General features: G+C 48.2%; 1 protein-coding gene across 2 annotated transcripts; it reads left to right on the top strand.

Moving 5' to 3' along the window:
* Positions 1-16,992: 16,992 nt before the first annotated feature.
* On the top strand, positions 16,993-29,845 carry LOC144890728 (m7GpppN-mRNA hydrolase-like). 2 transcript variants are annotated; one of them, XM_078772376.1, is made up of 3 exons: positions 16,993-17,185; positions 22,958-23,953; positions 29,630-29,845. In XM_078772376.1, exons 2-3 carry the CDS (start codon positions 22,992-22,994, stop codon positions 29,682-29,684), a joined length of 1,017 nt encoding a protein of 338 aa, XP_078628502.1. In that variant the 5' UTR covers positions 16,993-17,185; positions 22,958-22,991; the 3' UTR covers positions 29,685-29,845. The 2 variants fall into 2 exon arrangements, with proteins under 2 accessions (XP_078628502.1, XP_078628501.1); XM_078772375.1 differs by lacking the exon at positions 29,630-29,845 and having other exon boundaries at positions 22,958-28,769.
* Positions 29,846-59,058: the final 29,213 nt, after the last annotated feature.

Genomic DNA, 59,058 nt, shown 5'->3' with positions numbered 1-59,058 from the left:
CAGTAAAAGCGCAACTCTCTGACGACCCAGCTCTTTCTTTGGGCTCAGTAAAAGCGCAACTCTCTGACGACCCAGCTCTTTCTTTGGACTCAGTAAAAGCGCAACTCTCTGATGACCCAGCTCTTGTCTCCTCCCTCCTTGTCTCAACTCCTTGGGGAACGCCCCGCCGGCGGGTTATATAGGCCCCGCCCCTCAACCTTTGCGAACCTCCCCCAAACGCTCTTCCTCCGCCCTCTCAAACCAAACCCCTCGTGCTCAGTTGGTTGTTCGGGGCTGGCTCACTCCTCCCCTCTATGACGAGGTGGAGACACGCCTTTCTTCCCCAACCCTGCCTCGTGGCCAATGGTGGTTGAAGAAAACCGCCCAAAATGCAGTTGGCCATTGAAATGAAATGAAAGGGGATCTACTCTTATTTCACTTGGTACAATGGAGTATTTAAGTTAATGGGAGACACAGCCTTACCTTAAGACACATAATAAGATATAAGCTATCGAACAGGGGTATTCTATGATTGGCTGACGTGTATGCTTTATGGACTAATTACCGAGACGCCCTTTTTACCTTTATACAACTCTGGAGGCAAGAGGGGCCATATCCAACCAATGGTACACAGCAGTTTACCACAATCCAGTACACACAATCAAAAAAATGCCATCCTCATATCCGCAACACTGCACCATCCTCCTCTTAGGCACGTCCCGGGCCTATAACTTTAATTTAGTGTGACACGTAGGTGTAGTTCCCTCTACCCTTAACCTGACCCTGAGTGTGACAGTTTTAAAACATAAATAAATGTGTCCCGCTGCTCCATTGCACCCTGCCTAACAGACTTACGCCCACAGTTAACCGAATTGGACAGTCTGCTCTGCATCGACGCACCATGAAAGCACCCAAAAACGCACCAATACACCCCCAAGCACCCATGAACAGTCACCACAGTTCATCAGTGTTCATGAATGTTCAATAATAAAAATAAATCAACAACCCCTAACCCTGCAGGTGATCTCTTGCTCTTCGGCTCCCTCTGCTGGCTATTATTATTTTCTTCCAGTTGTTGTCATTTTCTTTGCTTTTCTTACTGGCGGCCTATTTGAACTGAAAAATGCACCCAATGTGTCCTTTTTTTAAATTTATTTATGGCCCACCAGGCCGACTACGTGTGGTTCACCTGTGGGGCATCGGTGCCCTGTAGCCAAGGTCCGCCAGCAAGATTTCGGGCCCTCATGGCCGGTTCCAGCAGAGGGGCCATGCCCCCAACCCATGGGGTCCATAAGTGGTGCTCGGCCACAGACATGTGGTCCATCATGTGGTGCATCGATGCAGACAGCTGGTTCTGAGAGTTCCGGGCGCACAATGGCCAACTCACGCACGCTCCCCTCGGCGCCCAATGGCGCACAGGTCATGTGGGAGACAAAAGGGGAAAGACAAATGAGCGAGGGGTAAGGTCACAAGGGTACACATCAATAAGGCAATGCAAGGCGAAATGCGTACGGAGGGCGAAGTGAGAAAGCTCGTCCCTACCGTACGTCACCCCCCTGTCACCTACACTACCCTTGCCCTTGCCCCATATTTACAAAATCTACACATTTACAAATTCGTCACTACCGTCACGTCTTCCCATATTTCCCTTATACCAAATTCGTCTCCACAATCCCTCTACTTCAAAATTTGCCATCACCCAATTCATCATCAATCCTCATAAGGAGGAAGAGATGGAACATCAAAGCACAATGTCACATCCACGTCATGATGCGTCTCACATTCCAAACATCTGCACAATAAAAAATAATCAAAACATGGCATGGTGTGGAGGTACGTCATCTCAGGTGAGTGGATGCAGATGGTGCGAGGAGACGCCAATCCTAACTATCCTCTAAATGACTTTAACACACGTTACACTACCCGGGGTCTCTCCCTGCCAATCCCTTGGCCAACTTACACGATGGGTTCTAAAAACCAATTCCCATTGACCAAACTGTGGTGCTTCTCAATTTGGGGTCTCACTCCCCCGATTCATTTCCCGGTGCCCTTGCACAATTTCTGGGCTGAGGCGTGTAGCTCTCCCAGCAGGTCTACCCACCTGCACACCTCCACCACTGCAGTTGCCTCCCGAGCTTACCTGCTCCTCACCCTAACCTATCTAACTGGGGAAGGCCCCTCCTGGCTCTGTCACCCCTCTGGTGCCCTCTGGCACTGGGCTACCCGGGTCCGTCCTCCGGATCCTCGGGCCCCATCCACAACTACCGGCTCCCAGAGCCCACCTGCGGCCTCACCTGGCCGACATCCTCACAGTGGTGGAGTGCCCAAACCAACTACACACACTAACAGGCTACACGCCCAGCCATTTCCACAACACTAATGCACCCATCCAAACATCATTCTTCCACCCGCACCACAGATGCCAATATCCAATCACAATTTACCTATACCCTCTACCTAACACTTACACTACCCGCCCCGGGTATCCGTGATGGGGGTCGACTCTTCCCCCATTCACACCTTCGCACCATCCACTCCACTCCACAATTTCCATCCTACTCACTCCACGACCATCCATTCCAATCCTCCATATATTCCACACTCCATGTATTCCACACACCTGTTGGTGCACACCTGTGCACTCACACCTGGTGCCACCTGCACCCTCCTTCTCTTCCTGGACCATTTGGTCAGCACAATACCCATTACTATCACTCACTCATACACTGCTCCATACACCTGTTCAGTTGCACACCTGTGCAATCACACCTGTTCAATCCTCACACACTGCTCGATACACTTGAATACACCTCCAACACTCACACGGCATCATCTGAACTACCTGTTGCCCTGCTAACTTAGTGTTCCCCGTCTTCCCTTTAAACTAAGCACATACCACGTCATTATCATCCACACTAATCTACCTGCGTCCCCACTACAGGTATCCTTGTCACTAACTAACCTTAACGTTACCTAATGTCATCTTCTAGGTCCCTACACACGATATATCCTAACCCTCCCGGGCTAGTTTTCACTGCCATCAACCCCATAAACTAGTGCTCCTTTGCCCCCCTTTGTGAGGGATGACAGAGTTGCCATCCCACCACATCGGGGACGTTCCACTACCAATTTTGCACATCAAATTTCAACAAATCAAAAATTTGCCAATCACTACCCATCATCTGCCAATCATTACTGCCAATCCTTTGCCAATCATCAAATTTTGCCTTTTTCTAATTTTGGGTCCAAAACACTAACCTCATCATTACAGTCTACTTACTAATGCCTCTCGGTGCGCCAATTCACTTCTACAGCCCGGCTTCGTAAAGCCGAGCAATGAATGCGGGTTGTTTGGTGCCGGCGGCTGGATGCGTCCGGCACTCGGTGCAGGGAAGGAGGTTTACCCGGGCCGAGATCCCACGCACCACCTCGGCACGGAGCCATCCCATGGCCCGATCTCGACCTGCCGGAATGCCTCAACAAAAAGGGGTCGCCATGACGACCCTTCCTATTGGGCTGCCCGCTCCGCCTAGTGGAGCACGGACGCGGCCGTTCAAAGCGATGCCCAGCGTGGATCGCGTACGGCAGTCCTTTCGAACCCGCCGTGGTTCGGATCCCCGCTGGTCCTCGCGGCACGCGAAGCTGCCCGACGCGCACCGAGGGCCCGATTCGGCTATAAGTCGCTCTAACCTCTAACCCGGTTACCGTCGATGCCTCACCTGCATGCTTACACGCATACGCTACCCCTTTCTTGCTCATACGTCCAGCCGTCCCCATGCTCCTCGTCATTGCACCTCCTCTTACACACCCAGGTACACTCATTCCGCTCACAGACTTGGTCACACACCTGACCACCGAACACCTTGGCACACATTCGTCGCTCGCACACCTCACCAACACACCTCTTCGCGCCCCCTCCTCGGTCACCTCCTCCGTGACAATCACAGGTGTGCTCTCACTCGCACACCCAACCACGTGCCTCACGACCAATTCCAGTGTGCATTCCCACACACGCTCTACCATTCCAGGTGTGCATCCTTCCATTCCAGGTGTACATCCTCGCTCCCCTGTCACAACCAACTCACGCTCCGTGTCACTCGCACTACTCTCACCACCACTCTTGACAGCGCACTCACCCTTACTCTCGACAGCGCACTCTTTCCCCATGCACCTGTCCGTTACACACCTTTCTCGCGCATCCTCTTGCGCCCACTCTCCCGTTACATCCTCTGTAACACTCACCACAGCCGTGCATTCTCCCTTACTCTTGACAGCGCACTCTTTCCCCATGCACCCGTCCGTTACACACCTTTCTCGCGCATCCTCTTGCGCACACTCTCCCGTTACATCCTCTGTAACACTCACCACAGGCGTGCATGCTTCCGTTACATCCTCTGTAACACTCCTCACTACGCGCTTCCATGTGCTCCCTCGCACACACGCTACAACCAACTCACTCTCGACAGCGCACTCTTTCCTCGGCGCGCACTTTTTCCTCACACACCCCAGAGTCGGACATTCTCGCACACCTCCTCCTTCGCACACCGTACCTGTCGCACACTTCACCAACGGCCTTTCACGAACACCCGGGTCCACAACAACCCCCAAGCCGACTGAAGCTCCCCTCACATCATATACATTTCCTCGTATATCGCCACTCACCTTGGCACCTCGTCTCCGCACCTCCTTCGCCACCTGCAAACTCTTTATTTGGTTAGTGAGCACACCATTATGAGTTGAGCACCGACCTTGTACATATTCCATCACCTCCTCCTGTATTTCTCTTTTAGTTTCTGTCCGTCTCTTCTTAATTTCACTCACCTCGTCTTCCACTTCCTCTAATTTTTGCTTCACCTCTTTTATTTCCCGGTGCGTCTCCTCAAGTTCGTCCTCTAAGGCTACCTTGACCGTCTCTATGTGCGTCCTCACCTCTCGGTCCTTCGTCTCCATTACTTCTGTCACCTCTTCCAACCTCGTTGTCAGTCCCTCACGTACCATCTGACATTGCCTCTGTGTCGCTATTAAGTCGTCCTTGATGTCTCTTTGTGTCGCTTTTAACCCTCCTAGTACCGCAGTGTTCCTTTGAACCTGCTCCGTTAGTTATTTTTGTCCCTCCGTCAGCTGTTCCACCTCCTCCGTCAGATCTTCTATTCCCCCTTGCAACCTAGCCGTATTATTCCTCACCTCTTTCTCCATACGCTTTTCACCTCGCTTTACCTCCTCGCGTACCCCCGAGACCTCCTCACCTACACCTCGTCGTATCTCCTCTTTCATCTCCTCCCTCTCTTTTGTAGATACCACCCTCATCTGTCCCAATTCATCCCTCTGAGCATCCAGTTTGGTTTCTAACCCGATTTTCACCTCCTCTATCTGGTTCCCCATCTGTTCGATTTCCCGGGCGGATTGCTCCCCTATTTCCCGCAATTTGTCTTCCATCCTATTTTCTAACCCCATTAACCCATTTTTCACCCCCTCTATCTGATTCTCCTGGGCAGCCATTCTATTTTCCACCCCCGTTAACCCATTCTTTACCTCTTTTATCCCATTGTCTAACCCCTCAAATTTTTTTTCTCATCCCTCACCGGTGCTCCTCGCTTCGTCCCTCATTACCCCCAATTGCTCACTCTGAGCCCTCATTTGCTCACTCTGAGCATCCATCCGGTTCTCCACTTGTCCCTCCAATCGCTCACTATTAGCCCTCATTTCGTCCCTCATTTTGTCCATAAGGGCCCCGATTTGCAGCAACAAAAGGTCCGAATCCAACGGCGGCGCTGCTACTGTCGCGGGCGCGGTCGCCGTGGCCATGTGCGAGGCGCCATTTTGCGCGCCCGTAACCTCGTGCGCGAGAGCGCCATTTTGTGCGCCTGATACCCCCTCAACCACATTGCCAATGTTCTCCTCCTCTCCTTCCCCCACATACATTTCCCCGAGGTCCTGGGTCGATTCCACCCCGTCTATCTCTAGCTCACCCACCTGCATCCGATCGCCTTGACCAGCCATGGCGCGATTTCAAAATTCGGGTTTTGCTTTAAAACAACACAAATTTCCAGCAGCTTGTAATTTTGAGCGCGTTAAGCGCGCTTCGGGCCTCGTATCTCACTCCCCGACACCAATTTGTTACTGTAATAACACAATTGGTGTCCAAAATTTGGGCTAAATAAATTTAGTCCCAGGTTCGAATCCCAACTCCTGACTCCAATTTGTTACGGACCACGGATTAGATGTTATTTTGACCGAGCGGTGGTGTCGCCGCGGCCGAACAGTTATTCCCTGACTAACCCGATTCAACCCAAACGTTGGCCGTATCGCGCCACCGCTATTCAATCGGGAAAAGACTAAGACGACGAATGCAAAGAGGAAAAGGAATAAGACGAGAAAAGGGTTGAAAATACTACTAAATTTATTTACTATTTACAGGCTCAAAATAACCAAGGAGAAGGAAAGATAATAAAATAATATACAGAAGCTTTTAGAGACACAGGGAAAATACTAGCTTATCTAACAGGCTTACTTACTACCCAGGACAGAACAAACAAAGACACTGACTCACGCGGGGAATTGCAGAGTGGATTGCTGGAAGGAGGTGTGTGGCTGGAGGGGGGAGGACGGCACGGAGCTGGCTGGAGCTTGATCCCGCACGGGACGTCGGGCTGGACCTCGACGGCCGCTGATGCCACCGAGCCTGTCGTGTGCGCGGAGTCACGGGTCGGAGCTGCTTGTCTCAGTAAAAGCGCATCTGCTCTGGCGACCCAGCTCTTTCTTTGGACTCAGTAAAAGCGCAACTCTCTGACGACCCAGCTCTTTCTATGGACTCAGTAAAAGCGCAACTCTCTGACGACCCAGCTCTTTCTTTGGACTCAGTAAAAGCGCAACTCTCTGACGACCCAGCTCTTGTCTCCTCCCTCCTTGTCTCAACTCCTTGGGGAACGCCCCGCCGGCGGGTTATATAGGCCCCGCCCCTCAACCTTTGCGAACCTCCCCCAAACGCTCTTCCTCCGCCCTCTCAAACCAAACCCCTCGTGCTCAGTTGGTTGTTCGGGGCTGGCTCACTCCTCCCCTCTATGACGAGGTGGAGACACGCCTTTCTTCCCCAACCCTGCCTCGTGGCCAATGGTGGTTGAAGAAAACCGCCCAAAATGCAGTTGGCCATTGAAATGAAATGAAAGGGGATCTACTCTTATTTCACTTGGTACAATGGAGTATTTAAGTTAATGGGAGACACAGCCTTACCCTAAGACACATAATAAGATATAAGCTATCGAACAGGGGTATTCTATGATTGGCTGACGTGTATGCTTTATGGACTAATTACCGAGACGCCCTTTTTACCTTTATACAACTCTGGAGGCAAGAGGGGCCATATCCAACCAATGGTACACAGCAGTTTACCACAATCCAATACACACAATCAAAAAAATGCCATCCTCATATCCGCAACAATATATACACATTATCCCGGAGCGTTTGCCCGGGAAAGGCGAGAGGGGATGTGGTCGGGCGTCCCGGACGCGGCCTGGCAAGTCGAGAGCGGGCCTGCCCGGGCGTCCTGGACGAGCCCGGCATGGTGATCGCTCCGCATCCTTGGTAGGTGCAAAGCGATTGTGTAAACCCAACGGTAGCCGCTACACACGTCCCCCCAGAATCGACTTGCACCGGCAGGGTCAATTTAAGGGGGGTCCTGATGACCCGGCCGAAGCGACCCCTGGCAGGTCGTGGGGGGGGGGGGGGGGTCCGGTGTGGTGGTGGGCGGTCGAGTGGGGGGCACTGTGGACGGGGGGCGGCCTCGCCGTGGCGGAAGGGCCAACAATGGCGGTTGGTCGATGTTCACGGGCACGAGTCATGTGATACGCAAACCGCTCATGCGTATTCGAAAAGCGTGGCTTGTGCGAGGTCCAGTCCCCGTTTTCGTGGCAGCGTACGTGTGGAATCGACCCGATACCCTTCTGCACGCTCGCTACGGGAGTGGCGACTCGGCCTCGTGGACTCGAAGACCCAAGGGGGAAAAGGGGTTTAACCCCCCCCCTCTGTACGTCGACGGGCTTCGAGAGATCCGCAACGATATATATATATATATATATATATATATATATATATATATATATATATATATATATATATATATATATATTGTTACGGATACGGGGGACGGCTCTCCTGTTAGCAAGGGGGTGATTAGCCCCTTGTCCTGTTAAGCTGGCCGTCTCCCCGGTCCTGGTACTTGTAACGCCCTCCCGCGGGATGGAACGGATCAGGGTTATGGGTCCAGGGTTTATCCCGAATACCTTTATCCGTCCCTCCGCAGAACAGGGAGACAAGTACCGCTCGAACCCCGGTTTTAGATGGACTAGTTGCCGAGCGGTTTTAGCAACCCGATGTTCGAGCCATCCGGTCCGACCTGCCACCGATGTCGATGACGAACGACTTGTCGTCCCGTCGCACGACCCGGAAGGGCCCGTCGTACGGCGGCCGGAGTGGCCCCCGATGTGCGTCATGACGCACAAAAACGTACTCCGCTGTGCGAAGCGCTGGGGGGACGTAGGACTGGGGGTCACCGTGGTGGGACTTTGGCACGGGGGCAAACCGTCGGGTGGCCTCCTGGAGGTCCGAGCGTTGGTGAGCTGCGGACCAGGGACTGGTAGCGTCGGGCACGAATTCGCCCGGGACGCGTAGCGCCTGGCCGTAGACAAGCTCGGCGGTGGATGCCCGGAGGTCCTCCTGGGGGCCGTGCGGAGGCCCAAAAGGACCCACGGCAGCCGGTCGGCCCAACCGCCGTCCTGAAGGCCGGCCATGAGCACGGCCTTCATGGAGCGGTGGAATCGCTCGCACAACCCGTTGGCTTGGGGGTGGTAGGCCGTAGTACGGTGGAGCTTGACCCCCAGGTTGCGGGCGACCGCGCCCCACAGCTCGGAGGTGAACTGTGGTCCGCGGTCCGCCGAGATGTCCGCCGGTGCGCCGAAGCAGGCGACCCAGGTGGCGATGAAAGCCTGCGCCACGTCGGCGGTGGTGGTGGAGACGAGGGGAACGGCCTCCGGCCACCTGGTGGTCCTGTCCACCATGGTGAGCAGGTGTGTGAACCCCCGTGATGGGGGGAGGGGGCCCACCAGGTCCACGTTGACGTGGTCGAAACGTCGTTCGAGCACGGTGAAAGGTGCCAGCGGGGCCTGGGTGTGTCGGTGGATCTTGTCCTGTTGGCAGGCTGTGCAGGTGCTGGTCCAATCGCGGATGTCCCATCGAAGGCCGTGCCAGACGAATCGCGCCGACACCAACTTCTGGGAAGCTTTCCGGCCCGGGTGGGAAAGGCCGTGGAGGGAGGCGAAGATGCGGCGTTGCCAGGTAACGGGCACGATGGGGCGAGGCTGGCCTTGGGAGACGTCGCAGAGCAGGACAGTGTCCGCGAAGGGGATGTCGGCCAGGCGGAGGCCCGTGTCCGCCGCCCGGAGGGCTTGCACCGTGGTGTCGGAGGTTTGGTCCGCCGCCATAAGCGCGAAGTCCACGCCGAGGTGGACCACGTTCGCGCTGGCCCGAGAAAGACAGTCGGCCACGGCGTTGTCTTTGCCGGCGACGTGCCGGATGTCCATGGTAAACTCCGACACGGCTGAGAGGTGGCGCTGTTGGTGGGCTGACCACGGCTCCGTGACCTTGGCCATTGCGTAAACCAACGGCTTGTGGTCGACGAACGCCGTGAAGGGTCGGCCCTCCAGGAGGTGGCGCAAATGGCGAACGGCCAGGTGTAGACCGAGGAGCTCACGGTCAAACGTGCTATATTTGAGCTCGTTCGGCCGGAGCTGCCGGCTGAAAAAAGCGAGTGGCTGCCAAACCCCGTTCACCCATTGCTCATGTACGGCGCCCACCGCGTAGTCGGAGGCATCCGTGGTGAGGGCGATGGGAGCGTTGAGCACCGGGTGAGCGAGCAGTGTTGCGGCGGCGAGGGCCCGCTTTGAGCTTTTGAAGGCCGCGTCCATTGCTGCGGACCAGACGATGTCGTGCTTGGCCGGCTTGCCCCGGAGGGCTTCGTAGAGGGGCCGCATGAGTTGAGCAGCGCGGGGCACGGAGCGATGATAGAAATTCACCATTCCCAGGAATTCCTGCAGGGCCTTTATGGAGCGGGGACGCGGAAACATGGTGATGGCCTCGACCTTGGTTGGCAGCAGCACGGCCCCGTTCTTGGTGATGTGGTGGCCCAAAAAATCAACGGCCGTCGTACCGAAGTGGCATTTGGTCGGGTTGACGATGAGGCCGTGCTCGCTGAGGCGCCCGAACAGTGTTCGGAGGTGGAGGAGGTGCTCGGCCCGGGACGTGCTGGCGACGAGGATGTCGTCCAGGTAAACGAAGAGGAACGGCAGGTCACGCAGCACGCCGCCCAACAAGCGCTGGAACGCCTGAGCCGCGTTCTTGAGGCCAAACGGCATCCGCAGGAATTCGAACAAGCCGAACGGCATGATGACGGCCGTTTTAGGGACGTCGGCCGCCCTGACAGGTACCTGGTGATATCCCCGTATGAGATCGATTTTTGAAAAAATGACCCGTCCTGCCAGACGGGCGGAGAAGTCTTGGATGTGCGGGATCGGATACCTGTCGGGGGTGGTAGCGTCGTTAAGGCGGCGGTAGTCGCCACACGGGCGCCAGCCCCCCCTGGTTTTGGGACGATGTGTAGTGGCGAAGCCCACATGCTATCGGAGCGCCGCATGATGCCGAGGTGTTCCAAAGCGTCGAACTCGGCTTTGGCCACGGCGAGCTTGGCTGGGTCAGGGCGGCGGGCTCTGGCGTAGACCGGCGGGCCCGTGGTTGGTATGTGGTGCTCGATCCCATGTCGTACTGCGACGGCCGAAAACTTCGGCCGCGTGAGGGCCGGGAACTCCGTGAGCAGGCGAGCAAACTCGTTCGCCGCCGGGAGGGCGCATGCCAGCTCGGTCGGAGCGGAGCTGCTCAATGTGCATACCAGGGAGCTGAAGGTCTCGGCGTTGATGAGGCGACGGCGTTGGACATCCACCAGCAGTCCGTGTGCGCAGAGGAAGTCGGCGCCTAGCAGAGCCATGGGTACGCTTGCGGTTACAAAAGTCCAAGTAAAGCGTTGGCCGCCGAAGCAGAGGGTGACGTTGCGCGGGCCGAAAGTGCGGATGGCCGATCCGTTGGCCGCAACCAAAGAGGGGCCGCAAACCGCGGACTGCCTGTCCTGATCGGAGGCGGGTATGACGCTCAGTTGGGCGCCGGTGTCGCACAGGAAGCGCCGTCCGGACGCTTCGTCCATGATGAAAAGTAAGTTGCCCGTGTGGCCGGCGCTCATGGCTGGTAATGAACGCCGGCCCGGCCGTTTCCCGGCCTGCCGAAGGTGCACGGGGGTCGGCATGTCCGGGCCTTCTGTCCGAACCTGGCATGATAGTAACACCACGCTTGGTCAGGTGGAGGCCCCGGTCGTCGTGCTGGAGGTGGTCGGCTCGGCGTAGCGGCCGCCAATTGCGTCAGCAGTTCGGTCGTCGACCGTGCCGGGTGCTCGGGCGCCATGGGTGTTGTGTCGGATGGCGGTGGGCCCCAGGTCACTGCTGCAATGCGTTGGCCTGCCGAGGAGATCTTGTCGGCTTCCCTGGCGAGGGCGCGGGGATCCGTGATCGTCGTGCTCGCCAGGGCGAGGCGTACCGGGCTAGGCAGCTGACGGAGGAACAGCTCCCGGAACAGGAATGCCGGAGAGTGCTCGCCGAGCAGCGAAAGCATGTAGTCCATTCGCTCGGACGGGCGCGTGTCGCTGAGCTCGGGCAGGTCGAGCAGGCGCCGTGCGCGTTCCGCCGATGAGAGGGCAAAAGCGTCGAGGAGGAGCTTTTTAATCGCGCCGTATTTGTCAGCGGCTGGCGGGCTCTCGAGGAGGCTCAGGGCGCGGGCCGCGATGGCTGAGCCGAGCGCTGCTACCACATGGTGGAAGCGGGTGTCGTCGGCCGTGATGCCTCGCAGGGCGAACAGGGAGTCCGCCTGGGCGAACCAAACCGCCGCGTGAGCCTCCCAGAATGTAGGCAGTTTGAGGGCAACTGCTGTGTCCATGTCGGTGGGTCACCAATGTAGGTGCTCCCACATAAATCGGAAGAATGGACGCGACTAAAAGCTGGAATTCGTCCGAGTTTCTTTATTGTCACAAAACAACTCGGGTACTCTGAAAAGCCCGTTTATCGGGCAGCAATATATATACACATTATCCCGGAGCGTTTGCCCTGGAAAGGCGAGAGGGGGCGTGGTCGGGCGTCCTGGACGCGGCCTGGCAAGTCGAGGGCGGGCATGCCCGGGCGTCCCGGACACGGTCTGGCAAGTCGAGAGCGGGCATGGCCGGGCGTGCCTGGGCATGCCCGGGCGTCCCGGACGAGGCCTGGCAAGTTGAGAGCGGGCCTGCCCGGGCGTCCTGGACGAGCCCGGCATGGTAATCGCTCCGCGTCCTTGGTAGGTGCAAGGCGATTGTGTAAACCCAGCGGTAGTCGCTACAATATAATTTTAGATACTGGGAGTGGGAGATAGCTCACACAAGTATTACACATTTTTATTGCAGGTCATGTTGCTGCAATCCAAGAAAAAAAGGAATGGCACTTTTGTATTAAACTGAAATATATGTGAAATATAAATATGAACAGACTAATGTGAACGATTAAGCCAAAAATTTCAACTATTAAGTTGACGAATGAACGCTATGCATGAGCAACATATATCAGCAGAAATCAGTAATATAACTTACCATGACTAATCATAACCAGAATAACCTTGAGCACGTGACCTAGCAAACCTGACTTGCCATCATTGCATCTACACACACCTGTGCATCACAAACGAGATTCGCGACACGTGCAACGAAGGGTCGAAGGGTCTCAGTGTTTTTTTTTTTGTATACAAGACCGAGGCTCATGAAAGAGCTAACATCAATCACAAAAAAAAACCGTACACACAAACATAATACGTACTCGTTTATTGACAACACCGGCTTCGCCGGCTATAATGTCGTTTTTCGAGTCGTTGCTCTTCCCTCCACCTGTCCCCTCTGCCATTGTCGCATTTTCATTGGATTTGCTTTGTCAAAGTCGTTGATTGTAAATCAATTCGTGGACTCTCGATGTTTTTTTTTTTTTTTTTTTTTTTTTTGCTTGTCGTTTTTCGTTTTTGTTTTTTTTTCTTGAACGTTTCGTTTTTTGTCGTTTTTGCTTGAACATGGTGGCATTTGGAAGCACGATGAAGGGAAAGGACTCAAGAGATATAAGAAATGGATCAGAGATCCTGTTTCACACTGTTGTGGAATCAAACTCTGACCTCTGGCAATAATTGAGGCTTTATTGAACTATTTCTCATACCAATCCGACAACACAAGAATACCGTTTATTAGTTCCATATAAAGGCAATCAAAGCATACATCTCTTCCTCGTTCCTTGCAAGCAAGCCTTTACGTACCTGTTAAATCTCGGTGGTCTACAGCGCAGGTATACAGTGTGCCACCTCCAGGGCACCGAATGGCCACAGTCTGTATAAGCCACCTCAAGATCATCCCTTCACGCGGATCGTCTCGCCACTCAGCTCGAGACAACACAACATATTTCATCACACACACTTTTCCATCCCATTTGTGTAGGTTGGGGAAGCTTTGGTTTCGGTAGGTGAGCACACCCACACACCTGCTTGGAAGTGTACTTCGTTTCTGTCAAGTGCAGCTGAAGATCATCGCTTGTTGGGGGCAAACCTTCTAACTTGCCAGTTTTGGGAAGGAGAACATGCATGAACATAATATTGTGGCGCACAAAGCTCGGGGGGGCTCGGCCCCAATTTAACATCGAGAGTCCACGAATTGATTTACAATCAACGACTTTGACAAAGCAAATCCAATGAAAATGCGACAATGGCAGAGGGGGCAGGTGGAGGGAAGAGCAACGACTCGAAAAACGACATTATAGCCGGCGAAGCCGGTGTTGTCAATAAAGGAGTACGTATTATGTTGAAAACCTGATTATGCCTTGGCTCGAGAATCCGAAGCGCAGTGGGCGCAGCCATCTTGCGGAGGCGGAAGTATGCATAACAAATTTAAAACGTTCATTAGGAGTTTCTTTCACCCGTCGTCGTTTGATTCACAATCTTATGCACCTCCGATGTATTAATAAAATAATTTAAGACCAACATCGGCCCGCACGGGGCTGGTTATCTTCAACAAAACACGTCACCAAACACCGGACCCAATGAGAGTCGAGCATTTGCAAAAATATTTCTAAAATAAAAGCGCTCAATGGTGGGCGCCATCGACCGGATGCGGAAGTTTGCATTAAACAATTGCGAAAAAGTTCAATAGGAGTTTGTTTCACCCGTCGTTCTTTGATTCACAATCTCATGAAACCTCTCATTAGTAATTAAAATACGTTAAGACCAACCTCGTTATCTTCAACGAAAATCGTCATCAAACACCAGAACCAAAGAGATTCGAGCATTTGGAAAAATATTTTTTTTAAAGCTTATTACGCGTTTCGGACGGGGAAAATGGCGTCAAATATTCTAACATTGACGAAGAATTATTTTTTAGAAATCTCGTGGCCGTATGGGATAGTTTTTCATGGCCAGAAATACGGTATAAGCAGTTTACATATTTAGTTTAGAAATACGGATAGTTTTTCACGGCCGGAAATATCCGAAGTTGAGAAGGAATTCACCGAATTAATCACTGCAAGCTAACTTCTTCTGGTGGACGAAGCCGCCGTGCCCAGAGAGTCAGAGAACCAGCCCTGGCGCCTGACAGCGACTGAAGTTAGAAGACTACACACTTACTGTGAAAACGTATGTTAAGCCCAGTTAAAAACAGGCCTTAAGCTAGCACATCGTATAGTTACTTTCTTAAGCTTCTTGTGACATTTATTGTATGCAGGTATTGCCATTGGGGAGGACTGTCTGCTCTTCTCTTTTACCAAGTCTTACCAGGTACGGTACCTACTACACCTACCTACTACCAACTACCTACCTACCTACTACCAACTACCTAACCTACTGATGCCATGGTGATGGGTAAAATAGTGGCAAGAGGTTTTGGCTTCGCCGGCTCATTGCGGCTTTGCAGTTGGTACTAGTAGCCGGCGAAGCCGGTGTTGTCAATAAACGAGTACGTATTATGTTGAAAACCTGATTATGCCTTGGCTCGAGAATCCGAAGCGCAGTGGGCGCAGCCATCTTGCGGAGGCGGAAGTATGCATAACAAATTTAAAACGTTCATTAGGAGTTTCTTTCACCCGTCGTCGTTTGATTCACAATCTTATGCACCTCCGATGTATTGATAAAATAATTTAAGACCAACATCGGCCCGCACGGGCGTGGTTATCTTCAACAAAACGCGTCACCAAACACCGGACCCAATGAGAGTCGAGCATTTGCAAAAATATTTCTAAAATGAAAGCGCTCAATGGTGGGGTGCGTGGGCACCATCGACCGGATGCGGAAGTTTGCATAAAACAATTGCGAAAAAGTTCAATCCGTCGTCGTTTGATTCACAATCTTATGCACCTCCGATGTATTAATAAAATAATTTAAGACCAACATCGGCCCGCACGGGCCTGGTTATCTTCAACAAAACGCGTCACCAAACACCGGACCCAATGAGAGTCGAGCATTTGTAAAAATATTTCTAAAATGAAAGCGCTCAATGGTGGGGTGCGTGGGCACCATCGACCGGATGCGGAAGTTTGCATAAAACAATTGCGAAAAAGTTCAATAGGAGTTTGTTTCACCCATCGTTCTTTGATTCACAATATAATGAAACCTCTAATTAGTAATTAAAATACGTTAAGACCAACCTCGTTATCTTCAACGAAAATCGTCATCGAACACTAGAATCAATGAGATTCGAGCATTTGAAAAAATATTTTTTTACAAGCTTATTACACGTTTCGGACGGTGAAAACGGCGTCAAATATTCTAACATTGACGAAGAATTATTTTTTAGAAATCTCGTGGCCGTCGGAGAACCGAATCAGCCAATCAGCGCCCTCGACACAGGACATCTTACCAGCGCCCTCGACACGTCTGCGACGCCGGGAACGAGGTTGGTGCAAAACAACGGAATCACGCGTAAGCATATACTGCTCGAAATAGTTCTCATCATATACTCAAATTTCCTAAGCTAAATCGTCATTGCTTTGGGCACTGTTGTCTGTTACGGAGAAAGAACAAGAACCGAAATGAAAGGAAAAATGGTACAACCTCCACCAGTGCTATCATCACTGAAACATGATTCGACAACAGTCCGTGGTAACTTGAGAGAGGTTTTTACGTTGCACCAAGTAAAGCCATCGGATGTGACACCATTGTCTTCTTTTTGGGAATATGCTGCAGTAGATGTCCCTGGTGATGGGTCATGTTTTTTTGAGGACTGTCTGCTCTTCTCTTTTACCAAGTCTTACCAGGTATGGTACCTACTACACCTACCTACTACCAACTACCTAACCTACTGATGCCATAGTGATGGGTAAAATAGTGGCAAGAGGCTTTGGCTTCGCCGGCTCATTGCGGCTTTGCAGTCGGTACTAGTATTAATTTGATGAGAGAAATACATCGATTGCTCACCAATTCTACAGCAAATTCCATGAAAGGCGCCATGACACTTCCGCTAATCAGCGATTGGACAAAAATAAATAATTGTAAATATTAAACACAGCCCGATCCAAGCGGTTTTTACCACATCATAATATCGAAATAGATCGATTTATCGATAATCTGGTTTTGCGAACAATAATTTCAATGCTTTTCCTTTAATATTGTTGTTTTTTAAGCATGTTTTATTATGGATATTTCTTTCCGGCGTTTAGAAAAAAATTATCAACAACAACAACAACAACGATTGTTCTCTGGGATATATCGGCAAACGTCGCAGAAAAAGACGAAACTTGGATTTTCACGTTATGATCCTCGATAGAAGAAGAATGGATTGGATTTCGTAATAAGAACGTTTATATATTCTTGTACTTATTGTCTAATTTGAATTTTATTCTAACGTGAATTACGTAGTGATGACGTCATATGACTTCCTTCGGCCGACTTCCTTTCGACTCATCAGGCGCGTAGGGCAGGAGTTGTCGTGAACACCCAGTCTTCGGAACAGTTGTATATTTCTTTGCACCGATTAGCAAACCACCGCTTCCAGACATTTTGCTCCATCTTTGGTGCGTCCAGGGCCATTTCAATTTGGCCGTGTTTTGGCCTGCCAATCGAAGGGGAGGTGAGAGCCGCTGTTGGTGTTGCTGAGTATTTATTGTGTATAACTATAACTATAAAATAGAGAATATATATTTATTCTCTATAATAAAGTTTTTGTTCGGTTGTCTGCACGTGCTAATCTCCTGAATGGTGAAAGATCGGAGGAAACCTCTGAAACAAAAAATGTCAGGACGGCCCCGTGAATGTTCTAGGCGAGGTGGTGAGGCCGGGCTAGGCCCATTTCTCAATAAATCTTCTTCTTTCATAATTCTCTTGACGTACAACTTATGCACTTAATAGGAATATCTGACTGATTGCAACACATACTTTCAAAATTCTCTCTCTCGCGGGGCCCGACAAGAAAGAACAAGGAATCGTTGGGCATTAACTGATACATACTGGGCTCGCGTCAGACCTATGTACAGAAGATTACATTCATTCAAAAAGAACCCGGGCAACGCCAAGTGCAATCAGCGAGTGTATGTTACTATGTATATATATATATATAGAAACTAGTATAAAGCCCGTCAAAAATGACGGGTTGGAACAGTTTATTTCACTGTGCAGCCGCGTGAGCGCGCCAACGGCTATGAAGCCTGGGCCTAGTGCAGGTGTGCTTGTATCTTCTGTAGGCCTAGTTATTAGACATCCTACAGACGTAAATGAACACTCGGTTTACTCTGCGCACTTTGCACGTCACGTTCAGCGAATGTCACCTCCCTGTGCCTTGTCTTTACTGTGATTTTTTTTAAAACGCCTCCATACACCGACCTTGAAGCTCGGTTTGCAAGCCAAAAACCACACCCACTCCTGCAAAACCACACCCACTCCTGCAAAACCACACCCACTCCTGCAAAGCCACACCCACTCCTGCAAAACCACACCCACTCCTGCAAAACCACACCCACTCCTGCAAAACCACACCCACTCCTGCAAAACCACACCCACTCCTGCAAAACCACACACACTCCTGCAAAACACACACACACTCCTGCAAAACACACACCCACTCCTGCAAAACACACACCCTCCTGCAAAACCACACCCACTCCTGCAAAACACACACACACTCCTGCAAAACCACACACACTCCTGCAAAACACACACCCACTCCTGCAAAATACACACACACACTCCTGCAAAACCACACCCACTCCTGCAAAACCACACCCACTCCTGCAAAACCACACCCACTCCTGCAAAACCACACACACTCTTGCAAAACACACACACACTCCTGCAAAACACACACACTCCTGCAAAACACACACACACTCCTGCAAAAAAAAAAAAAACACGTGTTTTATATGGTAGATATGACAAGGACTTGAAACCTTGCTCGACGCACAAAGCGCGCGAGTCAAAATGGCCGACGGCCGTACTCAAGACGTAACAGCAGTCCAATGATTCTCTTTGGAATCGACCGCAAAACCTGACACGCAGGTTGATCTGTCACAGCGATAACAACTCTGTCGCAGGAATCCCTTTCCTGGGAAACCCAAAGTTCACTCTTGACTCTTGCTCGCCAACGTTCGCTCCAGGACTCGAAGCAACTATGCGTCTATGCTTCTTGTCCAACTCCACTCGCTCCGCCTTCTTTTTCTCCTCTTCCTCTTCGTCGCCGTCCGGTTCCTGTTTTATTTAAAACATTAACCTTTTTACCTTTTGACAACAAGTGAATCCTCTTGGATTGCGCTGAGGTTCGGGCATGGAATTTCGAGCCTCGATCATGGTTCGAGCCTCGATCTTGTATACAAAAATAATAATAATAATAATAATAATAAGAACCTTGGGCCGAATCTCGCGCTTCACCAGTGCGCGAATTTACGTCACGTCGGCAGCGAGAAGGGGTTCCCCAACACGAACCAATCAGGAACTGCCAAGTCACACTTATATGATCTCAGAATTCCTGTGACAGGAATTCGCGTTACACTGGCTGGAAGTCATTCGCTAGAGGCGCTTCCTCAGCGCTAATAATAATTGCTAATTCCCTCAAACAACAATAATAAGAATACATTCACTTCAACTTCAACAATGAAGTTCTGTCACTCAAGCTTTTGGGTCTCACTATCTGCCATGATCTTTCCTGGGAAAACCACATTTCAAATCTGGCCTCCAAAGCCAGTCGCCGACTGGGCATCCTCCGTCGTGCGAAGTCCTTCCTTGGCACACCTGAGCTCCTCACCACATACAAGGCTTTCATCCGCAGCTCAATGGAATACTGCTCTCCCCTCTGGGCTGGTGCTCCTGCCTCACACCTAGCACGTCTTCACGCTGTTGAAACCAAAGCATTCAGAATCATTGGAATCTCCCGCGATGAAGCTAACTCCAAGGGCCTCTCACTCACTCACCGCAGGCAGGTTGGTGGTCTTTCCGTCTTCTACCGACTCCTCTCTGGCCTTGCCCCCCCAGCTCTCTCTGGGCTCTGTCCAGCAAATATTCCTACAGGTCGCACAAGATCTGCCTGCAACCCTCTTATGGTTAAACTGCCAAAATCAAGACTCTCTGCTCACCTTTATTCCTCTTTTCTCCCGCCTCTGGAACAAACTCCCTCACTCTCTTCAATCCCACTCCACCCTCCAGGTCTTTAAAACAGCTGTTCACCACCATCTCTTATCTTCCCCCATCCAAAACCTTGATCTTTTCTATCCCCGCTAATTTCACCCCAATTCCACCTCTTTGAAATACCAACTTCTGTCCTGGAAGTACTTGGTGTCCTTGTGTTTTATACTTCTCCCACCCCCCCCCCCTCCCCCCCCCGCCCCGTTCCCACGCCTCCTCCCCCCAAGCCCTCTCCCTCCCACACATCTCCCTGCTCTTAAATGTTGTGTGCTCTCAAGTGTTTGTGTGCTTCCCCTTCTCTTGTCTTCCGCCCCCTCTTTTTATATATTTTGTTTGTCTGGTTGATTTGTTTGTGAAGTAAATGTCAGCTCTTTCACGAGCCTCGATTCAGTATACAAAAAAAAAAGAAAAGAAACTTTCATCACCCACGATGTACGGAAGTTTGTTCACGGCACGAAGAAAATTGAAGTCTGAAGGGGTCTACGGGGGGGGGGGGGGGGCGGGGGCGGGGTCAAAGTGGGTCCAGGTTTGACCCCCAAAAATAGGTATTTGATTTCTTCTCAGAAATTGCATAATAAATTCTGATGAAACTTGACCACAACCATCATCACCTGTGATGTACCAACTTTTGTTCACGCCTTTAACAAAATCCGTAAACTGTAAAGCAAAGTGCCAAATCTGTGCGTGTTTTGTCATGCATATATTCATACACTGCAAATTGTATAGACTAAACTAGTTTGAAAGTAGTTTCTTTTCACATTAAATATTTGTCTTTTTTTGTATTAAATATTTTGTTCATGAATCAGGGCATCTTTTGTCTGGGGTCCATTTCCATGAGCCCGAGATCTAATTTAAAGTGTTCAGGCCATTCTCTAAAATTTCAAAATGTGCCTTAGCCAGCTGGCCAGCCGAGGCTTAATCCGGCACTGTAGATATGACGAGGATAGCTGTCCTTTCCCTGTCAAGCTGATTGGCTGTGCGAGGCGATGTGCAGTGTTATAGGTACAGTGTTATATGACACCTAATCTTTGGTCCAAGTTGCGCTAATTACCCTGCGCTCGCGAAGCAGAAAGCAGGGTTAGGCATTCGAGTGCACGCGTACGTGTGGCGTGTCTGCATTTAAACAATTCATTTTCTCTGCAATCCTTGGTCCGATTGACCTGAAATTTTCACCATGGGAGCAACTCCTGCAGAATATTTTAATGATAATTATGACGTAATTGGTCACTTGGTAGAGGTGCCATCTTGGAATAACTTTGCACCACTATATCTCTGAAACCACTCCATGGGAAAAAATTGAAACATGATCATTGTCAAGTACTCACCATGGGGAATAAGATATGTTAATGATGATGTCATCGATACCTTAATTATGATGTCATAATTCGACAAGTACAACGCCTCATCCGATCAGTATGAATTTTTTTTCTACAACTGCTGGTCCGATGGACACGAAATTTGTAACATAGGAGAGCCTCCTGTATAATTTTTTAATGATAATTATGACATCGGTCGCGTGGTACAGGCACCATCGTGGAAAAATCGAAAAAAGTTGTACTTCAATATCTCCAAAACAGCTCCATGGGAAAAAATTGAAACATGGCTCATTGTCAAGTACTCCTCATGGGGAATAAGATATGTTAATGATGATGTCATCGATACCTCAATTATGACGTCAGAATACGACAAGTACAATGCTTGATTGGATCAGTATGAAATTTTTTTTCTCTGCAAACCTTGGTCTGATGGATACGAAATTTTCACCATAGCAGCGCATCCTCCTGTAGAATATTTTAATTACAATTATGACATCATGGGTCACGTGGTACAGTTGCCATCTTGGAAAACACAAAAAAACGTTGCACCGGAAGAGTTGGATCGCACTAAATTGACTGCGCAGGGTAAGTATTCCATGAATACCGTCTAGTTGTTCAGGAAGTGCAAAGGAGATTTTTGTGGAGAATTATTGTGTATCGGAAAGCCGGACAATAACTGCTAGTTTGACTGGCACCACAAAGTAGAGTATTGGTGATAAACTAAAAAAAGAAGAAAGTAAGACAGTCCGATTCAAAAATGATTCAAATGCAATGATTTTGAAACTCCAAAATGCAATGATTCAAAAAGATCATTTATTTGTAATTACAGGGCTAAAATAAACCATTATTACATGCAGAAAACCAAAATAAAACAAATTTCAACTTTTCAGTGATTTTTCTTCAGGGAGCCCAAGATACGAGAGCTGAAGTTCCAAGTAGCTCAGGGACTAAAAGGTTAAGATGAATATTTAGGAATACTATTGCAATGCAATGATAATGAAAATTATGTAACCAGTATCGAGTAGAGTTACATCTGATAGTTAGAGGGCTAGGTATCAGACAATAAGTAAGGTAGCCAGATGTGAACCGGAGGGTTCATAAAAGGACGACTCTGATATTGGATGGTAATATTTTGATGGTAATATTTTGATATTGGATGGATCAAGACTCGCTGCTCACCTTCACTCTTTCATTCCTCTTTTCTCCGACCTCTGGAACAAACTCCCTCACTCTCTTCAGTCCCACTCCTCTCTCCAGGTCTTTAAAACAGCTGTTCACCGCCATCTCTTATCTTCCATCTAAAACCTTGAACTTTTCTACCCCCGTTAATTTCACCCCAGATCCAATTTTTTTGAAATACCGACTTCTTTCCTTGAAGTCCGAGCAGTGTCCATGTGTTTTATACCTCTCCCACCTCCCCTTTTTCCATGCCTCATCCCCCCAAGCCCTCTCCCTCCCACAGATCTCCCTATGTCCCTGTTCTCTACTGTTGTATTTGTGTGCTTCCCTCTCTCTCCCCAACTTATCTCCCGCTCCCTTTATTATGTTTTTTATGTCAGTTTTTTTTTTTTTTTGTTATTAATGTTGGCTCTTACACGAGCCTCGAAAATTGCGATGAGTGTATGGTGAAGTGAAAATTATTCTGACTGGTTCCAACTTGCACTGTCTTTCTTTTGGGGGGGGGGGGGGGGGGGTTTCGGAAAGAATAAGTAAAAATGAGACATTATTTTCTCAAACTGCTATTATCTTTTAGAGGGCTTGAAGACAATATTTTTTCTGGTGCTGCAAAGCTGTTGGTAGAAAACTTTGTACCTCTCCATATTTTGCGTATTTTATTACCTATCATGTTTATATCTCTGCTAATCTACCTTTCCTTGCCTCCCCACTTTGCTTCTTCTTTTCATGCTTTGTGAAAGGTAATTCATCAAGGTTTGCTTCACATTGCTTCAAATGGAGAGTAAGAAATTCAACCTCCCTGCTGCCACACTGGATCACCTTAGTAGCCGTTTCCTGCTGCACGTACCAGCTGAAGAACGAGAAGATGCTGTGAGGCTCTGCTTCCAGGTGGAGGCTGCTCACTGGTTCTACCTTTACTTCTGGCGGGGACAGAAGCCTACGTTGCCCCAACTTGGTCTGCGTGACTTTGCTCGAGCAATGTTTAACCACTGCCCATTCCTTCTGGGTGGTTATGCTGTAGAGTCGGTGCTGGACTCATGGAAAGAGTTCAAGCTTGGCGTTCCAACATATGGTGCTATTATTTTGGATGAAAGCCTCGAGCGAGTGCTGTTGGTCCAAGGTTACTTGGCCATGGCTGGTTGGAGCTTCCCTAAGGGCAAGGTGAATGAAGAAGAGGCACCAGTAGACTGCGCTGTGCGAGAGGTCTTGGAGGAGACAGGCTTTGACATTCGTGATCGAATTGACCCATCTTCCAGAATTGAACTTAGAGTTGGCGGGCAATGTGCACGTTTGTACATTATCACTGGTGTACCTTTGCAGACAAAATTTGTGTCCCGCACGCGCAATGAGATACGAAGTATCGACTGGTTTCTCTTAAAGGAACTGCCTTGCTCCCCCCATGATCAGACACCAAAAAACTGCCTTGGTTTAAATGCAAATAAGTTTTTCATGGCCATTCCCTTCATGCAGCCTTTGAAAGAGTGGATTTCTCATCAGGGCTTTGTTTCCAGGGATATGCAGGCAGCAAACTTAATGGTGAAGGATGAAAATCACCAAGCAACGCAAGCAACAGCGATGCAGCTGTCGCATGCGCAGCAGCTTGCAATATTCCGAGAAAAAACAAACCATCAAATGGAGAAGTTGCTTCAGTGTGCCAGTGGTCAAAGGAAACGAGATGCACCCATTTTGGCGAAAACTACTTCATACTCCCAGAAAACCAATGAACTGCCAAGCAGGTCAGCAGTAAATAAACAGTCAAGTTTTAAGAACGATTTTTTTTTGCCTTCTCCAGCTTTTCTCAACTTCCGCTTTGATATGGAACCTATACTTTCTGCTCTCAAGGACTCGGCAAGCTTTACGAGAAAAACTTTCTTTCTCCAATAACTTTTTTCAATTTTTTTTATTTAAAATTATTGGATTCAAATTCTATGCCAGGTACGCAAACTTTTTTTTGTATTGTTAGGTGCAACTGCAATGGTATACAAAATTTCTTCATATCTGTTTTCCACCCAAGGAATTACAGTGTCAGAATCCATTTCCATTCAAGCATAGAAGAAAACTATAGCAAATAGTAAAGTAAAGTAAAGAAACCGAAAAGACTAAGATTTTAGCGCTTCCTAATTTGCAGTACTTGTTTGAGCATTTTGATCTGCCTCAAACAAGTTTCGTTGGATGCATTATTGTGGAGGGTTAATGAGTAAAGATCATGGGTAGGGACAGGGGATTACTTGAGATATCTTGAACTTGTGGGATTGAACAGAATCAGGAAGGAAATTATAGAAGCGGGAGAAGAGAAGAACAAAGGAGTAGACATGAGTTGCATGGTTGGATTTTTTTGGAGTTTCCAAAGACCTCAGGAGAGGTGCAAAGAAAGTAGGCCACCTGAAGTCGCGTGAAAAAGTAAGTACACCCCATGTAAAGTTTTGACATTTTCAACATATTTCAACATACAGCTATTTGATCTTCATTTCAACAACATTGATAAATAAAGGTGATATAATATAACAAATATCATGAAACTTTTACATTTTGTAGTCCATTGTATAATTTAAATAAACATAAATGCAAATTTCGCATGTGGAAAAAGTAAGTACACCCCTCCATTTATCACTATTTCAAATACCTAAAATTAGAATGAGGTGCACCAGCTCAGGTGCCAATGATTAGAACATCGTTAGAGAGGATCTTGGAGGAACCTGTCTTATTTAAACCTCAGACATTTAGTTTGGTTTGCTCTTTGTTGTTGAAGTGTGTGGCATCACCATGCCTAGATCAAAAGAGCTCTCTGAGGCCTTCAGAAAGAAGGTTATAGATGCCTACGAGTCTGGGAAGGGATTTAAAAAGATCTCAAAAACAATTTGAAATCAATCATTCGACTGTCCGGAAGATCATCTACAAGTGGAGAAGATTCCAAACAACTGCCAACTTGTTCAGGCCAGGCCGCCCCAGTAAGTTCAGCCCGAGAGCAGACCGCAAGATGCTGAAAGAAGTCTCTAAGAACCCCAGAATGTCATCACGGGACCTACAGGTAGCTCTTGCCACTGTTGATGTCAAAGTGCACGAGTCTACCATTAGAAAGAGGCTGCACAAATTTGATCTACATGGGCGGTGTGCCAGGAGGAAACCTTTGCTGTCCAGAAAGAACATCAGGGCAAGACTGAAGTTTGCCAATGAACACCTAGGCAAAGACCAGCACTTCTGGAACAATGTTCTCTGGACAGATGAGTCAAAGGTAGAGCTATTTGGCCACAGTACCAGAAGACATGTTTGGCGAAAACCAAAGACAGCATTTGACCACAAGAACCTGATACCAACTGTAAAGCATGGTGGTGGAAATATTATGGTTTGGGGCAGCTTTGCTGCATCAGGGCCTGGGCAGCTCACCATCATAGATTCCACGATGAATTCTTCATTGTACCAGCGGGTGCTTGAGGATAATGTGAGGCCATCTGTCGGAAAGTTGAAGCTCAACCGAAGGTGGACCTTGCAACATGACAATGACCCAAAACATACCAGTAAATCCACCAAGGAATGGCTGAAAAGAAACAAATGGAGGGTTTTGGAATGGCGAAGTCAAAGCCCGGAGCTAAATCCCATCGAGATGTTGTGGGGGATTTGAAACGAGCTGTGCATGCAAGAAACCCCTCAAACATCGCACAGTTGAAAGAATTCTGCAAGGAGTGGGCAAAAATTTCTCCCAGTCGATGTCAGAGACTGGTGGACAGTTATAAGAAACGCCTACTTGAGGTTGTTTCTGCCAAAGGGGGCAATACCACCTTTTAGAGCCAAGGGTGTACTTACTTTTTCCACATGCGAAATTTGCATTTATGTTCATTTATATTATACAATGGACTACAAAATGTAAATGTTTCATGATATTTGTTTTATTATATCACCTTTATCTATCAATATTGTTGAAATGAAGATCAAATAGCTGTATGTTGAAATATGTTGAAAAAGTCAAAACTTTACATGGTACTTTTTCACGTGACTGCACCCGTCTGTGCTAAGAAAGTAGCAAGAACTGCAATTTTTGTGGGAAATGCCAATGATGTTGAGAGCTTTGGATTCCACAGTCTCCAGGAGGTGAAAAGTTGGAGCACAAGCTCAATTGTTGTTTGGATTCATTGTATGGACCTGAAGCCCTTTGCTACTTAGCTCCTCCATGAGCCAAGATTTTTGCATGCGTAAAGTATTTCGGAAGTGTATTGCAAAAAGCCTAAAAGACGATGTAAAGAATGCTTCATAGGTAATTCAACGAAGACATCTCTCCCATGCCTCCTCCCCCCAAGCCCTCTCCCTCCCACAGATCTCCCGATGTCCCTGCTCTTCAATGTTGTACTTGTGTGCTTCCTTCTCTCTCCCCATCTTGTCTCCCGCTCCCTTTATCATATGTTTTATGTGTCAGTTTGTCTTTTTGTGATCAATGTTAGTTCTTACACGTGTCTCGATCTTGTGTACAAGCATGCTGCTTGTGGGACTATAGCCCCCTACCCTTCCCCCCTTGTTTCCACATAGTCGTTAAATCACAAATACATACACACACACATGCACACTTAGAAAGTACCACATCGGTCGGGGACATGCTGTTGTCTGTATTTTATTTCATTTGGGTGGGGTGAGAAGTAGGGCTGCTGGTATATTGCTATTACCAGGGTAATTTCTCTTTTTTTGGAGGGCCCGATCTCTCAATGGCGAAGAATCACTTAAAAATCAAACAATTCTCGTATCCGAATCCATATTCATCTATTCACCAAAATCGAATCGATTCATCATTGTCACATACCCAACCGGTTCACCAAGTTTCGTCCAAATCCGTCCATAACTTTTTGAAATATCGTGCTATGTATCGGTTTTAACCCTATCACTCAATGGTGAAGAATCACTTAGAAATTAAATAATTATTGTATCTGAATCGATATTCAGATCTTCACCAGAATTGAATCGCCCTTGTCACACACACCCAACCTCTCCACCAAGTTTTGTCCAAATCTGTCAACTTTTTGAGATATCTTGTTCACAGGCAGACAAACAGACAGGGGTGAAAACATAACCCTCCATCCACCTGCGGTGGCGGAGTAATAATCGTCACACTGCAATCTCTTTGTCATGACCGCAAAGCTACTGGATTGAAGCGGTGTATGTATGGTTCATTGTTGGTTCGAAACATATATATTAAACCAGTGTCTCAATGCAATCTCTTCACTTCCATGGTGACAGACAACCTAGCGACTTGCAGTTCGTAAAAATTTTTTAATACTTACATTATTTGCTAACTGGTATTCCCACCCAGGTCATAAGATCCTCTTCAACGAAAGTATCAAACAAGCCCGGCTGTGCCGCTGTTAGAGTTTCAGTCTTGTTTTTTTAGAGGGGGGAGTGGCGTTGTTGATTGAGGTATGAACAAACCAACTGATCATTGACTTTTTCACAAGACAAACTCACAAGCATGACTTTCACTCTTCATGTATCAATTCACCCATTCATACTAAAGCAAACTACGACTTCTGCCAATGTCCATGCACCTCTCTATCCGCCAATCACCTGGTGTTGGCCTGATGGGTAGGGTGGCGGGCTTGAGATCTGAAGGTCCTGAGTTTGAATCCCGTTGAATTAACGTCAGGTGCGGTTGACACAGCCTGTCATCCTTCCGAGGTCGGCAAAATGAGTAGCAGATAACTGGTTTGACGGAGAGGAGTGGCCACCCTGTCTATACCACACACTTACCCGTGTGTACCAGCCATAGAAAGGCAATGCCACCATTGCCCGAGGAGACTCGACATCATCATCTATCCGCAGTGCCTCAAAGGAATTCCCCAATCCATGTACTCAACACCTCACTATACCGGCATTCTTCACCAATTCTACTTCGTTTTCAAAATGCAGTTAGATTATAGAACTTCCCCACTTGCACAGAGGGGGAAACACACCAACAGCATGGTTAGGGACAAAATAGAGGGAAACTTGGGCAAATAGGGGATGTGAGAAGAATGAGGGCTTTGGAAGGTTGTTTGGGGTGGACAAGATGGATACATAAGTAAACTCTCAGGAAGGACCTTCAATGTGCAATGCTGTTGACCTCTATGCTGTGCTCAATGACTTTTTCCAACTTACACAAACACAGATTGCCAATTCTGAGAAACAATGTATATTGCATCTTGTGTGCTGTCGATCTTGTGATTGAATTGCTCAATTGTTTTTCCAACTTTTTTGAGCTCACTGGCTATTTTTTCAATTTGCTTGCAGTCCACTAGGGGGCTTCCCTTAATGAACGCTCAACTGAAATTGCTATGTTTAACTTCCCTATTATTGTTATGGTGCTGTTGTTTACAAGATGATGATTGTGAATGATGCATTATCAATGTGTGCTAAAAGATTGGTTTTTGTATTTCAGTTGCAATTTTGTATTTCATTTGTATTTCAAAAGTTTTTTTTTTTTTTTAGTTGCTGAGATAAAAAAAAAGTTGTGCATATCATTTTGTTTGAACCTTTCATTTATGAACAAAAATATATTTATCCTCCTGCTTTTTGAATAAACGGGGAATATTGTAATCGGTTCTGTCTGTCCGTCCGTCACGGTATCTCCTCGTAAACAGTTGGGCAGAAATTCACCAAACTTGGTAGTAATGATCACCACATGATTCGACACCCAGTTCATGCCCCAGGGAGTGAGGAATTAGGTTTACAGAGGTCAAAACGGATCATTTTTAACTTAAAATCTGATATTGGGTCTGATAGGGATATTTTTTAGACAGTAGTGGGTAATAGATGAATCAAGAAATTCAATGTCCATAACCTTTGTCAGAAGATGAATCACAAATGTTAATTCCAGAGGAGGACAACACTTTCTGTGTACAAGGAAATACACAGCAAGAAACAATAACCTTTATCAAACCATAGAAGAGCATATTACAATTCACAAATTACATTGCAAGATTCACAGAAGGTCCCAAGTGAAATCCTGGTACAGTAGAGATGTACATCAAAGGAAACATCATAGAGATACAGTGGCATGCACAGTATACAGTCACCATACAGTGTAACCATACAGAATCGACCAGGCAAGTGAAACATCCTAAGTACAACATTTACAGCATTACAAACCTAGTGAAAATCCTAAAGTACAACATACCAACATCTTACAAACGCAGTGATAATCCTAATATTTTGATGTCAGTCCTGACTTTTATACAATTTGAAGTGGGAGGAGCAAGTGGAGGGGGAGGAGTGAAGAGAGGCGAGGAGAGCAGTAGGATTGGTTGGGCAAAGTTTGGGTGGGAGGGAGCAAGGATCGGGGGATACAATGTGATTGGTCGAGTGAAATATTGAGATGAGAGTGCTCCCCGCCGAGAGCAGGTCTGCATTTCAAATTCTTTAATGCGGTTTTCTGTTTTCCCATTGTCTCCTGCCAGACATTTCGGAGCCAGCTTCCCTCTAATCCTGTATGAAGACTTCAAGAACATTTGAAGGTCATTCTCAGCGAAGTGGATATATCTTTTACTCATTTTCGACACGACAAGAACAAAGACCACTTACTTTATTTCAAAGCACATCTTTAACAATATTATCCTTTGTCATAATTAAATAATTACAGTCCCTTTATTATTAAAACTATACCAAATGATTTACCATTCTGTGGTTTTATCTGTAATTCATTTATTGTTTGATGCAAGGGTTATCACACAATATTGCAAATTAACACACTAGTACAATGAGTTTTAATAATAATAATAATAATAATAATTCATTTATTTTGTATAGCGCTTTTCCAGAAGCCCAAAGGCGCTTTGACAGAGTGGAAAACATAATGCATAACAATACATGAAAACAACAATTGCAAAAAGACAAGAATCAAGAAAACAAACAGCAGCGATATACGGCATATATATAAGACAAGAATCAAAAAGACAAGACAAGAATCAATAGGGAAATATTTAAAGCAAAAGGAGGGAGAAGGAGAAGAGATAGTCAGGGGTTAAATGCTGTGGGTTGAATGTTGAATGCAGCGTTGAACAGGTGGGTCTTTAGTGATGTTTTGAATGTGGTGAGTGAGGAGGAGTCTCTGATGGTGTGAGGTAGTGAGTTCCAGAGGGTGGGAGCAGCGATGGAGAAGGCCCTGTCCCCCCAGGATCTGAATTTGGTCCGGATGGAGGGGGTCAGGAGGTTGGTACCAGCAGAGCGGAGGTTGCGGGTGGGAGTGTGTCTGGAGAGGAGGTCAGCCAGGTAGGATGGGGCCAGGTTATGGAGGGCTTTGTATGTCAAGAGGAGGATTTTGTACTGGATTCTCTGGGGGATGGGGAGCCAGTGAAGCTTGTAAAGGACGGGGGTGATGTGGTCACGGGTCCGGGAATGAGTGAGTAGACGGGCAGCGGAGTTCTGAATGTATTGGAGTTTATTGGTGATTTTTGAGGGTGAACCATAGAGGAGGCTATTGCAGTAGTCCAGACGGGAGGTGATGAAGGCGTGGATGAGGGTTTCTGCAGCCGTGGAGGAGAGGGATGAGCGGAGACGGGCAATGTTTTTCAGGTGAAAGAAGGCTGACTTTGTGATCTGTTTAGTGTATTTGTCGAAGGAAAGGGTTTGGTCAAAGATGACGCCAAGATTCCGGATGTGAGGGGAGGTGGATACTGGGATACCGTCGATGTTGAGGGCAAAGTTATGGGTGGATTTTGTGAGCGTTTTTGGGCCAAAGAGTGTCATTTAATAAGTCATGTTAAAACTTCAAAACAGGCATGCAATTAAAAAGTCCTTATTTAATCAATAGGTCACTCATTAGCTATGACAACCACATCCTTTTTCAATCTGCAAACTCATCTTTTCCCTCATAAGTCAAAATCATATATAAGAGGTATGAACCTATATAGTGCAATCCCACAAAAAAGATCTTTACTGAGAAGATATTGGATCAGAGAGCTAGTCTACATGGATTTTTTAATAGGATTTAAACTTTTAGACTAACCTTTATCAAACACTAATAAGCTATAAGTTTTATTTGATTCAGACTCAATTATAATTATCGTTCTTTTGAAAGATTTACTGAGAACGTTGACAATTCCATAAAACTATATCAAATTAGCTACAAGTGAAAGTAGGAAAAAAGGGTGCGCTGAGCTTATCCTCCATCGCAGAGTGACTTATCCACTCCCATTGTTCAACTCTGCAAAATAATTACCATGTATTTTGCATAGCTTCGACCTCGTACTGAGTCAATTATTTACTAGTTTACCAAACACAATGGGATTTTGAAAGCAGTTCAGTGGATGCTAATTACTTCAGACAACTGGTCAGACATTGTGGAATTAGCTGTATTATTTAATTATTTACCAAGAAAACAATATCTTTTGCTTCAATTTGCTTATGGAACTTCAGTAAGACAAACTCGATCTAACATTACATTATTTCCAAAAACACCCTATCTGTAATCATATTACCTTCAGTCATAAAATGATTTTGTCATGACAATATGTGGTCCACCATTGCCTCCACTAAGAATTTACTTTTCTCGAGCAAACTAACTTGGTCAGAGTGTCTGAGATAATTCACCTACTGAAGGAAATCCCAACTTCTGCATGGAAACCACAAAAAACACTTGCACACGAGGAGAGCAGGTTGTAGCTCATAGAAATTACTTGATTTGATAAATTTTACACTTCCACAGGTCCATTCCTGGTGGAACATTTTTCCTCCTTCAACTTTGCTTTAGGTGGAAGGCGTGGGGATTTGTGATGGCGCGACATCGACTTTGCTCTAGTTAGTCTCTTCCACATGCGAGACTATTGCAATGCTTGTCTGTGTGTCCGCGTCTATGTTTTTGCTTTAACAATGTTTTTCTCTGCAACAGCTTATGCGATTGAGGAAGAATAGATAAATATATGTCATATTTGTTAGGGTGGTTGGATTGTACTGCAATGTAAAGGACCTTAAAGTCATGCAAGGAGGGGGTGCCCTGGAGCTTAGAGCAAGCGATCGGCCATCTGGGGAATGGCCTTGTGACCTTGGACAATGCGGGAGGAGGTGGAATGTTGACTTGGCTCAGAGATCATTGTTCCAGATGTCCGAATGGTGCCGGGAAGGCTGGCGTTGGGGTGACCTTTGCATTCCACTGGAGCGAGATAGGAGGACAGGGTTCTATTTAACCAAGAACTGATCGAGAAACAGGGAAGAACTGGACTGGGGATCATTCGGAGGAAACAGCAGGAGAGAGAGAGCTGAACGTCACGTCATGTGGTGATGTGTTTTATTTGTAAAGTATAATTCTATCTTCGAATCACTATTTCGTTGCAAGAGTTTAATGAAACTATATTTAAACTGAGCGAGTTTCCATGTGTTCAATGAGTGTCCAAAGAGGTCATAAACAAAGTTCTTTGACACGATCGATGCAATTTGGAGTCTCCCGTGATCCAGCTAACTCCAGGGCCTTTCACTCACTCTCTCACCGCGTCTATGTTTTCTTTTCATCTCTAACGTCTTTCCCTCATGGTCCCCCTGTGCTGTCTTTCCCTCGTGGCCCCCCTGTACTGTCTTTCCCTCATGGTCCCCCTGTGCTGTCTTTCCCTCGTGGTCCCCCTGTGCTGTCTTTCCCTCGTGGACCCCCTGTGCTCTCTTACCCTCACGGTCCCCCTGTGCTGTCTTTCCCTCATGGTCCCCCTGTGCTGTGATGTGAGTGATGGAGTGATGGAAGTTAATGTAGAAGGAAGTAGAGGACGGGGAAGACCGAGAAAGACTTGGCTAAAGATGGTGGAAGAAGAAATGCGGGCAAGGGGGTTAACAAGGAGAGATGCAGAAAATAGGGCAAAATGGAGAAGATTGTCATGGGGACCGCAAGGCTAACCCCCGCTCTAGCAGGGAACATGGCCTTAAAATGCATATGATATGGTGATATGATCTCACCACAGGCAGGTTGGTGTTCTTTCTGTCTTCTACCGACTCCTCTCCGGCCTAGCTCCCCCAGCTCTGTCTGTGCTCTGTACCCCAAATATTCCTACAGGTCGCACAAGATCTGCCAGCAACCCTCTTATGGTAAAACTGCCGAAATCAAGACTCTGCTCACCTTCACTCTTTCATTCCCCTTTTCTCCCGCCTCTGTAACAAACTGCCACACTCTTCAATTCCACTCCTCCCCCCAGGTCTTTAAAACAGCTGTTCACCACCATCTCTTATCTTCCCCCATCCAAAACCTTGATCTTTTCTACCCCCATTAATTCACCCCAGATCCACTTTTTTGAAATACCAACTTCTTTCCTGGACGTCCTAGCAGTGCCCATGTGTTTTATACCTCTCCCACCCCCACAGCCCCTTCCCATGCCTCCCCACCCCCCCCCCCAAGCCCTGTTCCTTGCACAGATCTCCCGATGTCCCTGTTCTCTACTGTTGTACTTGCGTGCTTCCCTCTCCCCATCTTGTCTCCCGCTCCCTTTATCATATGTTTTATGTGTCAGTTTGTTTTGTTGTGATTAATGTTAGCTTTTACACGAGCCTCGATCTTGTATACAAAAAAAAAAAAAACTTTATAGGAGGGACTCTTCATGGAGAATATTTTATTGCTAACTCTGATGTCATCGGTCACATTTTATGGCGGCCATATTAGATTAAAGGAAAAAATTTGGACATTTTCTCCTGAACTGCTCAATGCCAAAAATTGAAACTTGCCTTTTGTCATGAACTCCCCATGAGGTATATAAGGTGATGACTGATGCTATCGATGAAGTGGTATTCCAGCCATAATTGGTTGAATTTAAATCCTTATCCAAAAATGGTTTCCTCTGCAACCACTTGGTCGATTCATGCAAAACTATAACATAAGAGGGACTCCCCATGGAGATTTTTTTTTGCTAATTCTGACGTCATAGGTTACATGGTATAGCAGCCATATTGGATTAAAGGGAAAAAAATTGGACATCATTTTCTCCAAAACCACTCAATGAATTTTTTTTTTGGAAACTTGGCATATGTCATCATGTCCCCATGGGGTATATATGGTATTGATGATGATGTCATCGGTGAAGTGGTATTCCAGCCATAATTGGTTGGATTGAAATATTTATCAGAAAAATCTGAAACTTCATATAATCTGATCTATGAACCGATGTGAGGGAAGAATTAAATTTATAACGTACATAGACTGTGTGTACAGGTAAGGGGTAAGGTGTTCTGTGAACTCTATAGTTTTACATGCTTCACGAGTCATATTAGCGAGATTTTTTGGCTAGTGGAATTTTTTACATGTTGACACACATTATTTAAATGTGCTTACTTGTATGTATAACTCGACATAAGTGAAGGCGTTCTGACTTGGATCCCAACTAGTTATGTGAATAATTTATATATATATAAAACCGAAAAACACGGGGTCCGGGAAGCCGTACGTCCGTCTGTCCATCTTTTCGTGAAGCCGTCAAGCTGTGATTATGTGTCTATTAATACCGCACTGTTTGAACACTGGTTGCTTCCTGTCTATTTATTAATTATGCATTGTTGTAATATACCTTTTGACCCTTGAGACTGCTGGGAACCCTTAGAACTTTGAAGACCGTTTACGACCCCCCAAGACCCTTAAGACGACCGAGAGCCCGAAAGACCATGAAGACCCAAAACACCCTGAAGCCCTTTAAAGACTACGAAGACCCTGGAGACCCCAAAGATGCAAAAGACCCCAAAAGTCCCAAAAGACATGTAAGCCCCATAAAACCCTTTAGACCCATTAAACCCCAAGATCCTGAAGACTTTTAAGACCACTTTGACCTTGAAACCCTTTCAATACTAAAGACACCTTCAGATCCATTCACTCCTCCAACCTTTTGTACCCTTTAAGCCTTTACACCCCTTAAATCCCTTTAGACCCCTTAGGGCTTAGACCTTAACACCATTTAGATCACTTACACCCTTCAGACTGATTAGACAGCTTGGACACTTGACCATTTAGACCTTACACCACTTGGACCTTTTTTTGATTACAGATAAATTACAAATAAATAATATCACCAATATTACAATCTAGAAATCGGTCAGAGACTGCTGAGATTAAAGGGATGCGAGGACTTGCCGGAATGTACTTTTTTTTCAGGGGTGTTGGTTGGAAGGAAATCGGATAATGTTTGACAGAGTTACTAGTAAAAAAACAATTTTTGACCTTGAGTTTGACCTTTTAAGGTCACTCAAGGTCAAAGGTCATTGTGCCAAATAAAATGTATGTGACTTCCTATATGTTAGTAACAGTAAGTGTATGCATATCTCTTGTACTTTTAGAGTTATAGTGGTTTGAAATATATTGTTACGGAAACGGGGACGGCGCTCCCCTGACCAAAGGGGGGGGGGGGGAGGGAGGGGGTGGGTTAATCCCTCTTGTATTTTGCACTGGCCGTCTCCGATCCTGAAGCTACCCCGCTCCCCTGTGGGGTGGGATTGGCCAAGGTGATTGGTCAAGGGATTCCCGTACACCTCCGCCAATCCCTCCACAAAGCAGGTGGATAACTCCACTCGAATCCCGGACAAGATGGAGTTTGCCGAGCGGTTTAGCAATCCGAAATCCGAGCCGTTAACAACACTAACCCGATTCTGAGTGGTTCGGCCAAATCGTGCCACGTATACTCAATAGGGGACAGGACGAAAGCGATCGGATGAGAAAGAAGAAGCCAAAGGTAGGAAAGAACAGATATTTATTAACTACTATACAAAAACCAATCAAAGAAGAAGAGAAGAAATAAAAGTAATATACAGAAAATGGAAGGAGCAGAACGACACAGAGCAATTCCTTAAACAAGCTTAACTTATACCCAGACAACACAAAGGACAGACCACGGACTTACACGACAAAGGGAAATTGCAGGCAGGAGTGGCTGGAGGGAGAAGAAGGGTCCGTGCAGGACGGCAGGGTTGGATGCGAGCGGCCGCCGACTTCCCGCACTCGGGTTCACACAGCAGGTTTGCTCGCAGCAGCGCGTAAGGGCCTCACGTGGCAGGGGCTGTTTGAAACAGCGTCTCTCCCTCGTACCTCTGCATGTTGCGCGTCTCTCTCAGGCCTCGTACGTCCTCTGCTTCATGCGTCCTCTCTCAACAGAACCGCAAGCTCACCGCTCCACATAATCTGCTATTCGTGCTCCCTCACTCATCTGCGGTGGGGGCTTCCGTAACGGGTTATATGGCCACGCCTTACCAAGCCATGCCCACCGATTCCTGGTTGGTCGTAAGGGCTTTCTGGCTCCACCTTTGATGACGAGGTGGGGGGCCACGCCCTTCTACTCCGGCTTGACCATGTGCGTAATGGCGGCGAATGCTGCTGGTAATGTAGGCGAACGCTGCTGGCAATGTAGTTTTGGGGCAATTGAAAAGGGGATCTATCTTATTTGATTTGGTGCAACGTAAGATCGACTAGTGGGAACATAGCCTTAACTGAAACACAGAATAAGGATATAACTATGGAGAGATCCTATGGTTCGCTACGTGGTGCGATGGACTAACTAAGGTGCGATTATTTCATTTAACAGCCAATTAAGGGGAAATGTACACAGGGGTTATTTATGAGGAATTTTAATACTAAATTTCATGTGAAGGTTCTAAAAACTGCAACACAGCACCCTCATTCCTCACGGGACGTCCCGGCCTGAAAACTTTAACTTAATGTGACACTCAGGTGTAGTTCCCTCTACAATTAACCTGACCCTGAGTGTGACAGTTTAAAACACCAATAAATATGTCCCCCTATTACGTTGCACCCTACCTAACAGATTCACGCCCGCAGCTAACCGAATTGCGGAATTAATTTTCAAACTAAACATGAACGGTGGGGAGCATTATTTACAAGTGACATTATTTGACTATTTACAAAACTGCAACCCAGGACCTGTTATTTTTCTTTTAGGAAACAAAAAGAGAATCCTGTGGGAGGGAGGAGACAGCATGCACTGCATCGACGCACCAGCACCAATAAACACCAAAGCACCAAAATGCACAGTCACGCACCATCCAGTGCTACATTGCACAACACAATAAAAAAAAACACAACTGGCGGTCTTGATCTTCTGCTCCCTCTGCTGGCCGATGTCGTTCTTGATGTTGTTCTTCCTTCATATTCTTTGCTTGTGGCCTATTTGGACATAATAAAAAGGCACCAAATGCGTCCAGTTTTATTTATGGCCCACAGGGGCCAGCTATGGGTGGTCCACCTGTCGGGCAAAAAGGGGGCCACCTCTCCGTGGTCCGCAAGCAAGATCTTTCTCTGGCCAACCTGGCCGGTCCCAGCAGAGGGGCCATGCCACAAAATGTGTGGTCCATATATGGTGCTCAGCCACAGTACTGTGGTCCATATGGTGGTGCATGGATGCAGGCAGCTGGTTGCGGGGATTCGGGCACACAATTGCGGCTCCCGCACGCTCCCCCTCAGTGCCCAGAGAGCACGGGTGGGGAAGGAAGACAAAGCAGCAGAGTTAGCGAGGGGTAAGGTCACAAGGGTACACATCAATCAAGGTAATGCAGAGCGAGGTGCGCACGGAGAGCGAAGTGAGAAAGCTCGTCCCTAACGTACGTCACCCCCCCTGTCACCTACTCTACCCTTGCCCTTACCCCATATTTACAAACAATTTACAATTCGTCTCTAGCGTCACGTCTTCCCCATATCTCCCCGAATTCCAAATTCGTTGCAACCCTAATGTCTAAATTTGCCATCACCAATTCATCATCAATCCCTCTTAAGGAGGAAGAGATGGAACAACAGCACAATGTCACACCCACGTCATGATGCGTCTCACAATCCAAAACATTTGCACAAAAATAAAATAACAAAACATGGCATGGTGTGGAGCACCGTCGTCACCTCAGGTGAGTGGATGCAGATGGTGCGAGGAGATTCTTAATCCTAACTACTTCCTAAATGACATTAACACACTTTACACTACCCGGGGTCTTTCCCTGCCAAGCCATTGGCTATCTTTACTCTATGCGGTTCTAAAAACCAATTCCCATTGACCAAACTGTGGTGCTCTCCAATTTGGGGCTCACTCCCCCGATTAAACTCCCTGTGCCTTTGCACAATTTAGGGGCTGAGTCGTATGGCTCCCCTAACAGGTCTACCTACCTGTGCGCCTCCGCCACTGAAGTTGCCACCCGAGCTTACCTGCTCCTCGCTAACCTACCTGGGGAAGGCCCTCCCTGGCGCTTACCCCCTCGGTGCCCTCTCTGGCACTGGGCTACCCGGGTCCTTCCTTTGGATTCTCGGGCCCCATCCACAACAACTCTAACTGGCTCCCAGAGCCTACCTGCGGCCTCACCTGGCCAACGGACTAACAGTGGCGGAGCGCTCAACCAACCATCCCTCTAACAGGCCACACGCCCAGCCATTTCCATGTCACGAATGCACCCATCCAAACACCATTCTTCCACACGCACCACAGATGCCAATATCCAACCACAATTTACCTTTCCCCTCTACCTAACTCTTAAACTACCCTCCCCGGGTATTCGTGATGGTGGTCCATCTTTCCCAACCACTCCCTTTGCACCAACCACTCCACTCCACGTTTTCCACACTACTCACTCCACCCCATCCATTCCATACTCAATTTATTCCATACCAGATATTCCACACAACCATTCTCCATACACCTGTTCTTCACTTGCACACCTGTGCTCACACACCTGGTGCTTCCTGCACCCTCCTTCCTCCCAGGCTTCTTCATTCACTCAATACAATGTACAATCACAATTATTCACCCATATACTACTCCACACACTTTCTTGACACACACGGCACCATTCACGAGCATTGCCTCATTTGCTCAATACCAAGATTCTCACACACACGGCATCATCTAACTACCTGGTTCTCTTCTGAAACTCGCGCTTCCCAGTCGCCCCTTATACTACTGCGCTCCCTCGTCGTTATCATCCAACTAATCTACCTACGTCCCCTACTACAGGTATCATGTCGCTACTTAACCCTACAATTACCTATGGTCATTTCTCTAGATCCCTATACAATTATCCAAACCCTCCCTGGCTTGGTTTACACGCCATAACCCCATAACTAGTGCTCATGTGCCCGGGTGGATGTGGGGGATGGTGGATTTGCCATCCCTCCACATCGGACATCTCTCACTATCAATTTTGCCATCAAATGCCAATGTCCCACTCCAACCAAATGTCCACCCATTGAGCCTCGGTGCATCTTTACATGCTCAAAGCTCGGCTTCGCCAAGCCGAGCAATGAACGCGGGTGGTTTGTCTACCTCGGTTGGGTCCGTCCGGCACTCGGTTCAGGGGAGGAGGTTTACTCGGGCCGAGATCCCAAGGTCCACCTCGGCGCGGAGCCTTGCGGTCTCCTGCCCGATGGTCCAATCTTGCCCGGCCGGAACGCCGCAACGACAAGGGGGCGCCGTCCCGACCCTTCTTACCTTCCCTCGCACCGGGCCGTCCGCTCCGTTTAGCGGAGCGCGGACGCGACCCTGCAGGGCGTGGTCCGGCCCGGATCGTGCGCGGCGCTCCGAACAGGAGCCACGTTGCACCGATCCCCGCCGGTTCTCGCAGCACCCAAAGCCCGGCACGGACCGAGGGCTCGCGTCGGCTAACCGTCGATCTAACCGCTGCTCCGTTTAACGTCGAGGCTTCACTTGCATGCTCACACCACGCGTTCCGTTCCTTATTCACACATCCAGGTGTCTCCATACTCTTCGTTATTGCACTTCCTCTTACACACCACCCAGGTACACTCATTCCACTCACAGACTTCGTTACACACCTGACCACCGCACACCTTGGCACACACTCGTTGTTTGCACACTTCATCAACACACCTCCTTGCGCCCACTACTCGGTCACATTCTCTGTGACAACCATGGGTGTGCACTCTTCTGCACACCCGATCATGTGCTTCAATGTGCCCCCTCGCACCCGCGCCACCACCAACTCAGGTGTACATTCCCACACGTGCTCAACCATTCCATGTGTGCATTCTTTCATTCCAGGTGTGCATTCCTTCTCACCTGCCACAACCAACTCGTACTCCGTGTCACTCTCACCACCACATTCTGTCGTGCATTCACTCTCACTCTTGGCAGCGCACTCACTCCTCAGCGCACACTCTTTCCCCACACACACCTCCGTTCCACACCTTACTCACGCACCTTCTTCCGTTACGTCCTCCGTAACACTCACCACAGGTGTGCACTCTTCTGCACACCCAATCATCACCGCACACTCTGGCTCACCAATGCTCCTCACAGTCCCCATAGTCGGACATCCTTGCACACATCCTGTTTCCACACACTCTGCACCAGTCGCACACCTCACCAGCGGCCTCTCACGAACTCCCGGGTCTAAACCAACACCCAAGCTCACTGAATCTCCCCTCACACCATATACATTCCCGAGCATATCGCCACTCACCTCGGCTCCTCGTCTTCGCTCCTCCTCCGCCACCTGCAAACTCTTTATTTGGTCAGTAAGCACATCATCACGACTTGAGCACATACATTGCACCAATTCCATCACCTCCTCCTTTATCTCCTTCTTAGTCTCCTTCCGTCTCTTTTTAATTTCACTTACCCCCTCTTCCACTTCCTCTAATTTTTGTTTCACCTCTTTTATTTCCCGGTGCGCCCCTTCAATTTCTCCCTCTAAGGCCACCTTGGTCGTTTCTATGTGCGTCCTTACTTTCCGTTCTTTTGTCTCCATTGCCTCTGTCACCTCGTCCAACCTTTTTGTCAACCCCTCGTGTACCATCTGACATTCCTTCTTTGTCGCTATCAGTTCTTTTTTTATTTCCTTCTGGGTCGCTTTCAACCCTCCTATTACTGCCGTGTTCTTTTCCACTCGCTCCCCCAACTCCTTTTGTCCCACCGTCAGCTGCTCTACTCCCCGCGTCAGCTCTTCTATGCCTCCCTGTAACCTAGCCGTACTGTTCCTCACCTCTTTCTCCATGCGCTCCTCATCCCGCTTTACCTCCTCACGTACCCCCGCGACCTCTTTGCCCACTCCACGCCTTATCTCCTCCCCCATCTCTCCCATCTCTTTGGTAGATGCCGCCCTCATCTGCTCCAAATCATTCCTCTGGGCATCCAATTTGGTTTCCAACCCGATTTTCACCTCCTCTATCTGATTCCCCATCTGTTTAATTTCCCGGGCGGATTGCTCCCCTATTTCCCTCAATTTGCCTTCCATCTTGTCTTCTAGCCCCGTTAACCCATTATTCACCCCTTCCATTTGGTCCTCCTGGGTGGCCATTCTATTTTCCAACCCCGTTAACCCATCCTTCATTTCCCCAATTTGATTACCCATGTCCTCCAATTGGCCCCCTAATTTACCTTCTAGCCCCCCAATTTTGCCGTCGAGCCCCCCGATTTGGCTTCCCATCCCATTCCTCAATTCCCCAATTTGATTACCCACGTCCTCCAGTTGGCCCCCCAATTGACCTTCTAGCCCCCCAATTTGGCTTCCCATTTCCATTTGGATGACTGCCCGCAGCTGCGCCATGAGGGCTTGCATGTCTATCCCTCCAACCTGCGCCGCGGGCACGGCTACCGCGGTCACGTGTGCGGCGCCATTTGGTGCTGCTGCAACCTCGTGCGAAGCGCCGCCATCTTGTGCGCCTGAAATCTCCGCTACCACATCCGCATTACTCTCCTCCTCCATTTCCTCCCTGGGGTCCTGGGTTACCTCCAAACCCTCTTCTTCTACCCCCACCGGCATCCGATCACCTTGATCATCCATGGCACGATTTAATTTAGATTTTATAATAAAATTTTGGCCGCTCCTAATTTTTCGATGGATTAAAAATTTGGTTCGGGTCCAAATCTCACTCCCCGACACCAATTGTTACGGAAACGGGGATGGCGCTCCCCGTTTCCGTCAGCTTGACCATTTAGACCTTACACCACTCGGACCTTTTTTTGATTACAGATAAATTACAAATAAATAATATCACCAATATTACAATCTATAAATCGGTCAGAGACCGAGGACTTGCCGGAATGTACTTTTTTTTCAGGGGTGTTGGTTGGAAGGAAATCGGATAATGTTTGACAGAGTTACTAGTAAAAAAAACAATTTTTGACCTTGAGTTTGACCTTTCAAGGTCACTCAAGGTCAAAGGTCATTGTGCCAAATGAAATGTATGTGACTTCCTATATGTCAGTCACAGTAAGTATGCATATCTCTTGTACTTTTAGAGTTATAGTGGTTTGAAATATATTGTTACGGAAACGGGGACGGCGCTCCCCTGACCAAAGGGGGGGGGGGGGGTTAATCCCCCTTGTATTTTGCACTGGCCGTCTCCGATCCTGAAGCTACCCCGCTCCCCTGTGGGGTGGGATTGGCCGAGGTGATTGGTCAAGGGATTCCCGTACACCTCCACCAATCCCTCCACAAAACAGGTGGATAACTCCGCTCGAATCCCGGACAAGATGGAGTTTGCCGAGCGGTTTAGCAATCCGAAATCCGAGCCGTTAACAACACTAACCCGATTCTGAGTGGTTCGGCCAAATCGTGCCATGTATACTCAATAGGGGACAGGACGAAAGCGATCGGATGAGAAAGAAGAAGCCAAAGGTAGGAAAGAACAGATATTTATTAACTACTATACAAAAACCAATCAAAGAAGAAGAGAAGAAATAAAAGTAATATACAGAAAATGGAAGGAGCAGAAGGACACAGAGCAATTACTTTAAAAAGGTTAACTTATATCCAGACAACACAAAGGACAGACCACGGACTTACACGACAAAGGGAAATTGCAGGCAGGAATGGCTGGAGGGAGAAGAAGGGTCCGTGCAGGACGGCAGGCTTGGATGTGAGCGGCCGCCGACTTCTCGCACTCGGGTTCACACAGCAGGTTTGCTCGCAGCAGCGCGTAAGGGCCTCACGTGGCAGGGGCTGTTTGAAACAGCGTCTCTCCCTCGTACCTCTGCAGGTTGCGCGTCTCTCTCAGGCCTCGGACGTCCTCTGCCTCATGCGTCCTCTCTCAACAGAACCGCAAGCTCACCTCTCCACATAATCTGCTATTCGTGCTCCCTCACTCATCTGCGGTGGGGGCTTCCGTAACGGGTTATATGGCCACGCCTTACCAAGCCATGCCCACCGATTCCTGGTTGGTCGTAAGGGCTTTCTGGCTCCACCTTTGATGACGAGGTGGGGGGCCACGCCCTTCTACTCCGGCTTGACCATGTGCGTAATGGCGGCGAATGCTGCTGGTAATGTAGGCGAACGCTGCTGGCAATGTAGTTTTGGGGCAATTGAAAAGGGGATCTATCTTATTTGATTTGGTGCAACGTAAGATCGACTAGTGGGAACATAGCCTTAACTGAAACACAGAATAAGGATATAACTATGGAGAGATCCTATGGTTCGCTATGTGGTGCGATGGACTAACTAAGGTGCGATTATTTCATTTAACAGCCAATTAAGGGGAAATGTACACAGGGGTTATTTATGAGGAATTTTAATACTAAATTTCATGTGAAGGTTCTAAAAACTGCAACACAGCACCCTCATTCCTCACGGGACGTCCCGGCCCGAAAAGTTTAACTTAATGTGACACTTAGGTGTAGTTCCCTCTACAATTAACCTGACCCTGAGTGCGACAGTTTAAAACACCAATAAATATGTCCTTCATGTGAAGGTTCTAAAAACTGCAACAATATTTTAAATGAAAACCTGACCCCCCTGATTTCACGTTTTGGGTGACCTTGAGCTTGACCTTGGGCCTAGAGAGTTAAAAATTGGGCAGTCTATTCCAGGGCAAGGCAAATATGTCTGTAACGTGTGGCAATGCTATGTGCAACGATGTAGACGTAGTACTGCGGACAAACAGACAGATAGACAAACCAACCAACCAACATACTTGCCGGAATCAATTCCGGCAAGTAATAAATTTGTACAAAAGAAATGTTTGCATTATGATTTGTGTAAATCATGACAACACAGAAACTCAAATTCAGTCAGGTCATTATCCTCAGTTTGAACAAGCTTGTGCCTCTACAGCGATGTGTGGTGAGGCGAGTGTAGCGAGCTGAACCACGCTAGTCTATATTTTAAAAGGAGCCGAGTCTATCTGTTTGTCATGCTATAACTTGAGAATGGGTTAACGGATTTCAATGAAACCAATGGCAGTGGATTCGGGGAATTCCCAGGACGGTTTGTGATGCTAAAAAAAAAAAGGACGGGAGGAAGGTTTGTGTATGGGTACATGGGCACTTGTGGTGAAACTGCAAATGCAAACTTGCGACGTTGGTTATCCCCGCATGGAGGGCAGTATCTCCCAGGAAGCTTCTTTTTTTTTTTTTTTTGTATACAAGATCGAGGCTCGTGAAAGAGCTAACATTAATCACACAAAAAGTCAAACCGACAAAATAAGGTGAGCGGTAGACAAGATGGGGAGAGAGGGGGAAGGACATCGAGAGAACTGTGGGAGGGAGAGGGCTTGGGGGGAGGTGGGAGAGGTATAAAACATATGGACACTGCAAGGACTTCCAGGAAAGAAGTTGGAATTTAAAAAAAGTGCATCTGGGGTAAAAATTAGCTGGGGTAGAAAAGATCAAGGTTTTGGATGGGGGAAGATAAGAGATGGTGGTGAACAGCTGTTTTAAAGACCTAGAGGGAGGAGTGGGATTGAAGGGAGTGGGGGAGTTTGTTCCAGAGGCGGGAGAAAACGGGAATGAAACAGTGAAGGTGAGTAGAGAGCTTAGATTTTGGCAGTTTTACCATAAGAGGGTTGCTGGCAGATCTTGTGCGACCTGTAGGAATATTTGGGGGACAGAGCCCAGAGAGTTTGTTCTTGCTCCATAGATTAAACAGTGCAGTTATGCCGAGGAAACGAAAAGGCCTGTTTGTTTTTTTTAGCAATTACACAAAAATTGGTATTCCCATCAGCGAAGTGACCGGTCTTATATGCTAGTTATATTCTAAACGAGCCGAGAGTAATGTAATACTAATCGAGCTAAACCTGTAGGAATATTTGGGGAACAGAGCCCAGAGAGTTTGTTCTTGCTCCATAGATTAACCAGTGCAGTTATGCCGAGGAAACGAAACAGAGGCGGGAGAAAACGGGAATGAAACAGTGAAGGTGAGTAGAGAGCTTAGATTTTGGCAGTTTTACCATAAGAGGGTTGCTGGCAGATCTTGTGCGACCTGTAGGAATATTTGGGGGACAGAGCCCAGAGAGTTTGTTCTTGCTCCATAGATTAAACCGTGCAGTTATGCCGAGGAAACGAAAAGGCCTGTTTGTTTTTTTAGCAATTACACAAAAATTGGTATTCCCATCAGCGAAGTGACCGGTCTTATATGCTAGTTATATTCTAAACGAGCCGAGAGTAATGTAATACTAATCGAGCTAAACCTCTTTGGGCCAGCCAATATTGCCCTAGCCGCAAGGACCAACTAATGTGCATGCTGTCTATGATAAACCTCAACAAAAAGAAAGACCTTAATAATTCCCCATATCCTTCTCGTATTCTCTTTTGTCCTGCCCAGTTAATTTCTTAACTACCCTCTGTTTACACCTGTACTGATATGTCTGACTCCAGTCCTTGTATTTTGTATATATATTGTTACGGTTTTTATAACCTTCACTAGTAAATGTTAGTAAATGTTTCCCTTATAAATGTTCCCCTTTAAATATCCCCATCAATTGGTTTGTTAAAGATCGCACCCTAGTTAGTCCATGTACAACACGTAGCGAACCATAGGACCTCTCCATAGTTATTTCATTATTATGTGTTTCAGTTAAGGATCTGTTCCCAGTTGTTGAATCTGCGTTGCATTAATCAAATAAGATAGGCCCCTTTCAATTTCCCCAATCGCCTCACCCACGTCTCCGCAAGTAACAGTCGGGCAGCGTTCGCTGCCCCTTGTCTTGGGTCATTTGATTGCCCCAAGCCGCCATTAGCCATGCGGTCAAGCCGAGGAAGAAGGGGGCGGAGCCGCCAGATCACGGGCGTGGCACGCCGACGCACCAGCCGAGGCAGGGCCAGCGAGCCCCCACCAGCTAACCAGGGCTGACGAAAGACCATCGCGGGCGTGGCTCTATGAAGCGCGGATTGATTCCAACACGAGCAAAAAAAGCGGCTGCAAGGGACTGCTTCGAGGTCGGGTGAGAAGGTACAAGTTGAGTGAGAGGGTTCAAGAGAAGTCAGAGAGAGACGCGTGAGAAGGTACCGACGAGAGGGGAAGGACCTGGAGTGCGCAACGAACTGGCATCTTGTTCAAGGGAGAGAGCGTTGACACGGGCCATTTGTTGTCAACGGAGCATCCCAATCCCATTGCTATATGCAACGTCCGCTCGCGGTGAACGATACGCGCTTGCTGCCTGCCAGGGTTTTCCCGCCACGACGCGAGTCGACTCCTGGAGCCGGACCTCGACGCCTACCGTCTGCCTGGGCCTTCTCATCCCTTCTTCCAGTCATTCCTGCCTGCTATTCCCCTTTCGTGTAAGTCTGTTTGTCTGTCCTGTTTGTTGTCCTGGGGAATAATATAAGACTGCTTAAGGCTGCCCTGTGTCTTCTTCTTCTTCTGTATATTACTTTCGTTTCTTCTTTGGTTCTTTGGTTTTGTACATAATTAATAAATGTCTGGTATTCCTTACTTTGGTTTCTTCTTTCCCCCGATCGCTTTAGTCCCTTCTTTCGATTGAGTACCTGTGGCACGATTCGGCCAACCGCAATAGTCGAGCTTAGTCCTTTGTTAACGGCTCGAATCGCGGATTGCTAAACCGCTCGGCAAATACCATCTTGTCCGTGGTTTGAGCGGTACTTGTCTCCCTGTTTTGCGGAGGGATTGGTGAAGGTATTCGGGAGAACACCTTGACCAATAACCCTGACCAATTTCACCCCGCAAAAGAGCGTTATAAGTACCAGGACCAGAGACGGCCAGCTTAACAGGCCAAGGGGATTAACCCCCCCTTGCTAAGGGGAGTGCCGTCTCTGAGATCCGTAACAATTGGTGTCGAGGAGTTGGGATTTGGACCCGAACCAAATTTTTTTAAAACATCTAAAAATTTGGTCAAAATTATGAGCGGCCGAAATTTTATAATAACATCCAAATTGAATCGTGCCATGGATAGTCAAGATGATCGGGTGCTGGTAGGAGAGAATGGGGAGTTAGAGGCAATCCAGGACCCCAGGGAGGAATTGGAGGAGAAGAGCAACGAGGGTGCGGTGGCGGGGGTTGCGGGCGCACAAGATGGCGGCGCCTCGCACGAGGTTGCAGGAGCATGAAATGGTGCCTCGCACATGGTCGCGGCGGCCGAGCCCGCGGCACCGACGGACTGGGGCCTATTCTTGGAGCAAATAAGGGCCTTTATGGTCAAAACGGGTGAAGACATGAAAATAGAGGGGGACAAATCAAGGGCAGAAATGAGGGAATTGGGGGACAAATCCACCCGGGAAATAAAAGGGTTGGAAAACAAAATGGGAGCAATGAGGGACGAAGCAAGGGATACCCGTGACCAAATTGGGAAGTTAGACAGCAAAATGGAGCAATTAGACAGTAAATTTGAGGGGTTAGACAATAAATTTGAGGGGTAAGACAACAGGTTGGAAGGGCTAGAAGGTAAATTGGGGGGCCAATTGGAGGACGTGGGTAGCCAAATAGGGGAAATGAAGGACGGGTTGACGGGATTGGAAAATAGAATGGCCACCCAGGAGAACCAAATGGAAAGGGTGAAGAATGGGTTAGAGGGGTTAGAAAACAATACAGAAGGCAAATTGAGGGAAATAGGGGAGCAATCCGCCCGGTAAATTAAACAGATGGGGAATCAGATAGAGGAGGTAAAAATCGGGCTAGAAACCAAATTGGACACCCATAAGGGGGAGCTGGAACAGATGAGGGCAGCATCCACCAAGGAAATAGGAGAGATGGGGGAGGATATAAGGCGCGGAGTGAGCGAAGAGGTTGCGGGGGTACGCGAGGAGGTAAAGCGGGGTGAGGAGCGCATGGAGAAAGAGGTGAGGAACAGCACGGCTAGGTTACAGGGGGGGCATAGAAGACCTGACACGGGGAGTAGAGCAGCTGACAGTGGGACAAAAGGAGTTAGGGGAGCAGGTGGAAAAGAACACGGCGGTAATAGGGGGGTTGAAAGCGACGCAGAAAGAAATAAAGAAGGAGTTAATAGCGACGAAGAAGGAATGTCAGACGGTACATGAGGGACTGACAAAGAGGTTAGAGGAGGTGGTAGAGGCAATGGGGACAAAAGAATGGGAAGTCAGGACGCACATAGAAACGACCAAGGTGGCCTTAGAGGCAGAGATTGAAGGGGCGCACCGGGAAATAAAGGAGGTGAAGCAGAAGCTAGAGGACGTGGAAGAGGGGGTAAGTGAAATTAAAAAGAGACGGAGGGAGACTAAGAGGGAGATAAAGGAGGAGGTGATGGAATTGGTACAAGGTCTGTGCTCACAGCGTGATGATGTGCTTACTGACCAAATAAAGAGTTTGCAGGTGGCAGAGGAGGAGCGAAGGAGAAGAGGCGCCGAGGTGAGTGGCGATATGCTCGGAAATGTATTTGCTGTGAGGGGAGATTTAGCGAGCTTGGGTGTTGGTCTAGACCTGGGCGTTCGTGAGAGGCCGCTGGTGAGGTGTGCGACAGGTGCAGAGTGCGTGGAAAGAGGGTATGTGCAAGGATGTCTGACCATGGGGAGTGTGAGGAGTATTGGTGAGCCAGGGTGTGCGGTGGTGATTGGGGATGTGCTGGAATGCACACCTGTGGTGAGTGGTATGGAGTATGTGCCGGGAGAGGGCACGCAAGAAGGTGCGCGAGAAAGGTGTGGAACGGAGGGGTGTGTGAGGAAAAGTGTGCGCCGAGGAGTTAGTGTGCTGTCGAGAGTGAGAGTGAATGCACGACCGAGTGTGGTGGTGAGAGTGACACGGAGTGCGAGTTGGTTGTGGCGAGTGAGAAAGGATGCACACTTGGAATGGTTGAGCATGTGCGGGAATGTACACCTGAGTTGGTGGTGAAGCGTGTGATTGGGTGTGCAAAAGAGGGCACACCCATGGTTGTCACAGAGGATGTGACCGAGGAGTGGGCGCGAGGAGGTGTGTTGATGAAGTGTGCGAACGACGAATGTGTGCCAGGGTGTGCGGTGGTCAGGTGTGTGGCGAAGTCTGCGAGCGGAAGGAGTGTACCTGGGTGATGTGTAAGAGAAGGTGCAATAACAAAGTGCGTGGGATGTATGATCGGCGTTGGAGCGCCGGGTTTGGTGAGTGTGAAAGGGGTCGCGTATGCATGTGAGCATGCGAGTAAGGCTTCGACGTTAAATGGAGCAGCGGTTAGACCGACGTTTAACCGACGCGAGCTCTCGGTCCGTGCCGGGCTGTGTGTATTGCGGGAGCCGGCGGGGATCGGTGTCGCGTCCCTCCTGTTCGGAGCGCCGCGCCCGATCCGGGCCGGGCCCCGCCCTGCATGGTCGCATCCACGCTCTGCTAAGCGGAGCGGGCGGCCCGGTGCGAGGGAAGGTAGGAAGGGTCGGGATGGCGCCCTGCTCTCGGTCCGTGCCGGGCTGTGTGTATTGCGGGAGCTGGCGGGGATCGGTGTCGCGTCCCTCCTGTTCGGAGCGCCGCGCACGATCGGGGCCAGGCCCCGCCCTGCACGGTCGCGTCCGCGCTCTGCTAAGCGGAGCGGGCGGCCTGGTGCGAGGGAAGGTAGGAAGGGTCGGGACGGCGCCCCCTTGTGGTTGCGGTGTTCCGGCCGGGCAAGATTGGGCCATCGGGCAGGAGACCGAAAGGCTCCGCGCCGAGGTGGACCTTGGAATCTCGGCCCGAGTAAACCTCCTCCCCTGAACCGAATGCCGGACGGACCCAACCGCAGTAGACGAACCACCCGCATTCATTGCTCGGCTTTGCGAAGCCGAGCTTTGCAAATGTAATGACACACCGTGGCTCGAAGTTTAATGGACGATGGTAGGGATAGGGAATATGATTGGCAAATTGGATTGGCAAATTTGATTGGCGAGGATGATTGGCAAATTTTGATTGGCAAAAATTGGATGGGCAAAATTGATAGTGAGAGATGCCCGATGTAGAGGGATGGTAAATTCACCATCCCTCCCATCCCCGGGCACATGAGCTATGGTTTTATGGGGTTTTGGCTGTGTATTATGGGGTTTTGTTTGACACGAACAATTTCAAAGCATTCATCCCGCATCGCTCGTCGCGCGGGCAAACAAGGAGCGCGTCCTGCTAATGAGGCTCAGGTTTCAGTCGAAAAATCAGCTACTGAACTTTACACTACACTAAATACAAAAAACAAATCAAGACTGATGAAAGGAATGAAAGATGTATATATTGCTACCTTAAATGTGCAAACACTTTTAAAAGTATCAAAAACACCAGAACTAATATCCTCACTGAAGCAACAAAACAAGACATCATCTGCCTACAAGAACATCGATTTATACATGATGACATGCTGATAAAAGAAGGACATGTTGGCAAAAATTGGACACTAATAACCTCTTCTGCCTGGAAAAATAGCGTAAATGCATCTATTGGTGGAGTAGGTATGCTTGTTAGTCCCCACGCATACAAAGCTCTCAATAAAGTCGAAAAGATATCATCGAGAATTATGATAGCTACTTTTAATGGAAACCCTCAAACAACAGTAATTAGTTGTTATAGTCCCACAAATGTACACGATGAAGTAGAAGTTGAGAGATTCTATCAAGACCTATCATCAGTAACCAGACAGGTACCAAAACATCACATGTTAACTCTTGGAGGGGATTTTAATGCACAACTCGGATCATCAGAAGGCTTTAAATTTTCATATCATGTTCGCACTAACAGAAATGGCACAATGTTGAAAAACTTCTTAAAAGACAATAACCTTTTATGTGCAAATACCACTTTCCAGAAGAGACCAGGACAGCTATGGACACATTCAGCACCAAATGGAACAAAAGCACAACTTGACTTCATTATTGTTAATCGGAAATGGAAAAACAGTGTCAGAAATTGCAGAGCATTCAACTCTTTTATAAGCGTAGGATCAGACCATCGCATTGTATCTGCAAGGGGCCGCTTGAGCCTTCGAGCAAATAAAATGAAATCAAAAAGTAAACCACTTTATGACTGGTCTTGTCTCAAAAAGAACACACAGATTAGTGTCGCCTTTTCACTTTGTTTGAAAAATAGATTTTCTGCTCTTCAAGAACAAAATACAACAAACTCGCCGAATAAAACATTTGCCAATTTTGAGACAGCCTGCAGAGAGTCTGCTTCTGGTACCATTCCTTTGAAACCAAAGAGGAAAAGTCGGATCCCATGGGAAACAGAGGAAATATGCCAGAAACGCAAAGAGCTACACAAAATGTCAGAAATTAAAAACTCTGCACCTTCAATGGAAAACATCAGGAATTACAACGAAGCACGAACTGCACTTACCGATTCTTATGAGAGAGAACAGATTGACTATCTCCAGAGAAAAATTGATATGATAAATAATGCTACGAGTAACAAGCAATCTGCTGTGGCCTGGAAAACTGTAAGCGAGATAAGCGGACGGAAATGCGTAAACAAATCCAAACTAAAAGCATCCAGCCAAGAAGAACGATTGAAACTCTGGCAAGAGCATTTCCAAAGCTTATTAGGGAAGCCACCTACAATCAAGGATGAAGTAATAACTCCTGTGATTTCAGATGAACTCGACATCAAAAAAGGTCCCTTCACCATAGATGAACTCCATAAAGCTCTTTAAAACATTCAAAACGGGAAAGCCTATGGTCTCGATGACATTCCAGCCGAGATTTGGAAACTAGGTGAATTCGATGAGATTTTACTGAATTTATGTAATGCTGTATACCATCAAAATCCAATAGACAGATGGACAGAAGGATGTATATTGCCTTTCCAGAAAAAGGCGACCTAGGGCTTACAAAAAACTATCGATGAATCACTCTAACATCAATAGCGGCCAAAATATACAACCTGATGTTATTAAACAGAATCAGACCGCATATAGAACCAGTTCTGCGAAAAAATCAAAATGGCTTTCGTACTAGTAGATCGACCTCCGGGCAAATCCTTACTATTAGACGTCTTCTTGAAGGCGTTAAAGCTAAGAATCTTCCTGCTGTTTTCCTATTTATTGATTTCTCGAAAGCTTTCGACTCCATCCATCGAGGTAAGATGAAGGAGATACTGCTAGCATTCGGGATACCTCAGGAGACAGTTAATGCCATCATGATGCTGTCTAAGAACTCGCATGCAATAGTCCGATCACCTGACGGCGATACAGACTGTTTTGACATCATGGCAGGAGTTTTACAGGGTGATACCCTCGCTCCCTACTTATTCATAATATGTCTCGATTATGTGCTACGCAAAGCAATAGACACCAACAATGAACTTGGATTTACCCTAAGTAAACGGAAAAGTCGGCGATACCCATCCAAGAAGATTACAGATGCAGATTATGCAGATGATCTTGCGGTTCGAGCAGACTATAACAATGATGCGGCGACACTACTACACAAGATTGAAGAAGTAGCCAGCCAAATTGGTCTCTACATAAATGCCTCGAAGACAGAGTACATCAGTCTTAATCAAGATCAAGTTGTAGACATAAAATCACTCACTGGTGAAAACATCAAAAAGGTTGACGAATTCACATACCTGGGAAGCAACATCGCCTCCACAAAAAGAGATGTTGACATCAGACTTGGAAAGGCTTGGGGAGCTTTAAACAGTCTAGGCAAGATTTGGAAATCTGCGCTTCCAATAGAGCTGAAACGAAACTTCTTTAGAGCAGCTGTTGAATCAGTTCTTGTATATGGGGCAATTACATGGACCTTGACATCGTCACTAGAAAAGGCCCTGGATGGTGCATACACTCGCATGCTCAGAGCAGCCCTTAACATCTCATGGAAAGAGCACCCCACAAAATATGAATTGTATGCAAAAATCCCACCAATCAGTGTAACCATACGTCAACGTAGATTAAGATTCGCTGGGCACTGCTGGAGAAACAAAGATGAGCTCGCAAGCGATGTTTTACTTTGGTTACCAACTCACGGCAAACAGGCACCAGGGAGACCTGCGAAAACATATATCGATCAGCTTACAAATGATACTGGGTGTCTGGTTAACGAACTACCTAATGCCATGCGTGACAGAGATGAATGGAAGAAACGTGTCATGGAATGTCGAGCAAGCTCGACGCAGTAAGTAAGTAAGTAAGTTGGCTGTGTAACCTAGCCTGGGAGGGTTAGGATAAAATGATAGGGATCTAGATAGATGACAATGGGTAACTGTAGGGTTAAGTAGCGACATGTACCTGTAGAGGGGACGTAGCAGATTAGTGGATGATAACGACGTGGGAGCGCTTAGTATAAGGGGCGACTGGGAAGCGCGAGTTTCAGAAGGAGGGTAGTCAGCTTAGACGATGCAGTGTGTGTGAAGGAGGTGATTGAGCAGCGTATTGTGAAAAGTGTGAGTTGAGTGCGTAGTATTGAATGAATGGTCCTGGAGGAGAGACGGGTGCAAGAGTCACCAGGTGTGTGTGAGCACCAGGTGAGTGAGCAAGTGCAGGTGAAGTACAGGTGTATGGAGAATAGTTGGATGGAATGAATGGTATGGAGTACATGGGGCATGGAGTGAATGGAGTATGGAATCCATGGAATGGAGTATGGAATGGATGGTGTGGAGTGAGTAGTGTGGAATACGTGGAGTGGAATGGTTGGTGCGAAAGGAGTGGATGGGGAAGATGGACCCCTTTCACGAATACCTGGGCAGGGTAGTTTAAGAGTAGGTAGAGGGAGTAGGTAAATTTTGGTGGATATTGGCACATCTGTGGTGCGTGTGGTAGAATAGTGTTTGGATGGGTGCAATAGTGAAGTGGAAATGGCTGGGCGTGTGGCCTGTTAGTGAGTGTAATTAAATGGGCACTCCGCCACTGTGAGGATGTCGGCCAGGTGAGGCCACAGGTGGGCTCTGGGAGCCAGTAGAGTTGTTCAGTGGGGACCGAGGATCCGGAGGACGGACCCGGGTAGCCCAGTGCCAGAGAGGGCACCGAGTGGGGAGAGCGCTAGAGGGCCTTCCCTGGGTAGATAGGTTAGGGTAAGGAGCAGGTAAGCTCGGAGGCAACTGCAGTGGCGGAGGTGTGCAGGTGAGTAGACCTGCTGGTGAGCCACACGACCCAGCCCGGAAATTGTGCGAAGGCACAGGGAGTTGAATAGGGGGAGTGAGACCCCAAATTGGTGAGCACCACAGTTTGGTCAATGGGAGTTCGGTTCTTAGAACCACATAGTGTAAGATGGCCAATGGTTTGGCAGGGAAAGACCCCGGGTAGAGTAAAAATGTTAAAGTCATTTAGAGGGTAGTTAGGATTGAATTCTCTTTGCACCATCTACATCCACTCACCAAGGTGACAAGACTCCACACCATGTGATTTTTGCAAATGTTTTGGGAATGTGAGACGCATCATGACGTGGGGGTGACATTGTGCTTGTTGTTCCATCTCTTCCTCCTTATGAATGATTGATGATGAATTGATTGATGGCAAATTTTAGAAATTGGGATTGTGAACGAATTTGGATTAGGGGAGATATGGGGAAGACAGGACAATAGCGACGAATTTGTAAATGTGTAGAGTTTTGTGTAAATACGGGGTAAGGGCAAGGGTAGAGTAGGTGACAGGGGGGGTGACGTACGATAGGGACGAGCTTTCTCCGCTCTATCCCATGCGCACCTCACCTCTGCATTACCTTGTTTGGATGTGTACCCTTGTGACCTTGCTCCGATGCTTGCTTTGTCCCTTCCTTCCCCACTCACGGCTTGTTCTTTTGGGTCCGGGGGGGGGGGGGGGGGGGGGGGAATGCGCAGGTAGCCGCACTTGTTTGCCCGAGCCGCCGCTGCACAGCCTGCCTGGATCGATACACCACCTTATGGACCGCACGACTTGCGGCCTAGCACCACCATATGGACCACACGCTTCTGTGGCTAAGCACCACACACTGATGGACCCCACGTGTTGGGGCCTGGCCCCTCTGCTGGGACCGGCGATGATGGCCAGAGAGAGTTCTTTGCTTGCGGACCACAGTGAGGTGGCGCCTTTTGCCGTACAGGTGGACCACCCATAGTTGGCCCCTGTTGGCCCTAAATAAAAATGGACGCGTTGCGTGCCTTTTTATTATTTTCAAATAGGCAGCAAGCCACTAGAAGGAACAACATCAGGAAACATCGGCCAGCAGAGCAGGAGCTGAGAAGAAAGGTCAACAGTTTGTGTTGTTTTTATGTGTGCAATGAGCACTGGATGGTGCTTTGGTGTTTTTCTGGTGCTGATTGGTGCTTTGGTGCTTTGTGATGCTCTTGTGCTCGGGGGTGCACTGCAATATCAACTGTGCATCCCCGGGCACTTGAGTATGGTGTATCGGTGCAGTGCAGTGCATGCTCTTCCTCTTCTCAAAAGTTCATCTTTTTGTCTCCCAAAATGACAGGTCCTGGGTTCACATTGTAAATACCAATTAGTGTTTTGTAAATAATGCTCCCCACCGCATATGTATAGTTTGAAGACCATTCCACAATTCAGTTATTCTGTGGGCGTGAGTCTGTTAGGTCGGATGCAACGTAGCAGACGGGACATACGTAGTTGTTTTAAAACTGTCGCACTCAAGGGTAAGGTTAATAGTAGAGGGCTACTACACCTGAGTGTCACATTAAGTTAAGTTATTTCGGGCCGGGACGTCCCTAGAGGAAAAACGGGTGCTGTGTTACGGTTTTTATAACCTTCACGAGTAAATTTTAGTAAATGTTTCCCTTATAAAATTATGTTCCCCTGTAAATATCCCCATCAATTGGTTTGTTGAAGTTCGCACCCTTGTTAGTCCATGTACAACACGTAGAGAACCATAGGACCTCTCCGGATTTATTTCATTATTATGTGTTTCAGTTAAGGATGTGTTCCTTGTAGTTGAATCTGCGTTGCATTAATCAAATAAGATAGGCCCCTTTCAATTTCCCCAATCGCCTCACCCACGTCTCCGCAAGTAACAGTCGGGCAGCGTTCGCTGCCCCTTGTCTTGGTTGGTTTGATTGCCCCAAGCCGCCATTAGCCATGCGGTCAAGCCGAGGAAGAAGGGGGCGGAGCCGCCAGATCACGGGCGTGGCACGCCGATGCACCACACGAGGCGGGGCCAGCGAGCCCCCACCAGCCAACCAGGGCTGACGAAAGACCATCGCGGGTGTGGCTCTATGAAGCGCGGATTGATTCCAACACGAGCAAAAAAAGCGGCTGCAAGGGACTGCTTCGAGGTCGGGTGAGAAGGTACGAGTTGAGTGAGATGGTTCAAGAGAAGGCAGAGAGAGACGCGTGAGAAGGTACCGACGAGAAGGGAAGGACCTGGAGTGCGCGACGAACTGGCATCTTGTTCAAGGGAGAGAGCGTTGACACGGGCCATTTGTTGTCAACGGAGCATCCCAATCCCATCGCTATATGCAACGTCTGCTCGGGGTGAACGATACGCGCTCGCTGCCTGCCAGGGTTTTCCCGCCACGACACGAGTCGACTCCTGGAGCCGGACCTCGACGCCTACCGTCTGCCTGGGCCTTCTCACCCCTTCTTCCAGTCATTCCTGCCTGCTATTCCCCTTTCGTGTAAGTCTGTTTGTCTGTCCTGTTTGTTGTCCTGGGGAATAATATAAGACTGCTTAAGGCTGCCCTGTGTCTTCTTCTTCTTATGTATATTACTTTCGTTTCTTCTTTGGTTCTTTGGTTTTGTACATCTATCTATCTATAATTCCAGTAATCTCTGTCTGTACGTCTGTACGTCTGTACGTTTGTTTGTCTGTGACCGCTGTTTCTCGACAACCACGGGTCCGATATACTTTTAACTTGCCAGGTATATTGCTGGGGACCCGAGGATGTGCCTTTTCAAGGTTTCATATTAATCGGACAATTACTTACCGAGCTATGTCCAAAAAACGATTCAACCAATCAGAGAGCTGCGAACGATCGCGTGTGCCGAACGTGGCGGGCACACTCTGCCTCGGATGGCACATTTGAGAGCGTATTCATTTATTTCACGTTTGCAAACTATGTTGGCGTTAAACTATGTTTTACAACTAATAAAAACGAATTTGCGATTCATTCGCTTTCCTGCGCGTTTGTGCACGCGATGGCGATTTCTTTACCAAACTCCGGAAGCCGTTCGCTTTGGACCAAACCATTGCATGTAAATAGAGGGGGGGGATTGTCACCACTCGCAAGCCGTTCGCTTTGGACCAAACCATTTCATGTAAATAGAGGGGGGGGATATAATTTTAGATATAGATATAGTACGGGCATGCCCTAGTATATATAAATCACAGTTTGTGTGTGTGTAATGTTACCGATAGATTCCTAAACGGAGAGGCTCACGTGCTTGATATTTGGCATAGACATGGCCATTGAGCCTGGGAAGGACATGGCCGACCTCAAAATATTTGACGAGATCCATATTTTTTATTCATATTTACCTCAGCGCATTTCAGCGAGGAACATTATACATGGAATCTCAGCCGGTGCCAGAGCAGCTCGCTGATTCGCTCAGAGCGATCACGTGATGTTCCATCCCCGCCACCAAACCATTGAACTGAAAATATATAGAATGACCATTGCCATTCACACCACATAGGTGGAGATGCAGCTACCGGGCGCCATCTTGGTTGGCACTCGATGCTGGGCGATGGTGATTTCCGTCACGCGTTTGCACGTAATTCAGAGCGAAAAGCGATTGCGTTTTTTCACCTTTTGTACGATAGTATTTTGTGTCGATTTTGTGCGATATGAATTAAACGTCTTTGAAACAGCTGTGAAACGTCTTTCCACAACCCTTCCGTAACCGATTGGAGCAGTTTATTGCCGCACAAAATGGCATTTTAACAGTTGTCTGGCTTTTAAAATCTGGGACACCTTCAAAACAAACGAGATCCGCGAAGCGAGTTGGTCGAGTCGTGCTAACCAAGATGGCGACACGGTGGCTTCACTTTTCACAGAGTATGAGCGTTCTATATATTTTCAATTCAGTGCGCCAGACTCGCTCACGTACTTGATTTGTGGCATAGACATGGCTATTGGGCCTTCACGGTGTAATTTGTGCGAGGCTTTTGTCCGAGTGAGCTTGAGTTGAGAGGGCGAATGTACAGGTTGGCAATGTACGGGTCTCCCTACCCCCACACGGCAACGCCGGTACTGGAGGGCGTCACAGGATCGGTGAGTCTCCAAAGTCCGCTTCGTGCTGTTGGTGCGAAGATGCAGGACGATGTCGCGATTGTTGTGCTGCTCTCCTACCATGAGAACTGCAACGTCATTGTTGACTGGCCCTCCCCTTCCTCCCCTCCGACTTCCTCCCCTCCCCCTCCCCCCCCTACCCTTCCCCTCCCTTCCCCCCTCCCCTTCCCCCTCCCCATTCCCTTCCCCCCTCCCCATCCCCTTCCCCCCTCCCCTTCCCTCCTCCCCCTCCCCTTCCCTCCTCCCCCCTCCCCTCCCTTCTCCCCCCTCCCCTTCCCTCCTCCCTACTCCCCGCCCCTTCCCTCCTCCCCCCTCCCCTCCCCTCCTCCCCCCTCCCTCCATTCCCTCCCCTCCCCCTCCCTTTCCCCTCCCCTCCCTTTCCCCCTCCCCCTCCCCCTCCCTTCCCCCCTTCCCCTTCCCCTCCCCCTCCCCCTCCCCCTCCCTTTCCCCCCTCCCCCATCCGCCCTCCCCTTCCCCCCTCCCCTTCCCCATCCCCCTCCCCTTCCCCCCTCCACTCCCCTCTTCCCCCCTCCCCTCCCCTTCCCTCCCCTCCCCCTCCCTTTCCCCTCCCCCTCCCTTTCCCCCTCCCCTTCCCCCTCCCCTTCCCCCTCCCCTTCCCCCTCCCTTCCACCTCCACCCTACCCCCTCCCCCCTCCCCCTCCCT

Source organism: Myxine glutinosa, chromosome 2 (genome assembly GCF_964187855.1).
Source record: "Myxine glutinosa chromosome 2, kmMyxGlut1.1, whole genome shotgun sequence".
NCBI lineage: Eukaryota > Metazoa > Chordata > Myxini > Myxiniformes > Myxinidae > Myxine > Myxine glutinosa.
Note: the sequence above shows the minus strand (reverse complement) of the source record. Positions and strands in the feature narration are given on the sequence as shown.

Bases quoted from the DNA above. Each gene is read 5' to 3' on its own strand.
- LOC144890728 (XM_078772375.1), top strand. From the start codon at position 22,992: ATGGAGAGTAAGAAATTCAACCTCCCTGCTGCCACACTGGATCACCTT.